General features: G+C 29.6%; 7 protein-coding genes across 8 annotated transcripts; 2 read left to right on the forward strand and 5 right to left on the reverse strand.

The window, feature by feature from the left end:
- Positions 1 to 7,629: 7,629 nt before the first annotated feature.
- LOC113854176 (non-specific lipid-transfer protein 1-like) lies at positions 7,630 to 10,819 on the forward strand. The gene is made up of 2 exons (XM_027485062.1): positions 7,630 to 7,976; positions 10,537 to 10,819. Exons 1-2 carry the CDS (start codon positions 7,630 to 7,632, stop codon positions 10,817 to 10,819), a joined length of 630 nt encoding a protein of 209 aa, XP_027340863.1.
- Positions 10,820 to 30,684: 19,865 nt separating this feature from the next.
- Positions 30,685 to 36,437, reverse strand: LOC113854964 (transmembrane protein 56-B-like). Of its 2 annotated transcripts, XM_027486336.1 has the most exons (10): positions 36,284 to 36,437; positions 35,441 to 35,587; positions 34,824 to 35,029; positions 34,628 to 34,716; positions 34,409 to 34,544; positions 32,244 to 32,318; positions 31,965 to 32,086; positions 31,815 to 31,890; positions 31,605 to 31,664; positions 30,685 to 31,043 (listed from the first exon to the last, which is right to left on the reverse strand). In XM_027486336.1, the coding sequence occupies exons 3-10, from the start codon at positions 34,956 to 34,958 to the stop codon at positions 30,915 to 30,917; spliced, it is 822 nt and encodes a 273-aa protein (XP_027342137.1). In that variant the 5' UTR covers positions 34,959 to 35,029; positions 35,441 to 35,587; positions 36,284 to 36,437; the 3' UTR covers positions 30,685 to 30,914. The 2 variants fall into 2 exon arrangements, with proteins under 2 accessions (XP_027342137.1, XP_027342136.1); XM_027486335.1 differs by lacking the exon at positions 35,441 to 35,587 and having other exon boundaries at positions 36,284 to 36,408.
- A 7,324-nt stretch (positions 36,438 to 43,761) lies between these two features.
- LOC113854179 (uncharacterized mitochondrial protein AtMg00810-like) lies at positions 43,762 to 45,033 on the forward strand. Its single transcript, XM_027485064.1, has one exon. The coding sequence runs from the start codon at positions 43,762 to 43,764 to the stop codon at positions 45,031 to 45,033; it is 1,272 nt and encodes a 423-aa protein (XP_027340865.1).
- A 164-nt stretch (positions 45,034 to 45,197) lies between these two features.
- LOC113854181 lies at positions 45,198 to 46,431 on the reverse strand. Its single transcript, XM_027485066.1, has one exon. The coding sequence runs from the start codon at positions 46,293 to 46,295 to the stop codon at positions 45,198 to 45,200; it is 1,098 nt and encodes a 365-aa protein (XP_027340867.1). The 5' UTR covers positions 46,296 to 46,431.
- A 4,999-nt stretch (positions 46,432 to 51,430) lies between these two features.
- Positions 51,431 to 52,627, reverse strand: LOC113856354. The gene has a single exon (XM_027488139.1). It carries the CDS (start codon positions 52,625 to 52,627, stop codon positions 51,431 to 51,433), a length of 1,197 nt encoding a protein of 398 aa, XP_027343940.1.
- Positions 52,628 to 55,129: 2,502 nt separating this feature from the next.
- On the reverse strand, positions 55,130 to 57,565 carry LOC113856355 (transcription termination factor MTERF2, chloroplastic-like). Its single transcript, XM_027488140.1, has 3 exons — positions 56,609 to 57,565; position 55,671; positions 55,130 to 55,395 (listed from the first exon to the last, which is right to left on the reverse strand). Exons 1-3 carry the CDS (start codon positions 57,563 to 57,565, stop codon positions 55,130 to 55,132), a joined length of 1,224 nt encoding a protein of 407 aa, XP_027343941.1.
- Positions 57,566 to 66,980: 9,415 nt separating this feature from the next.
- Positions 66,981 to 68,183, reverse strand: LOC113856507 (transcription termination factor MTERF6, chloroplastic/mitochondrial-like). The gene has a single exon (XM_027488341.1). It carries the CDS (start codon positions 68,181 to 68,183, stop codon positions 66,981 to 66,983), a length of 1,203 nt encoding a protein of 400 aa, XP_027344142.1.
- Between the last annotated feature and the right edge of the window lie 3,906 nt (positions 68,184 to 72,089).

Below are 72,089 nucleotides of genomic sequence, written 5' to 3' on the forward strand. Positions count from 1 at the left end.
AACGAGAGTATCCTCGCTACAGCGAAAGAGCATCAGAATGTCTGATTTATGAACGTTCTTTCTCGCTACAGTGAGAGATATCTCGCTACAATGAGATACCCTGCAATTTACATCATTTAAACTCTCTAAAATTTAAATAACTTCACAAATATAACTAACATTCAATGCTATAATAATAAATATAAAAACGAGGATGTTACAGTAAACTCCTCACTCATAATAACACAACAAACTTAATAATTCATTAAACGAAACAACAAAAACATGAAATAACATTAATAAAAACTAAAAAATAAAAATCTTAACCCTAACCTCAAAAGAATAAAAAGTTAAAAAATGTTTACCTTATAAAGAGGAAAGTGAAGGTTGAGAGAGCGAGTAAGAGTAGTAAGGCGACAAAAAAAATAGTGGTCGCAAGAAGGAGAGACAGAAAAGGGAAGAATTTTCCAAATCCTAATAGTGTAAAAAGATAACAAAGAGAGGAACAGAAAACACGAACTAAAGAAAAAAGAGAAAAGTTCAAATTTGCTGTACATCTCTCAACTAAAACCTAGTGATTGAAACTGAATTTGAGCCTAAATTTAACACACATTCGATTGGTGGTAGGTTCTGACGGTTCCACAATTTTAATTTCACCACTTACTATTCTTAACCAATTTAACCCAAAAAAAATATTTTATTTATCTGAAACCTGTTGAAATCCGTTTTGTTTTGGTGGATTCTTTAGTTTCATACGGGTCAGGACAATTTGGTCATATCTGCACAGTCCTAACACAAACCTTTTCTAACCCACTTAGCTGTTTCCTAAGAAAAATCTTGAGGTCCATCGGTTTCAAAGCAGACAATGCATCGGATGCAGTGAACTTGACGAGTTGTGTAGGCATAATAGGTCTACTAAAAAATTGACAAAAATTATCCTTTTTTATTCATGTTGAAACTTATAAAGTAGGTCTTCCTAGTTGAGTTGACATAAATGGACCCTAAAAATGTAGGATAGACTAAAATTTTTTAGTCTAAATTAAATATAAAAAAATGAACTTGATCCAATTAAGTTTTTTCGATCTGACCCAAGCCTACTTTCAGCAACAACAGGCCAACCCAAATGATGTTGGTAGCCTGTTTTGTCAGCCTATTGTAATAGATATAATCAAAATAAAATTATTTGAAAGGAATTTTCTTTATTCTACTTGCTTAATGCCTTTCCTTTTGTAAAAAAATTGAAAAAGTTAATATACTAAAGAAAAAACTTTTGACTAAAAATAAAACGACATTTAATTTTTTACCGTAACATTTTTTTAAAAATTTTGTTGTAATAAAAAAATAACTAAAATGTTGTAAAACTTCGTTTCTAAAGTTTAACATCATTAATGAAAATCGAAGTTTTATAGTTTTAAAATATAGTTTTTTATCTTAATCTTCAATTCTAAGGTTGAAACAACATTACTAGTGAAAAACAAAATAAACTACCAGGTTATCCACATTTTATTAATCATTCTAATTTTCCAATTAGAAGTTTAGTAGTTTTAAAATGTGTTATTTTATTTGACTTAATCTTAATTAATTGTTATTCGCATAATCTTATAAATTTATCTGTTTCCATAATTAGTTTAATTACCTTCATTAGTGTGAGGTCCAGCACATTTTCAATTTCGGTGCCCCCTTTTTTGACTTCATAAACAATTAATAATATTTTATTAAATGAATAGTAACTTTATTTGGCTATAAATAGCCGTGAAATGAAATTGAAGGAAGCACAAGCAGCAACACACACAAGATTTCATCAAGCATTGTGAGTGTTTGTGAGAGAAAAAAAAAAATAGAGTGTTGAGTAAATCCTAAGAGTGTGAGAAAAATACACTGGGGTGGGTATCATCTCTATTTCTTCTTGGTATTACAAAATTTGTAATATTTGAATAGGAGTGGGTCTCACTGTGTACACTATATTTTACACCTCTTGTGTGATAGAGTGTTGAAAGGATATTGTAAATATCCTGAGATATAGTGGAATATTTTTCGGAGTTTGTCCCGTGGTTTTTCCTCCACATTGGAGGTTTTTCCACGTTAAATAGTGGTGTTCTTTATCTGCTTATTTTATTCAGTTAAAAATAATTCTTAGTATGCTCTGTGGTTGCAGTTTAGTCTGATCTTCCACATCAGAAAAGAATTATTTTTGTTATCCTTCCGTGGCTGATTGTTGGATTGCTGGAGAAGTGTGTATTTGTATTAGTGTTGTAACTGGAAAGATTCTGGCTAAGGAAAGACCTGGTATTTAAGTGATCCGTTGTGATCCACCTCTCTTTCCTGGGAAGTATTTCAGTGCACACTTTACAAGTTACACCGTTGCGCTGCTAGATCTATTTATTAGGTCTGAATTATTGCTCGCCAGTTTACGTCAGAATTTTAATTTACACGTCCAAGTTATTCCGCATTTGAGCTCAACAAGTGGTATCAGAGCTTAAGTTGGGCTCTGTATCACCGAGTGTAAATTAAATGGAAGAGAACGTAGGTACCATGGTGAAGCTAACAGCAACAAACTACTCTATTTGGAAGCCGAAAATGGAGGACATACTTTTCTACAAGGACCTGTATGATCCTGTGGAAAAGGGAGATCAAAAGCCAGAAGACGTGAAGGATGAGGATTGGAAAAAGATACACCGGAAGGCCGTCAGTTTAATTAGGCAGTGGGTGGATATCAGCATATTCCACCATGTTGCCACAGAGACGAATGCCCAGACTCTGTGGAACAAAATTGAACAAATGTATCAGAGGAAGACTGCACAAAACAAAGCTTTTGTTATTCGGAAGCTGGTGAATTTAAAATATCGAGATGGAAGATCAGTTGCAGAACACTTGAATGATTTCCAACACATGGTAAACCAGCTAGTTACCATGGAGATAAAACTTGATGAAGAATTGCAGGCGCTGTTACTTTTGAGTTCTTTACCAGACAGCTGGGAGACTCTGGTGGTGTCATTAAGCAACTCTGCTCCTGAAGGAAAACTGACTTTGTCTCAAGTCAAAGACAGCATGTTTAATGAAGAAATAAGGAGAAAAGACTCTGGGGCAAGCAGTTCTCATGCCCTTGTCACAGAGAACAGGGGGAGAAGTAAGAGTAGAGGACGAAGTAACAAATCAAGAGATAAGTCACAGTCTCAGCCCAGAAGAAAATTCAAGTGTTACCACTGCGGTGAAGAAGGGCACATAAAAAGAAACTGTAAAGCCTGGAAGAACAGAGAGAAGAAAGACCGACGAAACTCTAGATCGGATGACGATGAAAATACTGCATCCCCTGTGACAACTGGGGATGTGGTAGTACTCTCTGTTGAAGAAGAAGAAGAGTGTCAAGTTACAGACTCATGTGATGAATGGGTCATTGACTCAGCAGCATCTTATCATGCAACTTCTCACAAGGAATTCTTTACTGTGTACAAAGCAGGAGACTTTGGTAAAGTAAAGATGGGCAATAGCAGTATCGCAGATATTGTGGGAATTGGTGATGTGTGCATTCAAACCAATACAGGATGCACAATAACACTAAAAGATGTGCGTCATGTGCCAGATCTACATCTGAATTTGATCTCTGTGCATGCTTTGGATCTAGCTGATTACGACAGCCATTTTGGTAACGGCAAGTGGAGGCTTACCAAAGGATCGTTGTTGGTTGCTAGAGGCACAGTAAATTTAACGTTGTATAAAACTCAAGTAAAGCTGATCAAGGGAGGATTGAATGCAGTCGAGGATGATGCTTCGCCAAATTTGTGGCACAAAAGATTGGCTCATATAAGTGAAAAAGGATTGCAGATTTTGGCAAGAAAGTCCCTTATCCCGTTTGCCAAAAATACAAAGTTGAATCCTTGTGATCACTGTTTATTCGGCAAGCATCATAGAGTGTCTTTCAGCAAAACGTCAAAGCTGAAAGAGAATATTTTGGAGATGGTTCATTCTGATGTATGTGGACCCATGGAAGTGGAGAGTCTTGGTGGTAGCAGATATTACGTGACGTTTATCGATGATGCTTCACGAAAATTGTGGGTGTACTTCTTAAGAACGAAGGACCAAGTTTTTCAATGCTTTAAAAGGTTTCATGCAATGGTAGAGAGACAGGCTGGTAAACCTTTGAAGTGTCTTCGCACGGATAATGGGGGTGAATATACTTCCCATGAATTCAAGAATTATTGTGCTGAGCATGGCATCAGGCATGAGAAGACGGTACCTGGAACCCCACAACATAATGGTGTGGCCGAACGAATCAACAGAACCATTATGGAGAAAGTAAGATGCATGTTAAGAATGGCAAAACTGCCTAAGCCATTCTGGGGTGAAGCTGTTCTAACGGCAAGCTACCTGATTAATCGATCTCCATCTGTTCCTTTGGGCTTTGATATCCCTGAGAGAGTATGGTCCGGACATGATGTTAAATACTCTCATTTGAAAGTGTTTGGATGCAAAGCTTTTGCTCATGTGAATAAGGAACAGAGACAAAAACTTGATGATAGAGCCATTCCTTGCATATTTCTGGGCTATGGAGATGAGGAATTTGGCTACAGGTTATGGGATCCAGAAAATAGGAAAGTTATTAGAAGCAGAGATGTAGTGTTCCATGAGCAAGAAACTATGTTGGATTCTGCTTCACCAAAAATCAGAGAACCAGGTGGTAAGGTTGATCTTACACCAATTGTTCCTCCTAAAAATGCCACAGTAGGGGGAGAGTGTGATGAAGAACTTAGGGTTGATAATGAGCCAGCAATAGAAGATGGTGATGATGAAGGTGTTGAGCAAGAAAACCCAGAAGCTCCACCTCAGCCTCGGAAATCAAGAAGACCACACCAGCCATCTACAAAGTACCCTAGTTCGACGTATATTACCATCACTGAAGAGGGGGAGCCAGAAAACTTTGAAGAAGTTCAGACTCATAAGGATAAATCCCAGTGGATGAAAGCCATGCAAGAAGAAATGGATTCTCTGGTGAAGAATGATACTTATGAGTTAGTCAAGCTCCCTAAAGGCAGAAAAGCCTTGAAAAATAAGTGGGTGTTCAAGCTTAAGAAAGATGGTGACAAGCTGTTGAAGTACAAGGCTCGCTTAGTTGTAAAAGGTTTTGGACAAAAGCGAGGAATAGATTTTGATGAAATTTTCTCTCCAGTTGTGAAGATGAGCTCTATTCGAGTTATACTCGGATTGGTGGCTAGCTTGGATCTGGAGCTTGAACAACTAGATGTGAAGACTGCGTTTCTTCATGGAGACCTTGATGAAGAAATCTACATGGAGCAACCAGAAGGTTTTGAGGAAACTGGAAAGAAACACATGGTTTGCAGATTGAAGAAGAGCTTGTATGGATTGAAACAGGCTCCAAGACAGTGGTATAAGAAATTTGACTCGTTCATGACGAGTCATGGATATGCCAAGACTGATGCAGATCATTGTGTATTTGTCAAGACATGTCCAGGTGATAAATTCATTATCCTTCTGTTGTATGTAGATGATATGTTGATAGTGGGACAAGATGTGAAGCTGATTGGTGATTTGAAGAAAGAATTGTCAAAGTTTTTTGATATGAAAGATCTGGGCCCTGCAAAACAAATTTTGGGCATGCAGATCATGCGAGACCGAAAATCCAGAAGGTTGTGGTTATCGCAGGAACGGTATGTGAATCGGATTCTGGACAGATTCAACATGAAGACGGCTAAACCAGTTAGTACACCGTTGGCAAATCACTTCAAACTCAGCAAAAGAAGTTGTCCCACAAGTCAAGAAGAAAAAGAAGCTATGGCGGGTATTCCATACTCCTCAGCAGTCGGGAGTTTGATGTATGCCATGGTTTGTACGAGGCCGGATATAGCTCATGCGGTCGGAGTTGTTAGCAGGTATCTTTCCAATCCTGGAAAAGAGCATTGGGAAGCAGTGAAGTGGATCTTGAGATATCTGAAAGGTAGTTCTAATATGTGCTTGAGCTTTGGAATACCTAACCCAGTTCTTGAAGGATACACAGATGCAGATATGGCAGGTGACCTGGATAGTAGAAAATCTACTTCAGGACTTGTGTTTACCTTTGCAGGGGGAGCTATATCTTGGCAATCCAAATTGCAGAAATGTGTGGCCTTGTCAACTACTGAAGCTGAGTATGCTGCCATGACTGAAGCAGGAAAGGAAATGCTTTGGTTGAAGAGGTTTCTTCAACAACTGGGAATTGAGCAGAAAAGGTACGTTATCCATTGTGATAGCCAAAGCGCATTGGATTTAAGTAAGAATGCGATGTATCACTCTCGTACGAAGCACATTGATATCAGATATCATTGGCTGCGTCAGGCAGTGGAAGAACAAGAATTCAAGCTAGATAAGATTCATACGGATAAAAATCCTGCTGATATGATGACGAAAGTTGTTGCACGAGAAAAACATCAACAGTGTGCCAAGCTGATTGGCATAGATCGCATGTGAAGATTCCAAGAGTGCACCTTTGTGCTGGAGGGGGAGAATTGTGAGGTCCAGCACATTTTCAATTTCGGTGCCCCCTTTTTTGACTTCATAAACAATTAATAATATTTTATTAAATGAATAGTAACTTTATTTGGCTATAAATAGCCGTGAAATGAAATTGAAGGAAGCACAAGCAGCAACACACACAAGATTTCATCAAGCATTGTGAGTGTTTGTGAGAGAAAAAAAAAATAGAGTGTTGAGTAAATCCTAAGAGTGTGAGAAAAATACACTGGGGTGGGTATCATCTCTATTTCTTCTTGGTATTACAAAATTTGTAATATTTGAATAGGAGTGGGTCTCACTGTGTACACTATATTTTACACCTCTTGTGTGATAGAGTGTTGAAAGGATATTGTAAATATCCTGAGATATAGTGGAATATTTTTCGGAGTTTGTCCCGTGGTTTTTCCTCCACATTGGAGGTTTTTCCACGTTAAATAGTGGTGTTCTTTATCTGCTTATTTTATTCAGTTAAAAATAATTCTTAGTATGCTCTGTGGTTGCAGTTTAGTCTGATCTTCCACATCAGAAAAGAATTATTTTTATTATCCTTCCGTGGCTGATTGTTGGATTGCTGGAGAAGTGTGTATTTGTATTAGTGTTGTAACTGGAAAGATTCTGGCTAAGGAAAGACCTGGTATTTAAGTGATCCGTTGTGATCCACCTCTCTTTCTTGGGAAGTATTTCAGTGCACACTTTACAAGTTACACCGTTGCGCTGCTAGATCTATTTATTAGGTCTGAATTATTGCTCGCCAGTTTACGTCAGAATTTTAATTTACACGTCCAAGTTATTCCGCATTTGAGCTCAACAATTAGCCCATTTATACATATGAACCAATTCTTTTATGGTCAAATTATTAAATCATTGGAACTCGCAGCAGTCAATTTGACCAACTTTCAAAACAAATGACTTTACAAAAATAATGTTTGAACTAATAAATAAGAAATGTTGCACAAATGGATAAGTTTGAGCATGTAAGGAAAATAAAATTTAATTTCAGCCCAACAAATAAAATGAAAGAAAATTATTATGCATTTACCCTTTACCATACAACAAAATGACAACTTAGCTATAAATTCAATCATGCTTCTTAGGGGTCGTCACAACTTCAAACTCCAAAGAAGATAGAAACACATTGGAAGGAAAATGGTGAAAATGATGAATCTTTTGGTGCCTATGATGACTTTATGTTTGTCGCTATCAACAATTTCCAGAAGCCAAATTGATGACATCACATGCAACGAGGCTCTACCGCTGTTGACTCCTTGTCAACCATATTTGGTGGGTTCTGCAGAAGTATCATCTACTTGTTGTGAAGGAGTAAACACCATTTTTCAAAGGGCCAACACCACTCAAGTTCGAAGGGATGTGTGCAAATGCATTAAGAACGCTGCTTCCCAAATTGGCGTCAATCCTGAGAAAGCAAAACAACTCCCTCAACTTTGCAACATTACTCTTCCATTTCCTATTGACCCATCCATTGATTGCAACACGTAAATCTCTGTCTATCATTCTTCTATTTTCTCTTCACAAATACATGCACATTTACTTTTAATTTTATACTTATTCTTTAACATTTTCTTATTATGTCTACAGAATTCCATAATACTTTTACGAGTACGGATCGCGAGAAAGCCTGAGCAACAATAACAACGTTGGGAAAATAAAACATATGTAATACAATATAAACTAGAATCTATTTGAAACTATGTATTTGTTCATTCAATTATATGTGGAATATAGACACATTGAGTTTTTGTATGCAATTTTTCATTGAAACTTTATTAATTAGTAATACGTTCTTAGGATTCATTGAACAAAGCACGGATCCAACATTTATAAAAATGGAAGAAATCAACCTAACAATGTTTACAATAAGCATACTGTAATTTTTCTGCATTTTTAAAATAATGTTTGCTGAGGTACTCTAAACTTAAAGAAGTATATTAAAGGATATTTATGTTTTTTCAAATCTGCCACTAACTTTACTACTAAATCAAAGGTTATGATTGTTCTATGGATACAAGAGAATAGAATATGTAACACCCTTATTATAATTTAAATAATTTCTCTATTTAGAAGATACAAGTATTAATGTGATATGATTTAAAATAAGTGAAAGTAGATAAATATAGAAAAAAAAATTTGTGTATTATAAAATCTAAATAAATGAAAGTGAGCAAAATTTTAAAACTATATATATATATATCACATTTGACCTATGAAACGCTATGGTTGCTATCAAATTTTATTTTCATTTGTGTTTAGTGGTTTACATATTCTGTTTAAGAGTAATTAATATATAATTTTTCATGATATACACACTTTCTTCATTGAGTAATTTTTTATAACCTGATATAATATCATTCCTAATAATGTAATGAATTCTTGAATTCTAAAATAATGAGAGAAGATGAAGGAATTAAATAATAAAAAAAATTATGCACTTTGACTAAAAAAATTTAATAGCTTCACTTTTTTATCAACTAAAATCATGTTTATCCTGTAGATTTGACTTTTATTTTTAAACTCATAAGAAAACTAAAATGAATTATTCGAACCATTATCCTTCAATCCACTTTCTCAGGTCGTATTTCAGAAAACATTGAAATAGTATGTGTCATTTTGAAAGAATTTTATTTTAAACAAACAACCAATAATTTTCCTGTATATACCAAATAAAATATAATTTCTTTCTTACTTTAAAATTTGAAAAATACAATGAAAGACACGGATAAGTTATTGTGTCATAATATAATATTATAATTATTAATTATAAAATAAAAAAATAACTTTATAAAATTTTTATGATAATGTTTAAATTATTTTAAAGTTTAAAATTAATTAGTATATATTAATCTTATTACAAATAAAAATATTAATTATTTCGAAAAAAGTAATATAATATTAACTTTATAAAGTTATTTTTTTCATATTGATATTAATTTAAAAAGAAAGTTTTTATTATTATAATAAACTTAATATAAATTAAAAAAGATATTTTTTTATTTTATAGTAAAATTAATTTAAATTTTAAAAAAATTTCTTAATTTATCAGCTATTAGTTTCCAATAGTAAAATTTAAAATAAATATTAATATTAAAATTCAAAACTATTTTAAGTGTTGCACATTTTGAATATATCAAAACTGGAAATTAGAGATAAATGTATTTAATTGATTTGAATTACATCATTCAAAATGCCTTAAATGTTGCACCTCTCAAATGTATCAAAACTGTAAATTAAAGATAAATACATTTAATTAATTTGAATTAAATCATTATTGCAAGAATAAATAATAAATATTATTAATAAATTAATATTAATACAGTTATGAAAGCAAATTTTCTTCCAAATAAATAAGAAATGTTGTAGAAATGGATAGCTTTGAGCATGTAAGGAAAATAAAATTTAATTTCAGCCCAACAAATAAAAGGAAAGAAAATTATTATGCATTTACCCTTTACCATACAACAAATGACAACTTAGCTATTAGTTTCCAGCAGTAAAATTTAAAATAAATATTAATATTAAAATTTAAAAATATTTTAAACGTTGCAGATTTTGAATATATCAAAACTGTAAATTAGAAATAAATGTATTTAATTGATTTAAATTACATCATTCAAAACACTTTAAATATTGTATCTAATATATCAAAACTGTAAATTAGAGATAAATGCATTTAACTGATTTAAATTAAACCATTATTGTAAGAATAAATATTATTAATAAATTAATATTAATGTAATTATGAAAGCAAATTTTCTTCCAAATATATAAGAAATGTTGTAGAAATGGATAACTTTGAGCATGTCAGGAAAATAAAATTTAATTTCAGCCCAACAAATAAAAGGAAAGAAATTATTATGCATTTACCCTTTACCATACAACAAATGACAACTTAGCTATAAATTCAATCATGCTTCTTAGGGGTCATCACAACTTGAAACTCTAAAGAAAAATACATACACATTCGAACAAAATGATGAAGATGATGAATCTTGTTGTGCCTATGATGGCTTTATGTTTGATGCTATCAACATTTTCCAGAAGCCAAACTGATGACAGCGTATGCAAGGAGGCTCTACCGTTGTTTACTCCTTGTCAACCATATTTGGTTGGTTCTGCAGAAATATCAGCTTCGTGTTGTGCAGGACTAACCGGTATTATTCAACTGGGCGACACCACTCAATTTCGAAGGGATTTGTGCAAATGCATTAAGAACGCTGCTTCCCAAATTGGTGTCAATCCTCAGAAAGCAAAACAACTCCCTCAACTTTGCAAAATTACTCTTCCTTTTCCTATTGACCCATCAGTCGATTGCAACACGTAAATTAATCTCTATCTATCATTCTTCTATTTTCTCTTCACAAATGCATGCACATTTACTTATACTTTTATAATTATTCTTAACATTTTTTTATTATGTGTACAGGATTCCATAATGTTCTTACCAGTATGGATCGCGAGAAAGCTTCAGCAACAATAACAACGTTGGAAAAATAAAATATATGTAATACAATATAAACTAGAATCTATTTGAAACTATGTATTTGTTCATTCAATTATATGTGGAATATTGACACATTGAGTTTTAGTATGCAATTTTCCATTGAAACTTTATTAATTAGTAATACGTTCTTAGGATTCATTGAACAAAGCACGGATCCAACATTTATAAAAATGGAAGAAATCAACCTAACAATGTTTACAATAAGCATACTATAATTTTTCTGCATTTTAAAATGATGCTTGCTACGGTACTCTAAACTTGAAAGGGATATATTAAAGAATATTTACGTCTTTCCTAAATACACCACTAACTTCACTACTAAATTAAAGGTTATAATTGTTTTATGTATACAAGAGCATAAAATATGTAACACCCTTATTATAATTTAAATAATTTTTGTTTAGAAGATACAAGTATCAATATGCTATTATACACTTTAAGTTTTTGGAGATTTGGTCGTTAATAAAAATCTTTGTTTTTATCTTCTCTCAAATTTTCTCATTCTCGTTTGAGTTAAGTGTTTTAATAGAAAGCTAAACATCTCATTCAATTCGAAGAATTCAGATGGTGTAAATCTTATTTGAGTTTTGAGCCAAATTGTTCTGAGTTTATTCTCTTTTTCTCTAATATTATATTTGTGTATTGTGATTGTAATTAACTTTTCTGTGATTAAAATTTAAATTAATACTCAATTGATATTCTGATTTGATAATTAATTCTTATTAGATTAAATGATAATATGATTTAATTCGTGATTAGTTTAATTAGGTTATTCGATTGAATTAATAATTAAATCGGGTAATCATTCAAACTTGGATTAAAACTTTTAGATGCTGTGATAATTAGAATTTAGGCATTTGAGATTTGATGTGTTGATATTTCTTAATCTATTTTTATTCACTTTAATTTCATTTGTAACTTTAATTCAATTTATTCAAAGTTTTCAAATTCTCAAACTTTATTTGCTCTACTAATGAACCTAAAGTTGAATTTAACTGAATATGTGTATCTATATTGTAAAATTCTTAAAGAAACTTAGTTGTTTTGATTATAACTTAGCATCGTCTATCAGCCATCAGATTTATATTTTATTTTGTAAATCCATTGATAACGTACACTAGCAAAGAGAAAAACCAAACTCCACGTATTATTTTGCTGTAATGCTTCTAATTTTGTTTATATTGCTTCCGGCCAATGTGAATCAAGGATAGCATGATCATATAAGTAAGGTTCTCCGTGGCTTGCGATGTTAGCTAGAAAAGCACAATGAGTAGATGAAAGACGAGAGTATGAAAGGTATTGAGAAAGAGGATTCTATGTACTTATGCAGACAATATATAGTCTTTTTATCATATTACACTAATAGAAACACGCAAAATGTGTTATGTAGTCTTTGTAATGATATTTTAATTTAATATTTTTAAAATAATTTTTTAATTTTAATTTATAATTTTATAATTTCATTATATTTATAAATTGTAATAATTAGAAATAGTAAAAAATAATTATACAAGTAAATAAAAATAAAAAATAAATATAAATATTGCAAATAAATTATAGACAAAAAAAATTCATTTATAACTTACAAATGGATTCAAAAACTTGTTTGTATTTATTTACTAATAAAAAAATTATAGATGACTCTAATCTGTTTGTAAAGATAAAATTCATTAAGTGTTTAAAAATTTATCTATAAATTTATCTGTAATTTTCATATTTTAGTCGTGTTAGAGGTTGCTTATCACAAAGAGACTCTCTTATTTAGAGAATGAAAGATGTTGGAGGATTAATTTCATGAATTTAAAAACAAAATTTCATAGACATGAACTCTAAACCATTATCTACTCTATTAGGCTTTGACAATGAGTAAGGGTATTTCTAATATTAAAATTGACTAAAAATATGTATAAACTACATTATTTGTTGTTACACTATTTCTTGTTTAACTTTTAATTTTATTTATTTTTTATTAATTTCATTCTAAATTTTAAAATCATTTCTTTATTTTTTTATATAAACTTCTGAATTTTCTATGAATGTTTATGTGTTATATGTATAAAAAAAAATTATTTTACATTTTATATGGTTATAGATTAAGTTTTGTTAAAAATAATTTTTTATTATATATTTAAAATAAAATACTTATTCTATTTCTATAAATTTGTGAAACTTAGGCACTAAAAAGTTGACAAAGAAAATGTTAATAACTATTTTAAAATTGATATATTTGATGTAAGTTTATAACTATTTATTCACATGTTCATACTACCTGGCGTTAGTTTGTATCTTTTCCTTCTTTTCTTTCTTTTCTTTCTTTTTGTTAATACATAATTTTCTTTGTTAATATTGTATCTTTTCTTTAAATACAATATATTCAACATGATTTCATTTAATCCATACTTATAATATGTCAAATAACACTCAAACATAACATTAGAAATTAGATTAAAAAATGTAAAGTTCTTCATTAGATATAAAAGCACATTATTATTCTCTAAAAGCATATTAAAGTGTCAAGCAATGAGATCAACTACAATTTTTGTATGTTTTACTTATTATTTTATGCGTTAACAAAATATTGTTAAAAGAATTTTTATATATTAAATCATACAAATTTTATAATTTTATAACATCCGTATATCACACAGATTTATATCTAATTATAATAAAGTAAGAAGAGTCACAAATTTTAAGTATATAAAAGACAAGATTCATTCACACCATACATAACTATTAATTAAAATTACACCTTTGATAAATTTTAATAAATGATAGTTTTAGAATTTAGTTTTTTTTTTTTCTAAATCAAATGGATGCATTTGAGAAAATAAAATTATAATTATAAATAATATGTCATGCATTGTTTTTGTTTAGGTTTGTAACATTAAAACTTTCTAAGTAAATGGGTTGTGTTTTTTTGTTTTTAATGAATTTGTTCATAAATCTTTTAAATGTATTAATTTTCTGTAATCTCATCTAACCCCTCGTCCATGTATAATGGTTAGAATATGGCAAAAGTGTTATTCTTGACTTGGTTTTAAAATGGTATTGCCAAATAAAAGGTTCACTTCCGACATTCTTGACTTTGAGTGCAGTAATGGTTTATTATTATTTGGACGTTACGATAAATAAAAATAATATACTGGTCACCTCAGAAAATCTACAGAAACCTGTAAAACTTAAAAAAGATGTTAATAACAATTTTTTAACACATTTTTTAATATACTTATATTTATTGAGTAAAATTTATCAAAAATCACAAAACTCAAAAATTATTTAATTAAATGATTTCTATTTTTAATTCAATTTTTCATATATTTTTCGTAAATCTTAATAACTAAAAATGTGTTAAAAAAAAGTATCTTTAATGTTTCTCAAACTTAAATTGTAACAATGACATGTATACTAGCTATGTCATGACTCATGTTATTCCTTTGTAATTCTAGTAGGCTATGCTTAGGATGAATCTTGGTTGTTCTACTTCTTGATATATGAAGGGGATAGATAGGTGATAGTTATGAACACATATGAATGATATTTTATTAGCTTTATTTATGTACTTTGTTGAATATGGTTGGTACTCATCTTTTATTAATGAAGTTGCATTTTTGGATAAAAACAAAAACAATGGTTAAAATATTCCTTACAGTGCTTTCAAATCCTTGTATTTTACCTGGAATTGCTATTCTTTTCTATAAGTAGAAGATAGGCTCACCATAGGTTCTGCCTAACCTTACCTTCAGCAATGAATTAAATAATGTATAGTAAAATATTGACATGTTTTGTTGATATGAAAAAAGTAATTACTTAACAGGGTATCAAATTAAAAGTTTGATAGCGAAAAGAACGAATAATCTATCACTAATCATAAATAAATTATCAAAATATATTTTAAAAATAATCTTGATTAATTATATAAACTTGAATGTTTGAAATTAACGGGTCTTCACTTTCTTACTTATTCTCTCATTACAGACACAGAAGAAAAAATTGATGTGTAAATGTAAGAGGAAGGGAAATCAGAACTACTAGCCACACTTTTAAAAAATGTCATTTTTAAATTATTTATTAACTTGTTTAAAGATTTTATTATAAAATAAAATTTTAATAAACTAAATCCTAGGCCAAGACAAACTTTCAGAGAAGGTTAGATTGGACTTGCAAATAATTCTAAGCCTTATATCTTATCTTATATAAATTTAGAAAACTAGTGTGAAGTGTTTAAATATAAAAGGCATGTTTAGATATATAATATAATAAATATTTATTCACGATATTTTTTATGAAAATTAATTTATAAATTTAATAATAAGCTAATCGAAATAAGAATAAAAATATTTTAATATTTTTTAAAATTTATTAAAAAATTTAAAAACATGTTAAATAAAACTAAACATGTTCTTTTAAACACCAAAATTTGGTTTAATCTAACCCATTTTAAGCTCCAAACAATATGCATTTATGATTTTTTTTTTAATCTTCATTTTACATAGTTTAACTAAAGCTCCCTGCACATCCTTCCAAAAAATTTGTATGCCTAGTTTAGCAAATTATAGCAAGATTTTAAAATTTTAAAACTTAGTTATAATTTTTAAAATATTTTTAATTTTATTTTTATTAAAATTAGTTTTATCTTAAAAAACATGAGAATTTAATGTTAACATTAAAAGTACTTATATTTTTTAGATAAAATTTAATTTTATTTTAAAAATAGTAGAAAAACATCTAAAAAACATATACTCAAGATTTATTAATTTTAAGTTAATTAATCATGAAAAAAAAAAAGAAAATATAAAGAAAAAGGGCAAGGGCTTTTTAAAGTATTTTCCCCTTATGTTCACTGTACTTTAATATACACAAACATAATAAACACACATAGGCCATGGAATTAAGGTAACGTAGCTGTATTGAAAACGATACTCCAAAGTCATAGAAATCTATGCATTCATAATGTCAAAATTATTAATTGAAGATAAGCAAATTGTGTCAGAACCCAACCCACAACTCACCTACCACTTTTCTATGCTAAGGCGCACACGCAATATGAGGAGAAAAACGCAGTGCTATTGTCTTGTGATTATCTTATCTACTTAATCTTACCTTTATTAGCAACTATTTATTATTTAAAGTTTGAATATAATTAGTATATATAAATTCAATTTTCACACATTAGAAATTTCATTCCACCATAATTCAATCATCTATTGTCATGCTATTAAATGTGTTTGACTATCATAACCACAACCTAAATTCTAAACTTTAAAGAATGTATCACTGCATTATCAATTAATAGTTCAGCAAATTTTTCTAATCATACATTATAATTATTGTTATAATATTTTGAAATATTCATAGGCCAAATATTTTTAATCGATCCAATTAATTTTTATTTAGACCACAACTATCAACCCAACTAATTTTGATTTAAATGTTAAAAATCAATTTAAAAATGTTAAACTCATGGATATTGACTTAATTTATTCATCATTCAATAATTTTAAATGAAAAGTTTTATTTTTTCACTTGTTCAACATTCGATTAGTAAATTTGATCTAATTCATTATTGATCGGATTAGTTCTATTTGTACTGCAAAGTTTAAAATTAATTAAACTCAACTTTATTTAATCCATTATATTTATATTTTTTTCTAAATTTATTTTGTAAATAGATCTAATAATGTCATTCTTAAGGGTTAAATTTTCAAATTCTTATTAAAATAATAATTCATAACAAACTTACATGATTAAAGAGATGTTATTTACATAAAATAATCTCTAGCAAATGGTCAATCTGTTATATAATAGATATTACCTCATCTATCTTTCTATAGTCTACATATATTTAGCATTAAAAAAATATAAAAATATAATAAATATACTATTTCTTAATAGTCTATTTATTATTTTCTAAATATTGATCTTAAGAGTGAGTTTAATTTTTTTTTAAAAAGACTAAACTAATATAATCATTTTTTTGTTACAAATATCATATTTGATAGATAATAATGTAATAGTTTTTTCTAATGTATATTCAAGACACAAAATAAGAATTTATATATGATATATCAACATTAAAAATTATAAAATATCATAAAATTTACTATATTAATAATATTCAATACTATAATGTTTAATAAAATTACTATTTATTAAATTTTTATTGTATGTCTTTTAACACAAGTCAGAAAAATCAATAATGTAAAAGATTTTTACAACAATTATAGATAGAGTTTGCAAACATTTAAGAGTGGAAGACGTATATCTGATGCAAAATGATGAGGTAATTGAAGAATTGAGGTGGGTTGTTTGATTGGATCTTGATGTGTTAGTGAAGAAAGAAGAACATTCTTAATGGTAATAATAGGGAAGCAGAACCAGAAAAAGAGATGCTATAAGGCAAGAGAAAGTGTTAGGAAATTGCATACTTTACTGCGTCACAGCCACTTTGACCTTGTGCCATCGAAATTGCGGCTATATAATAGCAATGATATGCACCAATCATTCAACCTTTGAAGGCTAGTTAGCTCCCTCGTTTACTTTGGCTGCATTCAAATTTTGTGTCTCATTTTTCATCTCTAATCTTATTCTGAAATTAATAATGATAACTTTAAAAATACATTGCTTATTGCTTAATTAATTGCATAGTTGATTGATAATAATATGTTACTATATCATAATCTTTTTTTTTACAATTTTTTAATGTTTAATTAGAGGATAATTAGGGGCAGAAAAGAAAATGAATTCTTCTAAGCATTCAACCAAGCAATACAACAAAGACAGGTGAATACGCTTCCTTGTCGACATACATAGACACACAAAGAATTAGGGATAGTGCGCCCAACTAATAAACATTTTAAGAAAGTGAAGTTTATGTGTTAAATAACAATTTTTTTAGTATATGTTTAACAACACGTTACAAAAATTTAATAAATAAAAATTATAATATTTAATGTTATCACTAAATTATTTTATTATTTGATTGGGTAATTTGATAGTAAAATCGTAAAAAAAATAAAATTGCTCGATCTAAGAAGGGAAATAATAAAAAAAACTCCCATTCATAAGAACCAGAAAGTTCAAGAAATAAGCATTCATTATATTTTAAAAAAATATGATTTTCAAATTTAGAGTTGCAACTTGCAATTGATGGAGAGAGATCACCTATCCCTGTTTCTTGTCTTTTTAATAAGTAAAAATGACGCATGTACTTGAAAAATAATATTTTCTATTTAGTTTATTAATTATTTTCGATGAAGTGTTTATATATATATAGAAGGAACAGAGAAAAGGACACAGAAAAAGACAAGTGATTTGAAACCACAGGTTATAAACCTAATAGTTCCGTAAGTGGTTTTCTATTTTTGAACAACAAAAAAGAAAACAACGAATGTGTAAAAAGCAAACTTGATGTGTGTATTGTACGCAACCCTCGAAACGCTACTGCAACAATTGCGGCTACAATTACCGCAGATTTCAAACACATTTTAGTATTTTCTAAGTAGATGATCTCTGCATAGATTATTATAGTTTCAATATTGATTTACGAGTCTTTCTATTCTAATTTTCTCCATGGTTACTTATTTAGTCTATTGTGGCTTTCATTTAATTTACTCGATTTACATTTTTTAAGTTTCACAGCTTATTTCTTGTTTATCCTTAACCTTGTCTAAAACTAGTAAACAGACAAAAATTATAGATCATGAAATTTCTTTCGATGATAATTATTAATTAGAGTAGTTTGATGAGTAAGTTGAAAAGTGGGTACTTGCTAAGGTCATGGTGGGAACCAATATATATATATGGAGCATGTGGAAATGAAAGAAATAAACAAATACTTTTCAAAGTAAGAATTAAAATTCCATTTGACTGACATAACAAGGAAAGTTATAGTAGATAACACCTAACAGTGGCATGCACACATAATCAACAATGTCATTTAATTAGCATAATTTTGAAGATTATCCTGTGTCGCTTTCAAATGAAATGGACAACGTCCTTTGTTCATTTGTTTCATTAGTTCTTGCTTGTTTTGTTTACCTCATTCCAATTTGGAAAAGAATACAATAAACATTCGTAACCCAATAAAAAAGAAAACAAAGTAGTGCATGTGAATGAAGAATCAAACCCTTGTTAATTTAATTTGCTTGCTATGTTCATATAGGGTTGGCTATAGCAATAAGGTTTACGTGCATGGAAGTGGAACCTAGTAGGGATAATGGGCAAGTCTAAAGTCTTGCCATCAAGGTTATCTGAGGGTAATGGTGGTCCATGATTTTCCATGGACGAAGATGCATGGGAATGTGGCCCATATATGATGAACCATTCAAGAAATTCTAAGCTTAAGGTTCCTTTTTCGTTGGTGCTTGAATTTTGTGAGTAGTTTAGTGTTGAACACGGCAGCACAAAGACGCATGTATGGGTCCAAAAGTAGGCACCGTCTATTATTGACGTGAAATTGATTGGAATCGTAGAAAGCGAAGGCAATTTGCTTTCTTCTATTTATTCACAATCTTGACTAAACGAAACTTTTAAAAACGATTGTCATATTTATACATATTTACGCCCTTTAAGTGACTGATTAATCACCATTTTTTTTTATATTGACATTTACATTAATCATAAAATATATTTTATGATGACAGTATTTTTCTCTTAAATGATCACACGTGTAAAAAAATTTTAATTTATAGAGTAGTCTGATGACACTGGCTATTTTAGTAAAAAAAAAAAATTATATGTAAAATTTAATTTAAAAATTAAGCGTGGGAATTTAAATAAATAATAATTATGTTAAACGATTTGTTTTTCAAATATGCTCTTCGGCTGGATCAGTTTTATAGAAACATATACTTTTATAATATGATTTTTAAATTTTTTTAATGAAGATATGTTATTATATTATATTCAAACTGATTTTATAATCACTTTTCTAATTATCTGTGGCTCTTATATCGATGGCTCATGCATGAATACAATTATATACGCGTATTAAAAGCTGCATGTGATATGTTCCAGGTTTTTCCCTCGTGAGTTTTTAGATTTAGCACGTGGGATATATATTATATCTAAAAGTAATATGGAAGTGATGTTGCACACGTATTTTCGGCAATTAGGGTATCTTGTAAACCTGAAAAATCCACATAATTATATATTAATACGCTTAAGCTATAGTAATTGAAATTTGAAAACGAATTAATTGACTGATTAAGCTTGACTAAACCACTCATTAGCAATCAGGTTTTGATGTACATGTAGTGATTCCTTTCTTACTAGTTTCTTTTCACTACACACATTAACTATTGACCATAAGACTTACAATGGTTGGGTGCTGTGTACATTTGGAAAAGAAAAGCAGAATAAATTAAAAAGTAATTATTAAGAGTATTTTATTCATAATAATGTGTCATAAAAGGTTAGGATTACGTACTTTATCTAGCATCTTTTTTATAAGGTATTTTTAAGTTTTAAAATTATTATAACAATTTTACTCTCATTTAGTATTATTATACTTAACTTTACTATCAATATTTATCCTTATTAATTTTAATTCTACCAACTCTATTCTTACTTATATGTTTATAAAAAGAAATTTTTTTCCTATTTATCTAATTTTACAAAAATTTAAAATAATATTAATTATAATTCTTTTACTAGTAATATATAATAAAAGGATAATTAAAGATAATAATTTTTTTGGTATTATTTTTAGATAAAAACTAAAATTTATTCTGATAATTTTATCAAAATTTAATGTCAATTTTTATTATCATTATGAAAATTATTATCAATAATAAATTAAAAGTAATAACTATTAAGATAGCTTTCGTTATATAATTTCTTATATGATAAAACTTAAACTGCCAGGGTAGACTTTGAAGGATTTTATTAACGTATACCACATTCTATTAATATTTGATATATAGATGACATATATTAATTAGTTATACAATTCTAAACTTCAATTCTGAGTTTAACTAATAACAGTGAATATTTATTAAAAAATATTTATTACACTATAAATAAAAATAATAATAAATACTTCATTTTTATAATTTTTTTATTACTTAAACTGAAGTCTAAGGGCTTAAATTTAACAAAACCATTTATATTATATAATAAAATACCTATTTGTAGTATAATATACTACACTATTAGTATAAACTCGTAGTCTCTACTGATAATTTAACTTTTGCAATATATATGTTAAATGAGGACATTCAAATGTCGAAATGTTAATCAATAGTAATGTTTGTATAATATATACAAGTAATCTAGGTAAATTATGGCATGTTATCTGCATTGAGGACGGAGTTAACTCACATAGGAAAATATTTTCTTTAAAATAACTTGATACTAAACGATAATTTTTATGTTGGATATCGTGAAAATTCAATTCTTATTTTTAACCATAAAAGCAATTAATTTCTAAATTCAATTAAACAACAATATTGAAAGTATCCATGATACTGTAAGGTTTATAAATACTAAAATTCTCTAGACAGTTGTCAAATACCTTACATTGTTTCCTTATTTCTCGCTTCTTGACTTTTATTGCTTCATCTACTTTTTTTTATATATATAATTTGATACTCTTTTTTCTTTAATAATGATCTCTCATACTCTTTTTTGGAGTGTATGATGTCATAAGTTTAGGGGGGGGGGGATATAAAATAAATAAATATAAATTTTTAATATATTTTTAACATAAGTTTTAATATCTTATTTTTTATTATTGATGCACACACTGATTTAAAAACTTTCTTATATTTCAACTTGCAAATTGTAGATGAATGTTGAAGAAGCCGTTTGAATATTGTTATTTTCAAAGCAATTAATGATCACTTTATTAGGAAAGGACGGAAATCTAGTGCTGCTCAAATCACACATTTTTATTTATTTGTACACTACAATCTACTGGATCAAATGGAATGTTCAATACATCCAACAGAAAAAGGAAAAGAATAATTCTTTTTTCAAAACAAAAGAAGACAAGTTATATATAAAAATATATCAAAAGTATATGTTTTAACAATAATATCAATTTTTGAAAAAGGCATTGACCTTGGACACATACATACAAAACATTCTATGTTTGATGCTGCATTCATATTATAGGCAAAACAAGTCTTATTTATACATGTGGTCTTCCATTAAGCTTCTTTAGCTGTTGGTTCGCATCTCATAGTGAAGAAAATGAAGAATTCTAAGAGAACCGATGTAAGGCAATATCACAAATCAGAAAATCCACGCTTAAGGTGGACACCTGAGCTCCATGAATACTTTGTTGAAGCTGTGGAAGGTCTAGGCGGCAAAAACAGTAAGTTTTTGTTCCTGTACATGATCTAGGGTTAGCACTTTGATCTCTTCAGGCCCATGTCGATTCTTATATTTTATTTTTATTTTTGCCTTGATTCTTGCTAATTAAGCTAGTTTCTTGAAAATATGTGTGTAAGTTTTATTTAGAATTCCTTTTTCTTTAATTAATTTCTGTTGTTTTCTTCTAATTCAATTCTCCTTGTGCATACCCTCAAACAGGCCAATAACAAAAGAAAATAAAAAATTAAAAGAAAAAGATTATGACATAAACAACTTAATTGGGGTTTTCGCATTAGTATGAAATACAGCTGAAGATTTGTGCTAAAGCAAAGCAACACAGATGATAAATCAAGTTATGTGTACTGATTCTCTTTTCTTCCTCTCTTTTGAGTGTAATATCAAACAAAAGGGGAAGGGGAATTATTTGATATGCTTCAACTACTACTACTGCTAACAATTTAGCAAACTGGGTTTTGCAGAGGCAACTCCAAAGCGCATTTTGCAGATGATGCATGTGAAAGGATTGAGGATCTCTCACATTAAAAGCCATCTTCAGGTATATATAGTTCACCCATGTGGTCCAATCCTTATATATAAATACTTATGCAGTACTGGCTAATTTAACCAGATATCATAGACTTTATTTTCCTTCACAAGTAAATTTAAACCTTTTCCTTTTGTGGTTTGGGGGGGTTGGATTATAAAAGACAACAAGTTTTGAAGATTATAATATTTTTCCTAATGAAATTTTGGACCTAGGAAATATTCCTAAAATCTTATATTTCTTTCTTCAAACTCAATCAAAGCATAAGACAAAAAAATACGGTCTAGGTTTTTTTTTCCGTACCAACAATTATTGCTGAAACGAAACAAAATGAAAATACTGTAGTTTGTGGAAAGCAAGATTTGTCACAATAGCCAGATATCTGTTACATTCATTGATGATATATTCCTTTACTTTTCAGTCGAGGACAAAAGTTCATCAAGACCCATATCCCACTATTATTCTCACTTCTTTATGCTGTTACTTTAATTGGTACAAACAAATAGCATGTTTCGGGGTTTTCCATTTTATGTGAAGAAATTCATAAATGATCAACAATATATCAATTTTATTTATATAATAAACAAGTTCAGGTTATGTGTCTTACTCATCAAAAGAATAAACAAAGTATCACTTTATTAGGTGTATTTTAAAATGTATTTTGTGCATGCGTAACTTAAAAAAATAATAATATAAACCATGTACTATCTTGGTTAGGTACATGTGCATATGCCTCACAAAAAGTAAGTTTTAAAGACATGGAACTTCTTTCCTACCCCTTCTCACTTAGCAGAACCTATGAAAACAAGTTTATTCATTGCATACCATAGCTTGCTTTTTGAGATGCCAAAAGTACACAGCCGTGTAAGCTTTAAAGAAAGGGAATTCCGTTTCTTCTTTAGACTTGATAATCGAATCTACAATACACTTATATGCAGTTTTCAAGGTACTAGAGTTTGGCAAAGGTTAAATATAATATGCTGGAAAAAGAAATTTAATAGCAGTAACATTAAAATGATTACACAAATAAATGCTTTAATAATTAGTGAAACAAATTCATACTCGAAGTTTAGGTAGGTAGGTCAAGTTACTAGTACATGCTATTGCTAATATTACTACTTTATTGTTATATATGATTGATCAGTAAACAGCCTAGGTGAGTGCAATAATTGTTCCTATATCCAAGAAATCTTAATGAAATGAATCCATACTCGAGACAATTTCATGTATATTATTAGGTGTAATATATCAAGAACAACCGTCTATACAACATGGTTGTTGTTGATCACAGCACATAAATTATTATTTCTGTATTTTATATTTGAATGCTGCTTTTCTAGTATAAATTAGTTCATGATCTAATTAACAAGTTTCAACCCAAAATCCTGTTGTATGTATTTTTAAATTAAAAATCTAAAATGCAATAATCATTTTCAAAAATTAAATTTTAAAAACTGCTTTCAAAATTTAATTTTCAAAAGGATGGTATTAAAAAAACGACCTTAAATGAAACCGGAGATACTTAAGCTCATTTAACAAATATTGGTCCATTCAAAGAATACACAAGTAAACTCATACACCAATAAACAACAGAAAATAAAGTCCAATACAAGTGTTAATATTTCTTTAGGGAACAGTGTTAATTTTTTAAGTATACGTACGTATGATCCTATGTTGCAATGTTATGAAATGAACTTGAGTTTGAAGAAATGATGAGAAGAAAAGTGGGGGAGAATAATGTGATATTGCAATGGATAATTAATTGAATCTGAGTGTAAAACACTTTTAAACATCAGAATTAAACTCTTACTATAATTGCGGCTGCATCACCCAGAATTCTCTACCTTTGCGTTTACAGTCTGCACATTGTGGTCATCATAACTGTCCAGTTAAAGTAGATAATAATGAAGAGGTTGTAAATTTCAAAGCCTAGCTATTATGTAATTGGCTAGAGAAGTGTATATGTATATATAACTGTGTACACTACTTAATTTTCATTCCCTTTTGTATAATTTTTCAGTAAACAAATTTAGGTGATACATAGATATTCTTCAATCTAAGAGAAATTTTGGGTTTTAGATGTACAGAAACATGAAGGAACATACGATTCTGGCATCAATGCATCAGGTGATGGAAGGAAATGCACATGTTAATGATCCTCCAATCTGCTCCAATTGCTCCTCACACCAAAGGTAGGCCCTTATTATCTCTAAACATTTAGAAACGAATATAAAATAAATTAAGCAGTGTTTATAAAGTAGATGAATTTTCAAAAATATGTAGTTTAATACAATTTTTAATATGATACTATCTACTTTTAATTAATTAGATATTCATTACAAAATATAAATAGTCGATCTATTTATAAATTAATTATTTTCTAATTGTTTTAGAATTTTATATTTTATCCCAAAATCTAAGTTAAATACTCATTTTTTTCTTATTTGCTTGAAATAACTGAACATTATTTTCGCTTATAATTATATTTTTAAATTTGTATATTTAAAATTATAATTCAATTGAAAAATATCCATTCAATTTATATGATGTAATAGCTAATTTTCATTCGAAATTCTAATGGCAATTCCATTATGAAATTTATACAGCATAAACATTAAGGAATCTAAAAAGAAAAAAGAAAAAGATGAACATGTTATTCTAACCTAATTAATTAAACTTTATTTTGCCGTTACTCCCTTTATTTATTTTTATTTGCTCATTTTGAAAGATATCACCAAAATTAAAAAATATATATACTTATAATAAATATATAAAATATTTAAGAATTAAGTAATAATAAAGATATGATTAAAAATAATAATTAATAATATCGTAAATTTAAGTAATAAACAAAAGAATGGTGTTATTAGTTTATTTTTATGACTACATATTGATCATTAACATCTTTTACACCATTTTGATTCAGATCAGTAGGAGCTAAATCAAGAATATCAAAATATGATAAGGGCATTGTGGATAAGGAAATTCTCCCACTAGACAACAGAGGAGTTTCTCAAACCAGTGAAAACGATTATGATCTAAATCAGGTACCATTTTTTTTAGTATTTCATATCACTTTTATCAATTCAAGCTTCTTCAGCTATAACGCATCAGATCAAACAATTGTTTAGGAAATCAGTAATGTTACTTTAGTCGAGAAAAAAAAAAGCTAAAAATATAATATTTAACATACTTTTATTTTTAATTAAAATTTGTTAAAAACTATCAAATTTAAGTAAGTCTCACTTTTTTTATCTATAAATTATTATATTTTTAATTTTTAATTTTAATAAATTTTATCTAATAACAAAAAGTGAATTAAACAGTGTATTGTTAAAATTTGTATACAGTTGAATGATGACTAGGGAACGTTTGTCCACAATGCTTTTATTATATAAGTTCTTTTTAGTTCTGTGCTACTCATATGCAATGATAAAAGTTTACTTACATTATTTCTCATATGCTTTTAACTTTTTAACCTTTACTTATAAATATATATTTCAAAATTTATTTCTTATATAAGAAAAGTGTTTAAAGTATATTTTTAATACATTATTTCAAACACAATTTTATTTATTAATTAAAATTTATTTAAAATTATAAAAATATGACTGAAATTCCTTAAAAATATAAATGAGACTCACAATTTTTATAATTTTTAAAAATATTTAATTAATAAAGAGTGTGTTTGAAACTAACATTTCTCTCTCATAATAATATATAGTTAAATTAGTATATTTGTCTTTTAACTCTTAATTTTATTTCAATTTGATTCTCAGACTTTTTTATTTTGATTTAATTTATAAAATTATTTTAAATAATTTTTATTAAAATATATTAAATTTGTTAAAAAATATTTTTTTTTAAATTTTTCTTATAAACTTTTGAAATTACTTTTTTTCTTTTCTTTCATCTTCTTCCTTTTCCTCTTTCTTTTACTGAGCATCCACACCCCAAAAACTCTTTTTTCCTTACACTTGCTTCAAACTCCAACACACTTTCTTTCTTTATTAAAAATCATAAGATTTATGAGTCTCATTTTTAATTTAATAATTCAAACATCTAAGTTAATAAGTTTTTTTTGTATATTTTTATAATTTTTAATAAAGAACTTAAAAATATGTTAAAGAGTGTGTTTCTAATCTTCATCTGACTAATCTTCCGACTTTAATTAATATAAACTTCTAATTAGAAAATATACAGATAAATCCTAAAAAATAATCACGTAATGTGTATACTGCACAGTTAATTGGTTTTCCCATTAGGATATTGAAAATAAGATTTCCTCTAATATTTTGCAGGAGCCCGAGTCAAGTGCATGCATTCTTAGTGATATCTCAAATGAAGAAAATAGCAAAACGATGAAATTCTTAGAAATCTCGTATTCTTATAGCTCTCCCCTAATTCCAGCGATGCATAGTGATCAAGAGAGAATGCGTTTTTCTTCACCAAATACAGCAGATAATAATGTTGTTGATTCTAGTTCTGTTCAATCCCATGACACCAATTATATAAATTTAGACTTGACAATTTGAATATGTGTAATTATTTTCTATGAACTCACATGCAATACTTATCCAAGGTTTAGGCATTTTGGTAAGTTGTATTATCTCAAATAAAAATGGTTTAGATAGACTTCTATTGTTTTGTTCTCATTATAACATTAAGCAAGTAATGAGTTTTTATTTTCATATCTAAGATCACTTATCATAAACTCAAATTGACATTTTCACTTCAAGTTTATCACAATTCAAACATTTTATCATAGTTACAAAAATTATTAAATTTGCTTTTACTTTTAAAAATAAAAAAATTATATATACTCATAAGATCTTTAAGAATTTTTAATTCCTAAAATAAATTTAATCTTTTTGACACACATGTACACTTTTTTTTGTTCTGTGGGCCTTACAAAAGTGAAAACATATAGGTATAGCCATAGGTCATATGCCGACTGTGATTATACTAGCAGACCAAATTTGGTTTTTCCATCTTTGTTAATTATAATAACATTAATTTAACATGTTACTTTAGATATGCGTACCTAACCGTCCAAAAAATATAGTTGATTCATAATAATAATAATAATAATAATAATAATAATAATAAATTTTATATAATATATTAATTTTTGCAAAATCTAAATTCTATAAAAAAAAAAAGTAATTTTAATTAGTGTCCTTCTAATATGATCAAAATAATAATTTGTTAAAAAAAACACCTTAAAATTACATATTTTTCTTTTTACATTTATCCAGAAGAACTTTCAGGATTACCTTTATTTAACTGCTTATTATGTTACTTAAATTTTATTTTATTTTTTACCTTAAAATCTCGCCACCCTCCAATATATAAACCTTTATTACCATGTGTTTAACTTTGTTCATGAAATAAAATAAAATAACATGTTTTGATTGTACTAATCAAAACATGTGCAATATATAAAGGAAAAGAAAACAGTGCTACCGAATTTGATTTCTTGTTTTTGGAATCATATGTAATTACGTAGAAACAAACAAAGTTTCATACCTAATTTACTAATTTGGTGTGAAACTTCAAGTTCATGCATTTCTGATGGAGCATAAAAGCTAGAAGAAGAAGAATATGATGAAGGATTACCATGCTACCCTTAAATCTATGACAGGGTGTATTTATGTTCTTGAGAATAATTCTAAGTGAAGCATAAATTAAAAGTGATTAGTTAGGAAACCATCACAAGAAAAGAAATAGAAGAATATATATATGATGGAAGAAGCTTAGAAGGATAACTAGTTTGACCTTTGATGATTTATGACTGCAAAATTAAATTGTTGGATTAAGGTGAACAACTTTTTGCGTGTAAAATTTAAAACTTCATTGCACATCTTAAATGTTAGAAAATTCAAGACAACCAAAAATATTATTACTAAGAAATGAGATCTGCTTTATCCTCCTAATAATCCTCGTACTAAGTAAGTATTAAATGACAATGTTCATTTATGGTTGTTTTTAAAACATTAAATACATTAAATACTTTTTTTGTTTCATTTAGTAATTAGGAGGATTTGTAGAAATACAAAGTAGGAGTATTTAGAATTATTTCTAGGAAATATCTGCATACAAAAGAAATGCATAATTCTTTTAAAAATTGAAGAAGCACTCAGACAAAGTAAGAAATAAATGAATAATAAAGATAAAATTTCGATAGATGACTTAAAATGAGAAAATAAGAAGTTAGAGAAGAAAATAACTAGGTGGTGCATGTAGTAAATCATAGACTTTAATTTGGTGTGAAACAAATTATATTTCAATTTATTATTTGAAAGAATCAATACTTATAAATTAAATTTGAATTTGAATTGAAATGTGTTTTTTTAGTTTAAAAATTCAAGTTTGAAAATAAATATTTAAATAATTTGTTTAATTGTGAAATAATTTAGACAAATATATATATATATGATGAAAATATTTTAATATGATACATCAAATATTCCATAAATACTCTTTTTAAAATATTTATGAGAATTCAAAAACTATCAAAAGTTTTGTAAATGAAAAAAAAAATAACACACATGAGAATGCATCTTAAAATCTTTTCTTTTGGTACAGTAAATGCTTAAAATAATCTCTTAAAAATTTTAATAAACTTAATTTAGTGCTTAGAAAAAAGTTACAAAACAGTTTATGAAATTCTTTTTCACGAGACATCTTAATTAGTTCTTCGGTTAAAATGCTCCTATTTAACTTAATAAAGCTATTTAAATTACAAAAATGACCATTTATTTTTATCTACTAAAATACTTTTTAAAAAAACTTCAGTTTTTAGTCAAATCAATCTTTACAAATTAGCTCTAGAATATAAAATTATGTAAATTGACTCTAATAAATTCTTCTTGACATCAATTTGGTTAAAAAAAATTAAAAAATTATGTTTTAAGATACATCTTAACTAATTAATAGTTTATGAAAGTACTTTTGTTTAGTTAAACATGAATCTTTTAACAGAAAAACTAGTTTATTTCTCAAAATAATACAAAAAAAAAAAATTGATGACTTTTATTTTCTCCCCAATGATTAAATTAAGAAAAATTATCGGTGATTAATTTGGGTGTGTAATATTTTAAATTTTAATAAATACTATATTTGGTCCTATTTATTAAAAAGTAATTATTAATATTTTTATCTTATTTATAAAAAATAAAAAAATTTAAATACATAAATTACTTCTTTTTATTTATTATGAAATTTATACTAATAAGATATCTATTTATTACTTATATTCATATATTTAATATACATAATATTAATTTAATTATTAAATATTATAAATATTTTTAAAATAATATAAATTTATTACATATAAAGAGAAAGAGAAAGAGAAAGAGAAAAAATTATTAATTTGGATGAATTAAAATTTATTTTATAAAATAAGAATGGAAGTAATATTTTATGTAGTGATGGACGAAATACCTGATAACTGTTGCACACCTGCACGCAGCTCGACAACAGCATGCGAGAAATTTTGTGAAAAGTTTTGGTAAAGATGCCTAACCTACGAATTCGATATGGTTATGATAATTTTAGTCATAGACTCTTCTATAATAGTCTTCTACCTTTCTCTTATTTTTTTGACCATGAATTACATCAAAAGCAGCACCGTACGAGAAGAAAACCACCCAAGCAAAGCGACCCAAATGACATCGAAACACGTTAAAATTTTAATTTATTATGCCAAATATTAAGTTTTGATATTCACATTTTTTACGTTATACTTCATGCTTATCAATTTTGATTATGGTCGAGAGTATTTCACGTAGTTAATTGAAATTTAATAAAAATAATCTGGAGCCATTACATAAAAATAAAATTAATAATAAGAAATTAAGTGCAAATATAAAGCCTTTTAATGTGGAGGAAGTAATATCCCCTCTTTGTATATACATATACAGGGAAATGAAAAGAAAAAAGTTTATACAGTTAAGTTCAGATCTTTATGGGAAGCAAGGCGAGATGGATATTGACAAGGACAAGGGTAACCTATACATTTTCTTCAAAAAGTTTCACTAAGCAGACTATTTACTGCCTCTTTGCCAATGTCTTCCTCAAGCCTTTGATAATCTTTGCAAACCAAAATAAGTTCATAGCCGATAGCACCAATGGCACAACAATTACTAATATCTGCCCAACTGTGTGCATCTGCTCAACCTGTTGAATAGTTGAACAATGATATTTGCTTCTCAAGACCAACAACATATTGTTTTACCAGAAATAAGATTAAAAAGAAAAATGAGCCAATTGTTGCTAAATTCCCACCCAACAATATTACAGTATATGACCACGTTTGCACCTGTCTCGAGGGACATCTAAGTTATCCAACAAGGAGCCAATGAATCTAAATTCATTGGACCAACTTCACCAATTTGGCCTCAATAGTTATTTTGTAGGCATAGTGGTATGTATGTACATGTGTCTATAGACATAATACAACTAGACTAAATATTGATCCTTGCCACCACAATCCTACTGTTCCCCAAATGCCAAGCATAAATTACATTATTAATTGATAATGAAAAATAGATGTTTAAAAGATGGTCTAATCTTGTCGCAACAAATAGATTCATGATCTAGGCCAGTTAACATCCAAGACAAGACAATATGAAGACATGTTTTAATTTTAAAAGGCCAAAAATTGAATGTCAAGATCAGCTACCTATAGAGCACCACACACTAGACAAAATTCAAATTCAGGGTGCTAATAGTTATTACCTGATCAAAGTGCAAGTAGACATGGTAAAACATGTAAATGAACAGAAGTATTCGGGCAACCTGCACAGGGACCATTTTGGCAAGCAAGTACAACAAAACAAGAATGAGAATTCTATGTATTCAACATGATAAGCTATCTCACACTAAGGATTTGGCAAAAATAAAAAATTATAAGAGAAAATATAAATGTATTTCAAACTGTTGACCCACCAGCCAAGCGATGAATATTACAACCCCGTTGATGAGATAAGCTTTGGACCTTTTCATTCCAGCCGCATCAAGATACCTTCACAAACACCAAATCATTAACAAAGCAAAAGATTACACAACAAATAGAATTCAATAAAAGAGAAAGATTACCATCTCAAATTGATCCCTGGAGTGGTTGTCTCGGAGATCAGGACCATGAACGTGTAAAGCTGTCCTTCCCCACTCAACATTGAATATGCTACTGCTACTAAAGAAAACAGATGATGAATCACCTGAACCAATGTTAATATGAAGTCAGGTTAAATCCCGACCATAATCATCTCCAGCTGGGTTCCTATCAAGTGAAATATCTTAAAATTGATTAAGAGAAGTAAACTTCACAAGATAGGTTCGCTTAAACTATCCAAGTTAAAAAGATTTTATCCTTACATACTCATATCCACCAAGAGAAGGAAAAAACCACAATATTATCCCAAGATCAGCAATGAAGTAACCAACAGAAATCTGTCACAATAAATATCGTACATAAGAAATAAAGACTTCACCAGATAAAAGAAAGTAATACAAAGTAATACAATCTGTCACAATCAAATGTATCAGGACAACGAATTTGATTCCCAGATTTGAATCATTACAAGTATAAAACAGGGAGAATTACAGAAAAAGGACATGCCAGCAGAATATTTTCTACCAAGAAAATGAGGAGAGATTAAGTAAAAATTGTAGCTAGCTCATCAATTGCAAAACAGACTGAGGAAAAGATGGCATTGTCTGCTAACAGGAAGAAGTCTAAAAGGCTTCTTATACACAGACAAGCTCAATGAATTATTAAGCTCCATTAGATCCCAACCATCCAACATTAGAAAGCAATGCAATGTGATATAGGAGATGCAAAACCCACATAACATCTAAAAAACACAGAATTAGCAATCAATTTAAATGGTTTCATAATAGACATTGTTTGACCATGTTCATTTCTTTTTATTATTCAATCAGCAAAGGAAAAGATATTAACGGATTACAGGGGTACTTGAATCAATGACCATGTTTATTGAATGCCAAATAGAAAAGGCAGCATGAGGGCTCCATACTTCATGCTATGTTTGTACGAATAAAGATTCTTGCCTGATTTCATAAGCCTGTTGAGTCTGAAACCCCATCAAGAGTTTGAGGCATAGTTATTAATCTCAAATATTGGTGCATAGCAGCCAATGCCAAAAAATTTATGGTGTAGTGGGATAACGTTATTTGGAAATTTTATATACAAATTATATAATTTATACTATATATATAAATGCTCAAAATTATAAAATAAAAAAAATAAAAAAAATAAAAACTCAAAATCTATGACACATTCATAATTAAAAATAAAATTCATAGCTATTAAGTGAAACATACGAGTAAATAACTATGAAAGTAAAAAAATTCCCCAAAATAATGCTTTTTTAGGGAAAAAAAAGGTCTAATGCTGCTTTTAAAAATGTTCTGCTATTCAAATTTTGTAGCAATTTGTGGCCGCTTCACTATTCCACGATAGCCTGCTGTTGATAATTGTTGTTTGAGGAGGTTTATCTATCATTGCAAGTCCCAACCCAAATAAATACAAACTTTAGCAATTAAACACACCATTCCTGCCACCACTTTATAAACTTAGGAAATAATTGTACTTTAAACTAACCAGGGGACATCACTGGAAAAGCTTCTAAATAAAGTGTGCTTGGTCCTTGCTTTAAGGATGCACGTTTATTCCCACATCAGCTCTAAAATATCATATCTTTATCATTTCATAATGTCAATCTTTTGATTCTTCTCTCAACGAGTCTATTACAGTTTTTGAAACTCCACTCCATCAATTTACTCATCAAAATGTTAGACACGACTGATTAAATTTCCATGAGCAAAAAGTAGGTTATTCAAGGTTATGCTAACTATATGTAAGTTACTTGCCATACACTGATACAGAAAATAAACTCTGTCCTCATTCAACTTGTTAAGTGAACTTGATTACTGAAATTTCCTTCATAGTTACAGAACTACAAAACATTATTGTTTATCACAAGTCATACTTGCAGAGGTAAATCACAAAATAGACAATCCATCATTAATTTAAGAGATCCTTCCTTATATATAATGTAGTTTTCTCTTTTACCATCACAATCAAGCTATATTTGATATAAACTCCACAAGTCAAGTTTCTTTTCTTTCTTTTATTCTCTTTTTGAAGAAAAATGAAGCTGTTAGCCGGTACAGTTTTCGCTTTACTAATTTAGTAGTCTCAAAACCTAGGACCAGAAACAAAATTTCTTGCCACAATGGACTCCAATATTTGTAATACAAAAATCACTTGAAATAAACCAATGCATATACAAAGACATAATTTCTAAAAGGAACCTTTACTATCCCAAGCTCTAGAGCTTGCATTTGAACAAGAAATTACTATTAGATTGAAAAAAAAAACAGAACAAGAAACTACTCAACTCTATGTAATGAGAATATAGGTTCCATAGGTTTATCACAGATACCATAGTAGTAATGGCAGGAACTCAAAGGATAAGAAAAGAGAAACAAAATGAAAAAATACAGATTGTTCTTACCCCCAGTGTGAACGTTGACAATGGAGAGCTTTCAAGAGTAATATATTCAGTAGACTGGTTGGAATATAGATTTGAGCAAAACACAAAGTACAGCGACATAACTGTTATGAAAATGGCATGCAAAGTTGATATAGCACTGCACAGAGAATAAAAATCTATAAACATCTTATGTCATGAGCAAAAACAGAGAATTTGTACTAAATAGAAAGATTTAGTCACCGGTTATTCCACTCAATACGTTGGACTTTTGAGAAGCTAGAATAACTCTTAAAGTAATTAGTGCCAATAAGCTGAATAAGATCGTTGACCTGAAAAACAGGATAGGCTATAACTAAAGATAATCACAGTAACTTTAATACATCTTACATGACAGACTTTAAGAAAATAGAATGAGAACAAACTACAATGTAAATACCATCTTGCAAGCAAACATGCCACTAATAACAGAAGTATACGGAATGAGAGAGTCTGCTAGTAAATATTCCTTCACGAAAAAATTAGCTCGGTTCTGGTAAGATTTGAATGCCATAATATCATTAGAAGCCAGCATCGCAACACTACCCCTTCGTTGAGAGGTCTCTTAAAAATTGTATGTGTTTCCTGCTTTCCACTTCCAGTCACCTAATATGTGAACAAATACAATTTGAAGACAAAATTTTAAAAAACTAAAACCCCAAAAGATACATTACAGCATGGTTTATCATTAAAATGATTTGAGTTAAGGATAACAATAACCATTATAAAAGTTATATGTATACAGGGAGAAAGACAAATGGAAAATTCAAGTAACAACTGCATGTCTTTAATGTATCAAAGAGACTACTATTATATTTGTTTCAAAGAGCTTTACAATCTCAGTGCCTACTTAACAATGATTCTCAGAAGAAACCATCCAGAAAGCACATCAAAGAGAATCCATGAAAGCAACCCTAAACAGGTTAGAACTTCCCATGGAAAGTGTAAGCAACTAAGCATTCAGTTACAATCAATGACACCATAAAGCAGAATTTTTTCATATACATAGATACATACATGATACACACACTCTCACATACATACATGTATGTATGTGTAACAGTTTTCTCCTTGATCCTGCCTCTGCGTTCATTCATAGTACATAACAAATTTTAACCAAAAGCTCCAAGAACCATATTCTCATTTTCTGACTTCTAAATGTAGCTGCTCGGAAAGGTGAAAACAAATTACAAAAACAAACAGCAATGTCACAGATCCTCCAACCAAAAGAAGCAAATGAAAATGATTAGTTTCACAAGAGAATAAATTATTCGGTATTCCTCTTGAGAACTTAGGAGGAAAAGGAATTCTGATATGCTTCAATCTTCAAGCCAGTTGAAATTACTACAGATAATAATAAATAATAAACAGCAAGCCTACACAAAATTACTATGCCCAGAAAACAATCCAGTTGGTCCTCTGAATATCAGTAACTAGTAAAGTATACAAAGCTGATGATTCAAAAAAAAAAAAAAAAAAGCTCGCCCACTCAAAATAAAAGAACCATAACGAAGGAGAAAAGGATAAATATTAAATAAATCTGTTGGGGAAAACATCATTTTATAATGTAAATGTTAAAGTTTTGAATTGCAATTATTAAGATTGTGGAAAATAATGGACAAATTCAGAGTTATTCAATAATAATAGTAATAATAAAACAACAACATTGTCAATCTCCCTATCAACAGAACTAATTTCCCAAATCATCAACACATTTATCATAATAAATCCATAAAAAACACTATCCATGTAAGGTTCAAATCAATAATTAAAAATAAAAATAAAAAGCAGATTAACATTTTCCTATTGAAACTTGAGATGTGAAATTTCTGCTTTGGGATAAGGACCAAAGCATCGTACCCTGTCGAACGATGCTATGCAGTAGAGGAATCGAAGCTATTGAAGGATCCCGATCTTATACTGCGTCGTTTTGAGAAACGGGTTTCTGGGGGAATTCTGAAAACCCAGAAAGGATCAGATTATTGGATTGAGGAGCTCAACAGAATATCGTTATGTAACCGCCAACCGTTATTTTTCTTTTTCTTTTCTCTTTTTTTTTTCTCAAGTATAATAGGATAATAGAGCATTTTATCATTTTTGCCAATGCCTAATTATTGATTTTTCCTATATTTTAGAGAAAAATAACCTTCACCTGTACACAAAGTGATAGGTTAAAGGATAGCAAAATTTAAAAAATAATAATTTTAAAAAAATTATACTAATAAGTGTTTGAATAATTTTATCTTTTCTTCCCCCAATACTTACAAAAAAAATGGGAAGATAACTGATTTTTCACCTTTTCCAAAATTACACAGAATGTAAAAAGTAAATTTATTTAAGGATAAAATTATCTATTTAAGAAAAACTCTTTTTCCTTTTCAATTAAACATTGTAACATTAATAGAGCAAACTTGTTGAGCAGTGATGAGAAAAAAGGGACGTTTCACCATTTTCATGATAAAGTCTCTGCAAACGGGTAGGACTGTAGGAGGGTGAATGAAAGGGAGAAAATCTTGCATTTTTTAAAAAAGAAATAAAACAAGTGTGATTCATATATTACATAATCAAATTCTTTTAATAATTAAATAATTTTATTAAAAAAATTGGTTTTATTAACATCAATCTTTAGAGTTAAGTTAAACATCTAAATATAGTAATTTTTTATTAAAAATTGTTTATTACATTAGAGATACAAAAATTATAATGAATATTTTTTAATAAATAATTACTCTTATTATATGTTTAAGTTTACTTTTAAGGGTTGATGTTAAATTTTTAAAATAATTTAATAATCATATAAAAAGTTAAAACTAAGAGGCAGAAATACCCAAATACGGTGTTCTGATATGAAATTATATATGTCAAAGTGAAAAATCTTAATATTATATATTTTTAAAACATTAAATTATATATTGATTTATCTTAGAATATTTCAAAATATCTTCATTGTCTTTATAGCATTAATTGTCATAATTTCCTTATTCATGTTTTTTTATTTAATTAGAATTATCAGTATAAATGGGAGATAGTGCTTTATGTTGTATCATCTCATATACCTCTCATTATAATATACTATTAAATATAACCAAAATATCATCAAATATATTTTTTATATATTCCATTTAATACTTTTCATATATTCTAACATATATTCCATTTACAAGGCAGGGTATGTATGTTGGAGGGTTCTGTTAGTTTAGAAGTTGTTGGCAACTCAATTGTTGGGTAAGATTTAGGTGGTAATGGATATTAGTTGAATATAAAACAAGTTATTATTAAAATAAAATAACTAAAGCTTGAAAGTTAGCTACATCCATAAAATAACCTATCCTAAAAATGTTTTATGCCCATGGCATGAGAAAACATGTTTATAAAGTGCATGAACAAGAGTCTAATGGAAGCTAATGTTGCTATATCAATCTTTTTATTCTCTTTATCTTCTTTTAAATAAAAAACAAAATGCTGGTAACTTGTCCTTGTCAAGTTGGAAAGGAAATAATGAATTGGTTGCACTAAACACTTGAGTTGTTCACTAGCTGTTGAAATTGAATTGATAAATGAATCATTGTTGTTAAAAAGTTTGAAATTAAAAATTGATTTAATTGTTGAAATGTTTTAATTTTGTGTATTTAGATATTAGTTAATTAAAATAACACGTCTTATTCTTTTAAACAAGGTTTTGAGTTTAAATTTTATGTATAAAAAAATTAAATTATTGTTAAGAAGTGAATTCACATCTCACAAGGATGCACGTTCAAATTACATCATCAATGTGAGAATCTCTTTAATGGCAATATGGAAGTACTCTTTCACTTTGAGCCTTGAGACATCCCTAACCTTAGTCATTTTGAGTAGCAGCAAAAATTTATCTCACCCAAAAGTTCAATTTAGATCATTGAGAAGGAATAAAATAAGAATTTGATCAAAATATATTTTTTATAATGTTATCCAATCATAAATTGTTATGTTAGCACAATCATTAACTTTTATAATAATTATTTTGGAAGTCATGTATACAATATATTTAAATATTTACATTGATAGTATAAAAATATTTTTGAGTACATCCAAATGAAAGTCATAGCATAAAGGAAAATGGAATGAAATGATATTGATTATAATTGTTTAAAATATGATAGAATAAATTGAATCTTTATGATATGTATTCCATCCAATTGCTTGATTTTCTTCCCACTAACTCCTTCCCCTGGGAAAAAAATATCTATGGAGACCAGGAAAAATTGTGTTCCTACATTATAACATATCTCCATTAAAAAGAGCAAACACACAACTGTGAACAGCTGCTGTAAAGACACTGCCACACAAGTAATGAGGAAATGGACAAACTGATTAACAGCATTTTCAGTATCTTTTTTGTGCCACAGATATGTATGTAAATAACTAAACCAAAAACTTCTTAACTCCTGTGTAAAGAAAATAATTTCAACATCCATAGGTCTATTAAGAGTTGAGGGCTTTCAGAAGTGTACATGTTCTTTTACAAACACAAAGGGAAAAGGAAAAACACATCATGAGAGGGATAAAAATATCAGAGTTTTGCAAACCAGAAGCTAAAGAAAAATATGGCCTTTTAACAAATTGAGTGCATCAATACTATATATAGAAGAGAGAAATAAAGTTCCCATGTACAAATTGAAGCTTCCTCCACAATATTATCATATGATTTTTTAATGTGTGTCCAAGGACAATAAAATATTACTAAATAGTAAGATTTTATTTTAAAAAATATTTATGTTATCACTGCACTTATTTCTGTGATATCTAATATCTTGTGATTTCTAATAAAGGTTTACTACACATATGTTCTTATTTTGTACCCTTACACACGTTAAAAATTTCATATTATTATTTTGGGCACGTGCAGCTGACCAAACTACATTTTTTGAGTTATATTACCCTTCATTGTGCTAGAGTGAAACAGATCCAAAGCTTGAGCTTGAGCTAATAATTTTTCCCCTTTTAGGTTAACATGTAACTTTCCTAATCAATTGATCTTAGATTTTTATTTTATTTTTTTGTGACTAATCGATCTTAGATTTGTGTAGTGCCTACAGCTTTGTTTGAGAGTTTGAAAAGTGAAGAAAGAAAAGTGTTTGAAAGGTAATGGAGAAGAGGGAAGGGAGGAGGAAGGAGGGTTAATACAACACCCACCAATGTAGAGCAACTTAAAAAACATAAGATTAGGAGGGTTTATAAACTTTCCCTCTCTCATCTAAAAACTCTCAAACAAGGATAAGCATCACGTGAGCCTTCCCCTCCCTCCCAAACAAAGCCTTAAAAAAATTTCTTCATATAACTGTTCAAATCTAGAATAGCAAAAATAAAAGTGAACCAAATTATCAAAAGATATTGTACTCCGATATATGTGATAATTACAATTGAATTAGGTCAAGAGATATGATCAGTTCAGTTATCACCTAGTAATCGGTACATGTCTAGTTAGAATACACTATAATTCCATATCAATAGTAACTTCATCATGTGTAATAGTACTCCAAAGCATAACATATGGGAGAACAAAGGTTAGTATACTCTCAATTCTGGTAGTATATAGTGCTCACACACCGTCTTTAAAGAAAGACTAAAATGGAGATGTTTATTTGAATGAATAGGGAAAGGGAAAAAAAAAATATCCTACAAGTTAACTGAATCATTAGCCAGATTACAATATAACAACTAATAAAGAATCGGGAAGTTCAAAAGAAAATAGCATATCAGGTTAACATTGACAATGTGATTTCGTTAAGGCATTGGTTAAGACATCGAAAGTGGAAAGATTTTCTTGAAAAATACATTTGACTGCATTGGAAATCATGGAGGAAGGTTTATTAATTACATTTACTTAACAAAAGCCTTCAGTTTTTTATTCCTTAACCAGTGTCCGTTAGCATTTGCCTGTTTGTAAACAAATTTACCATAATAGTTAAAGTGAACAAAACAATTCATCAATCTTACCCTTGGATGACAAAACTATGGGAATCTTAATGTGCTCTGCCTATTCAAATCAAACAAAACAATCACGAGAGTAGAATTGAAAGTAGCCAGTTCTCATAACTAGCACGCTAATAATTTAGTATCGTCAAAAATCAGTAACACAAACCATCAAGCAATAAACGAAGATCATAAAAATTGAATAGTCAATTTCAGCAATTAGGTCCAGCCAATTGAGAACTTTCAAGTTTAAAGTATATTCATATGATCAATTGACAACTGACCTTTGTATGCCTCCAATAGTGTTAGAAAGTAAGCCAAAAAAAATAGGCTATTCTGTTATTTTTTTTCTGTTGTATGCCATTAGCTGTCTAGCTATAAAAGCTGATACATTTCATTGTGAAATACAAGTTTTCTCCTCTGTTTCACTGTATCTCTTTCTCTATGAGTTTTATGTTCCTTTATGGTATCTAGAGCAAGGTTCGTGTAAAGTGGCCTGTGAAAAGTGGTGATAGAATTAGAAGGGTTGTAAAGTGTGTTGAAGACTGTCTTGATTCTTCAAGATCGTGTGTATTGGGAATTAAGCATAGTTTGAAGATCCTGTGAAGATTCTTTCATCAGAAGACAGGAGGATGGCTGGAAATGGTAGTATTATTCAAGGGGCTCTACCCGTTTTCGATGGGAAGATGTTTGATGATTGGCGAATCAAGATGATGGCCATATTTGGATTTCAAGATGTCTCAGATGTGATAATGGGTGGTCTTGAAGATCCTGGGAAGAAAGCTAGTGAAGAAGAGAGAAAGAATTATAAGAATCAGCAGAAACTTGATAGTAAAGCCAGGTTTCTACTGTATCAATGTGTAAGTCCGAGAATCTTTAACAAGATATCGAGGGCAACAACTGCCAAAGAAGCATGGGAGATTCTTGTCAAGACATATGGAGATGATGACAAGAATAAGAAGGTGAGACTGCATACGCTGAGAAGAAAATTTGAGCTTCTAATGATGGAGGAAAATGAGTCTATTGCAGAATATTTTGACAAAGTTTAGGAACTTGTTAATGCCATGCGGGCATGCAAGGATACTATCACAGATCAATCAGTGGTTGACAAGATATTAAGAACTCTACCTAACCGATTTGATCACTTAGTGGTTACAATTGAAGAAACACGTGATCTTGATTCAATGGATTTAGAAGACCTGCAGCATTCGCTCGAAGCTCATGAGTGTAGAATAAATGAAAGGAAAAAAGTTCAAGAATTGGCTCTTCAGGCAAGAACTGGCTATAAAGACAAGAGTAAAAATTTTGGTCAGAAGACAGACAGAAAATATGTGACTGATAAGGGAAAGTTGAAGTTAGCAGGTGAATCCAAGGAAGGCAATCAAGAAGAAACTTCGTCTGGTGATGAAAAGAAAGAATGGAGGTTTGATAAAAAAAAAAAGGTGAGGTGTTATAAGTGCCAAAAGATAGGGCATTTTGCTCGTGAATGTCAAAATGGTAATGGAGTGAAGGGTAAGAAGAGTCAAGCACATCTTGCTAAAGAAGAAGAGACGTCCGATTCTGAAGTTGTAACATTGATGGCACAAACTGATGCAGTAAGCAATGATGAATCTTCCTGGTATCTTGATTCAGGATGTTCAACTCATATGACCGGAAGAAAGGATTGGTTTGTAAAAATTCAAGAAACACCATCACATGGAAAAATCAGGTTTGCTGATAATAGCAGTCTGACAGCAGAAGGCGTTGGAAGAGTTGTGCTATGGGATCTTGATGGAAGAGAAATTGTGGTTGAAAATGTGCTATACGTGCCTGGTTTGAAGACTAATTTGATGAGTCTTGGGCAGCTTCTTGAGAAAGGTTTTACAATGAAGATGGAGGATAACAATTTGAGTGTTTTTTATCAAAACAAGAGGGCTGTGATACAAGCTAAATTGTCACAGAATCGGACTTTTCAGATTGCAATGAAGACGATGAAGCATCAGTGTTTCTCTGCCTCAGAGGGAAAAATTGAATGGATATGGCATCAGCGATTCTGTCATTTAAACTTCAGAGATTTACATCAGCTAGGAAAAAATCAAATTGTTTCTGGACTTCCTAAAATCAGCATTCCAGAAGAGGTGTGAAGGGAGTGTGTGCAGTGCAAGCAAACTCGTATGAGTTTCAGCAATGCAGTATCTCTGAAAAATAGTGAGAAATTGGGACTTGTTTATTCTGATGTGTGTGGTCCCATCCAAGTTGAGACACCTGGAGGTAACAAGTATTTTTGCACTTTCATTGATGATGCCACAAGAAAAATTTGGGTTTATCCTATCAAAAGAAAAAGTGAGGTGTTTGATGTTTTTCGAAAATTCAAGAGACTTGTTGAGAGTAGAGTGGAATGAGGCTGAAGGTGCTACGAACGGATGGAGGTGGAGAGTATGTCTCCAATAACTTCATGAAATTCTGTGAGGAAGAAGGGTTGGAACATCAAGTCATACCACCATATACACCCCAACACAATGGCTGCGCTGAAAGGAAGAATAGAAGTTTGTTAAATATGGTAAGGTGCATGCTACGTACCAAAAATCTGCCTCAATACCTATGGGGTGAAGCTGTCAACACCGCTTCCTATGTGATGAATAGGTGTCCCACTAAGAGACTGAAGGAGTTGATACCTGAGGAAGCTTGGACAGGTGTAAAACCAAGCGTAACACACCTCAAAATTTTCGGATCTCTATGCTGGAAACGTGTACCTGATCAACAGAGGCAGAAGTTGGATGATAAAGGTATACCACAAGTGTTAGTGGGGTATCATTTAATTGGAGGTTACAGGCTTTTTGATCCAAAGACTAGACAAGTAAGTATTAGTAGAGATGTTGTTATTGATGAAACAGCAGAATGGAACTGGGAGCAGCCCGTGCCCGATAAAGCACAGTCAAAAATGTTACTTGTTGATGAGTTAGAATCAAATGAGGAAGAATGCAGTGATCAGGAGGTGAGGCGTTCATCTCGTATCAAGCAGCAACCAACACATCTCCAAGATTATGATCTTGGACATGATTCTTTGGTCTCCACCGAAGGCAATCTGATTCACTTTGCTCTTGTTGCGGAGGCTGAACCTCTCACGTTTGAAGAGGCAAAGAAAGACAGAAGATGGTGGAGTGCTATGGAGGAAGAAATCAGATCAATAGAGAAGAACAACACCTGGGAATTAGTGGATATGCCAGCTGATAAGAAACCAATTGAGTTGAAGTGGGTTTACAAGACAAAAGTGAATCCGAAAGGTGAGATAGTGAGACACAAAGCTCGTTTGGTTGCAAAAGGATACTTGCAACGAAAAAGGGGTGGATTATGGAGAAGTTTTTGCCCCTGTGGCACGTATTGAAACAATTCGTTTAGTAGTGTCAATGGCTAACCGAGAAGGTTGGAGCATGCATCAGCTAGACGTCAAATCTGCATTTCTAAATGGATTTCTTGAGGAAGATGTTTATGTTCTGCAGCCTCAGGGATTCAAGAAGGAGAAGCATGAGCACAAGGTGTATAAACTCAAGAAGGCCTTATATGGCCTAAAACAAGCTCCAAGAGCTTGGAATAAGAGAATAGATGAATTCTTGTGTCAAGTGGAGTTTCTAAAGTGTGTATCTGAGTTTGGAGTTTATATTAAGACTGTGATACATAACAAGCTAGAAGAAAAACTGATAATCTGCTTGTATATGGATGACTTACTCGTGACAGGAAGCAGTGAGGAATTGATAAATGAGTTTAAATCTCAGATGTTATCTGAGTTTGAAATGAGCGACCTTGAAAGATTGAGTTACTTCTTGGGTATTGAGTTTGTACAAACCAAGTCTGGAATCGTTATGCATCAGACCAAATATGCATCTGATTTGCTCAAGAGATTCAACATGCTGCAGAGCAATCCTGCAGGTACACCATCAGCAGTTGGTCTGCATCTTGAGCAAAATGCTGCTGAAGAACCTGTTGATCCAGCAGTCTATAGAAAGATGGTTGGAAGCTTGAGATATTTGTGTCATACCAGGCCTGACTTGAATCACAGTGTTGGGTTAATAAGTAGGTTCATGCAAGAACCCAAGCAATCACATATGACTGCTGCAAAAAGGATCTTGAGGTATTTACGTGGAACGACTGAGTTTGGAATTCTGTTTTCCAGGAACACTAACCATGAGGATATGAAGCTAATTGGTTTCTCGGACTCAGATTGGTGTGGTGATAAAGGTGATAGAAAAAGCACAGCTGGTTACATTTTCTTTATTGAAGGAGCTCCAATCAGCTGGAGTTCTAAAAAAGAGCCTGTAGTTGCTCTTTCATCTTCCGAAGCGGAATATATTGCTGCTGCTGAAGCAGCATGTCAAGCAGCATGGTTGGAGAAGTTGATGAATGAATTGAAGATTAAATTGAAGTCAAAGACAACACTTATGGTAGACAACAAATCTGCCATTGATTTGGCTAAGAATCCAATCTGTCACGGTAAAAGCAAGCATATTAAAACTCGGTTTCATTTCTTGCGTGATCAAGTTAATCAAGGAAAGCTGAATGTTGATTTTTGCAAGTTAGAATTTCAGCTTGCAGATATCTTTACGAAAGCTTTGAAATATGAAAGGTTTAAGTGCCTGAGAGAATCTATTGGAGTTGTTTGTATGAAAATGTTTTTGGCTTAGGGAGGTGTGTTAGAAAGTAAGCCAAAAAAAATAGGCTATTCTGTTATTTTTTTTCTGTTGTATGCCATTAGCTGTCTAGCTATAAAAGCTGATACATTTCCTGTAATGAAATATGACATACAAGTTTTTTCCTCTGTTTCACTGTATCTCTTTTTCTATGAGTTTTATGTTCCTTTAAATAGTAGTGGCGCAATTTTCTGAAATCGTGTCACATATCTCTCCAAAAACACTTTCTCACTGATCCGAACAAAGCTACTTAATTTTAAATCACTCTTTACCAAACCCCTAGACTTCAAAATTTTAACAACAGCAAATCTAGGAATAACTGTCTTCTCCAAATTGTTATTAAAAATTGCGGGGCAAATGTCTTCTAGGGGCAAACCCATATCCTTCGCCAAGAAGCTCAGTACTTTTGTTATCTTCTTTTCAGAAGCCATTATATAATGAGGATGACTTTTGAAAGCTGTAAGACACATATCTCTGGACCAGCCCCACTTCTCAAAAATCTCTAATTTTGATTTCCACATTACTTCATTCATCTTTGTAAGCACTTGAACAGCCAAAAGAAAATTTGACTTCAAAGGATCAAACCTCATTTCCTTCACTTTATTCACAGCCGTAACAAATCTCAAATGCTTCATAAATGCCACAGTAGGAAAATTTGTCACTAATAGGGAAATGGAACTTTGAGGCACCCCAAGTTGTCTCAAGACCTCTATGTTTGAAACTGAATCATCCATTCCATTTCTTCTGTTAAAGAACCACAACCCATGCTTCAGAGTGGAAACTGCTTCCTTATCATTGGAAACTAGACTCCTAATGATCTTGTAACGAGGGATAATGGTTTTGGTCAAGCTTAATCCCAAAATTGAAGTGTTTCCAATGAGGATTTTGGGTAGATCCGTGGTTGAAAACCCAATAGAATGCAAGAACTTGAGTTTTTTTGACAAAAGCACAGAAGGTTGTCTCTTTACAAGACGACACAGCTGGGTCTCAGAGAATCCATAGTTTCTGAGAAGATCAACTGTAGCATTTGACCCATCTGGGTTTTTCAATTGCAACCTTTTTAAGAGTTTAAGGGCCATTTCAGGGCACAACTCACACAAGTTTATGAGGCTATAAACATCAAAGTTTCCACCTTTATGGTGAATGGTGTTTGATATAGATCGAGTACGTGAAGTGAAGAAAAGAAAAGCATTGTGACATAAAACAACAATATTGAGGTTCCTCGAAGCTAATCTAGCAGTAAGAAAATGATCCATTGTAATGGAATAGTAGTAGTATTTTGATGAATGTTGACTCAGATTTCAGTTTGAAGGATTATGCTTCCTTCCACGCATTCTTCACAGTTCACTGCTTCAAAAGTGATCTGAATTAACACAACCGTTGTGAAGACGTTTGTTTTGATTTCAGAAAAATCATTATTTTTAGGTTTAGGCTTTGTTTATTTATTTCGTTCTTTTCCCTCCAGAGTTTTGATTTGCATCATTGCATGCGATTTTGGTTCTTGGATTTAGCTAGGTTAATCGTATTTGTTTAATGTTAACAATATTTAAAATATAAACTGCATTGCATCAGACATGTCCAAATGAAATCAATTTGATTGCCTATGTATCTCTCACATGTGACCCGTGTTAAAATTTAGTTAGGCAACTCAATACTTAATAAATAATAATTAATGATAGAAGCTAATTTTTTCATTTATTTAATTTGTTATGAATTAAATCTTAACAAATCTTTTTTAAAAAATAACTTTTATAAGGCTGACAAATTGTGTTAAAACCTTAATAGAAATGTAGATATATCATTTATTTGCATAGAATTGCAAAGAAAAGAAAAATATAATAATAATAATAATTAAATAAAAATAAAATTTATTATATTTTACACATGTTAAATATTTGAATATATATTTTTCTTACTAATTGTCTTTAATAAATAATGCTACATTTTATTATAATTTTGTTAATTATTAGAGGTGATATTTTGGGATTTTTTTAATACATTTTAAAAAACATATTATTACAATAAATTAAAAGAAAAAAAAATTTAGGGCTTTCTTTTATGTATTTCATCAAAATAAGAGATAAAATTCTCAAATCATAACACATTTAAATAGTTTTATTCATAAAGAAAAGAAACAATAAAGTTTAAAAATTAAACTGTCTTTATCAACATGTGACCCAATTTGAGAATTACATTCCTAATAGAGATAAAAAAAAAAATTTGTGTCAAGAACAAAACTCTTAGATATTTTTAACTTCATCTCTTAAGTATATTAGATCTCCAATAACCAATAAAATATTTTTACTAAAATCTTTTGCTTATATTTTTTTTTTAAGTATTTCTAATTAATATAATTGTAATGTAGATTTATATTTTAAAAAAAAATTTCACCTTAGTCTGCATATAAACTTTATCAATATTCATCATCACTAAAAATTTAAAATATAATCAATATAGGTATCATTAAGAATATCTCTAAAATTTTGTTTTGATAAATTTAAGTTTAAATCAAAATCCACACAAGTTCTCTAATATTTCACAAGCTATCTAATAAAAAATGTTATTCATCAACATCATCATAATTTGTATCGATGTCTTCATAGATCCTTCAAAATACAATTAATTATTAAATATGTACAGTCACTAGAAATAAGTCATAAATTATTATGCTAAATGTATTATAGTTCTTGTAACTTTTATATTTATCATTTTTATAAAATTAGATAGATAAGTTTAAGTCTAACATATCTGAACTAACTCTTGAACTCTTGTCAAATACAATATTTGCATATAATTCAATAACAATTGTAATAATTTAATGTTAATATATACTAATCATACAATTAATGTCCTTATTGTCACGTATATCTAATAAAGTGTATTGTTTAGCACTTAAATAAACCAAAAAACGTAAAATTAATATAGATATAATGTGATTATCAATAAAAAAAAATTATAAATCTTTTTTTCAAAATTTAAAAATTTATCTTTTTTCTTATCTTTATCAAAATTTTTTACTTTCAAATGTTATACCTTCATTTTCTATGAATTTTTTTTTTCATTCCAATGTAACAATGATAACAATATCACTCATCTTACATTAGTGAAAAAGACAATGTTAATAAAAATTATAAATTTACTAGTCTATATAAATAATAAATAACATATTATGTTTACCACATAAAAACATACTATATTCACTTCTATTTACATTTATATATTCAAAATCTTTTATATTTATTTTAAAAATTTAATGTATGCTAATTAAAAAATTAAATTTTAATTCAACATGACATATATTCAATATTCGTATTACACATGTTTAAAACAAATTAAACTAACAAATATAACATCATTTTAAAATTAATATTAAACTTCTACTAATATAATTCCAAAATCTTTTGTAAAAACTACTAACAAAAAATATATTTTATTTCAACATACACACAATTATTTAACTAATATTTCATCAATTTTACCTACATCTATTCATTACACTAATTAAACTTATTTACATTTAACTAAAATAACAAGTGTAATTACATTTAAAATTAAATTTAAAAACAACATAACTAACCTGAAACAATTTTTCTAACTCTCGGTAAAATTTATTGTTGCATCTGTCTCACAATTTATCGAGGAATTTATTTTTGGATAATAGAGTGTAACTACACTATTTTACCCAGAGAACAATGACACATGTCACAATCCATATAGTTTCATCAATGTACTAGGATCACACCATGTGTTAACATCACAAAGTTTCATCCCTATCATAAATGAAATTAAAAAAATTGCACCACGTATCAGCATTTCAGAATTTCATCCTTGATACAGACAAATGTCTTCTTCTTATGAAACAAAATACATAAATTAAAAATAAAAGAATTAGTTTTATCTAAAAAAAATGCAAAACTAGGGCTGCCATAGCCAAAAAGAAAGCTCCAAAAAAGGATTTTTTTTAAACTTATTGTGGTAATTTGTTTTTAAAAATGTATTAAAAAAATAAACAAGTTGATATTTTGATGTGAAAAACTTAATTTAAATAATTAATAAAATAAAAGGATTAAATGTGAATAATTTAAATTAAGAGAAAGAATTTAAAATGCTATTAACCTTAAATTTATATATTATAATTGAGCCAAATCTTATGTTATTACAGTTAATTTGAACCTTTTTGTTGAAAGTACTAATCATTTGAGACGTACATTAGTAAAGTAGTATTCATGACATGCTGGCATTGAATATTAGTAGAGTTGCACGGTTTCCTAGTTGCAATATAAGAGCATCTTTATTCTTCTATATAGAAAAATGTTTCATAATTTTTCTTGCTTTAAATTCATGTGTGTATGTTGTTGCTTTCGTCAAAAGAACTACAATAGTTTATCAACTGCAGGAAAAAGATATTATGGCTTTCATGTCATCATGAATTTCTTGAATCACCACCAATTCACGGCAACAAATTATAAACCATTCACATTAATCACTTAAAGCCATTATTATTCTCCAAGGCCTTGTCTTTGATCTCTCCTTAATCATCTTTGTGATCTTTTCTAAAGCCTCTCAATCAGATTCCTTATATCTGTGACAATCCCAAAGTTTCCCTATCAACCTTAAACACAATGATAATGGGGAAAAAAAAGGAGTTACAAGCCACCAAAACAAATCACAATGAAGGGATGTTGGCTGAATTGGTTCAGCTTTGTTTTAAAAAAGTAACTAGTAGTGATGGGTACAAAATGAAATAAAAGAGTATGCTAAGAGAACATACCGAAAATCATAAACTGATAAACCAGCTACCATTACCCATCAGAACTTGCAGTACATATAACGGATTTCAACTCCAACACCAAAAATAAAGAGGGGGTATCCAAGGGAAATTAGGGTATGCAAGACACTATGAAAGAATATATGATGGCTACCAGTCTTTTCCAGCATGGTACTTGATAAAATAATATCAATGTAGATAATTTATCAAATTAACACAATTCAACAGAACCTCAAACTAGTAATTTTGGTTTGACTATGCTTAATAATAATTTTACATGGATGAATTTGAGCCTCCAAGATGCAATTCTACCAGAGTAACTAAAGTACTACCCTTATTAACCTTACGAAATCATTCATAAAAAGTGACAAAATTATGCTCAAAATTACCTAATAAACTGACAATAGCATCTAGTTTAACTTTCTTTCGACAAACACCGAGAGGTGTTTGCTTTAATTGGTTCACATCACTCTTAGGATTCAACAGGTTTAAAATCTCACTCCATAATGCCTGTAAAGGGTTCAGCCCCTTAAGAGGGATAAAGCTGTGATAAAATATAAGGAAACAAAGTTTCAGCTGATCAATGGCTATAACTTTATGCGTAAGTGCTTGATTCAACGAGATAGAGATGACAAAACTGCCAATCATTGCTAATATTAGCCAATGCTGCTAAATTCCTCAGCACATTGGTCTTCGATATCATCGATAAAGAAACAATGAAGCATTAAATTTACATTGACTATCATAATTGTCTGTGAAAGTGTGCTTGTTTACCGGTTAGCATGAAGTTCCAACTTCCAAGCATATAAATGGAGAAGCAATAACTAGTTGCTTCCTGGTGAATTTATGTTAGGCTCTTCGCCAACTCATTTCACCCTAAACTTCCCTCTTTCCAGTTATTCTCACAACACATCTCATATCATAAAGATTACAAGTGGTTGGCAAAAGTTAAAATATAAAAATGTAACCGCAACTCCACAAAACAGTTTACATTAACAAGATATATTGACAATTTTAAGTAGAAGGCCATATCCTAAGCTTGCAAAGTTGCAAGTCATTTTAACAGAACTCATTTATTAAACATTGGTATTAGTAGAACAACTAAATGCAATTTGATTCATTTATTAAACATTGGTAATAGTAGAACAACTAATGCAATTTGATTCAACTTAAACTTAAATAAACTTTGATTTTTTATCCCCTTTGTACACTCTGGGTCTATGCTAGTTGTAAGCATAGATAAGACTATCACACGTCATTTTGTTTAAAATGGACAGAAAAAATTAGTGTTGTTATGTAATACCAGAATAAATCACAGGGATGGAACAAATGTTTCCCATAATAGATAAACATATTTTTTGAAAAAAAGCAATCAAGATAAAATTCATCATACTGGCTGTGTTTATCATAGAAAATTAAAAAAAAAAAAAAAAACCAAGATATTGAAATTGAAAATCATCAGTAATTAATTTTACAACCAATATCCTATAAATCCGATCAGAGGTACCTCTACCCAAGAAAATAAAACTCTTAAGTCAAAATGTTGGAACAGAAAGAGAACAATTTAGTATTGAAATAAAAAAGTCTGAAGTAAGGACAATAGACTACAAAAGCCATAAAAGACTACATCACATTCTGACAATTGATCAAATCTGTGTAGACATCTTGTAAATGGGGCAAATCTTTCTGAAAGTTGTTGACAAATTTCTTCAAAAACTTTTCTTCATTTAACCATAAGAGGGAATTGAAGTGCCAATTATTCACAAGCAGACCTTTAGATATCAAGATTTTAACTACCGCGAATCTAGGGATAATCCTCCTCTCCAAGCTGTAGGCCAGAATTGCAGGATATTCAGCAATATCTTCTGATGCCAAACCCATATCATTTACTAGAAAATTCATTTTTTTTGTAACCATTTCCTCTGACAAATTGAGAAAACTGGGAAACTTTCTAAATGCTTGAAAGACCATTTCGCGGTCCCAGCCCCACCTCTCATAAACCTTAAATCTAGACTCCCAATTGGCTTTACTTAGATATAAAAGCACTTTGACAGCATGGACAAAAGTTGTTTTCAAAGGATCAAACCCAATTTCCTCAACTATCTTGGTAGTTTCCACAAATCTGGAATGATTCGCAAATGGTGCGCAGGAAAAATGGATCACAAAGAGAGAAATGGAAGCTTGTGGCACGCCACATTGCCTCAAAGCCTCAATGTTTCGAACGAAATGCTTCCTTATGTCACAATATGTAAACGAAAATGGGGCATTTCTCAAAACTTTAACTACTTCATCATCATCGCGAACTATGCTTCTAAGCACCTCATAACGTGGGATGAGACACTTTTCCAAACTTCTGCGCAAGATATCATAGTTAGCAATTAGGATCTTAGGCATATCAGTGTCGGAAACCCCGATAGAACGAAGAAACTTGAGTTTAGGCAAAAGGGTACTCTCTACCTTTATAGCAAACACCATGGGATATTTAGCCACAAGATTTGCAATATGGGTTTTGGAGAACCCATAGGTCTTGAGAAGATCAAGAACAGCATTTGGGCCATCTGGGTTTTTCAAATGCACTTTTTTGGAGAGTTTCTTAGCCAATTCTGGGGACACCCCACATGAGTTTACGAGGTAAGACACCGTAAAGGTGACCCCTTTACTGTTGTTTGTATCAGAAGTGAATGATCTGAAGAGATAAAGTGAAGCATTGCGTCTGTGTAACAGAAGAGAACCCAATAGGATTAGGGTTCCCTTATAGTTGTAGTGTGTGAATGATGATGCAGTTGCAGTTAATCTTGTAATCAGAAAATTAGGAACCATTGAGAAGGTACCTTCCAAAAGAATGGCGTTTATAATGTTGAGTTTTGCTAAAGCCACGTATCAACACCTTTAGAACATGACAGGCACCCGGTTTTCGGAGAGTCCGCAGTTGTGGCGGAGAACATCATAGACGCCGTTAGCACTGTTTGAATTTTTCAGTTTAAACCCTCTTCTGCAGTAAGTCGGAAGAATCGATTAGAAAAGTAATTGGAAGGATATTTTTTAATTTTTTTAGACAAGCTGTTATACTCCAAAAATTTGTGATTTTTTTTTTATCTATTCTTTCTATATAAATTGTTTAAATTTAATCTATCAAACTTTATTTTTATTTTTATTTAGTCTATTTTAATATAATATTTACATAATTTTTGAATTGATTCATATGATTTGATTTAAACGTAATACGAATGAGAAAAACTATTAATAACATCATATCTTTCGTATTTTTTTAGGCTTAATTATACTTCTTAATTTTAATTATTTATATTTAGTCTTTCTAATTTTTTAAATACTTGAATTAAGTCTTATATTTCAAAATTTTATTCAATAATTAATAAAAAAATTAAGAAAGCACGACATTTTATTAATTTGTACAAATAAAAAAGTTAAAAAAAAATTAATTAAAAATACAATAAAATCTTAATTTTGTAATAGATGACTTAATTTAAATATTTAAAAAATTAAAAGAATTAACTCCGAGTATGAGACAAAACTCACATATAAGTTAATATATAAAAATCAAGTGTAAATAAGCCTTTTTTTAAAATAAAATTAAAATAAAAAATATAAAAGTATATAATTCACGTGTGACTTTCTAAATTACATGCGTTTATCATTCAATTTAGTTCAATTTTTATGTAAAATGTCGTCTGAAATTGATTCAATTTGAATGTAATATTAATACCAAACCAAATCAAATCAAACTGATTTTTTGAGGTTGGTTTGAATTTATTAATTGACTTATTCTTAAAATAATATTTATGTTCACATAAATTTTAATTAAAGTTTTAGTTTAGATCAAAATAGTGACTCAATAATGTCAAAATTTATAGGGGATTGGATTTGCTGAGAAATCAAAAATTAGAAAAGAAAAATATTAATCACACAAGTGAATTTAAGAAAGAATGATAGATTTTTAAGGAAGAAGAAATAAAGAAGAGTGTAAGAGTTTAAAGAAAGTAAGAAACTTCTTATATTTTTTATTTAATCAGTTTGAATTTTTTATTAGTGGGTGCACAGGAAGTCACATGGACCCTATCATTTCAGCAATTACCATTCACTTTATTAATCTTCTACCACATATGGCCTCAAATGTGTTCAGTCACCATGCAACTGGAAATCCAACCCTTGGCGTGAAGGTGCAAGGAGTATTCAGGAAAGTTTCACTGTCAAGAGTGAGTACTCATAAGGCAAATATAGTTTAATATAAATAAAATGTATAATACATACACTGACTAACATGGTAAATTGAGGTAAGGCACTAGAATTTTATTTATTGTCAATATAAATTTTAGGAGTCTTACATGGAGTGGTGTAGTAAGTGAAGACAAGCTACTTAACTATATTTGAATTATAGCTAGTTGTTATCAAGCTTGTTCTCAGTTTATCTTATTCAACATATCGGTTTGATTCCAACAAGAATCATATTGTTTATAATGGTTTATCATTATATTTATTGACTGGCTGCTAATTTCTTAATTCTCAAAGCTATAATTGCCTTTATGACCTATGGTATGTTTTTCCACCTTCAAAATATACCTCCTTGGAACATTAAAGGCCTTATTGTAGTTTTGATGCTTCATGTGAGAATTTTTCTAAACAATTTAGTTCAATTTTTATGTTTATGTAAATTATGTAAAACTTCGTAACATAAATAATGTGATTTTATTTTATTCAATTTCAAAGTTATTAAGACTAAATCAAATAAAACTCATATTTTGCAGGTTGGTTTGAATAATTTTTCATTTCTTTTTTATGAATTATTTTTTAAAATATTTATTTTCACAAATTTTAATTTTAATCAAAATAGTGAATAAAAATTAAAGTGGGTTGATTTTGCTGAGAAAACAAAAATATTAGTCAGGAAAGTTCCACTGTCAACAGTGAGTACTCGTAATTAATGTATAGTAGTTGATACTTTAAAATGGGAATGCAAATGATGGGTACAAGTAACGAAACATTTACACTAGCAAAGCACCAACAAGATAGAGATAACAAAACTCCCAATCTTTGCTAATACTAACCAATGCTACTAAGGTTATATTTGAATGCAGAACTTAATTAAGCGCTTATTCAAAAAGTTCTTTTCAAATTATGCTCATGTAAAAAATTTAATCATAAAATTGATTGAGATGATTTAAAAACAATTTATTTTAAATAGCTGTACCAACAAGTTCAGTAAAATAAACCCAGAAGAACTTTGTCCTTAAAATTCAAAGTTCGATTTAGTATCAAAATAGAAAAGATAGAAGCAAGGCCAGCTGATTGCAAATCCTTCAAAGATTACATAACATTCTTACGATTGATCAAATTTCTGCAGGCATCTGGTAAGGGAGGCAACTCTTTCTGAAAGTTGATGACAAATTTCTCCAAGAAGTTTTCCTCAGTTATGCATATAAAGGAACCAAAGTGAAAACTATTTTCAAGAAAATCATCTGATTTCATGATTTTTATGACTGAGATTCTAGGTATAATCCTCTTCTCCAAGCTGTAGGCTACAACTTGAGGATATTCAACAATATATTCTGATGACAAACCCATATCCTTCACTAGGAAAATCATTTTTCTCAAAACCATCTTTTCTGACAATATCGTAACACTGGGGAACTTTCTAATATTTCGCCAATGCTGCTAAATTCCTCAGCACATTGGTCTTCAATATTCATTAAATTTACATTGACTATCAACAATATTTGTGAAAGTGTGTGCTTGTTTTCTGGAAGTTCTAACTTCCAAGCATATAAACGGAGTAGCAAATAGCAATAACTAGTTGCTTCCTGGTGAATGTATGTTAGGCTCTTCCCCAACACATTTCCAATCACACCCTAAACTTCCCTGTCTTTACAGTTATTCTCACACACAATAATCTACATATCATAACGATTACAAGTAGTTGGCAAAAGTTAAAATATAAATGTAACCGCAACTCCACAAAACAGTATACAGTAACAAGATATATTGACGATTTTAAGTAGAAGGGGCCATATCCTAAGCTTGCAAGTCATTTTAACATAGGTAATAATAGAACAACTAAATGCAATTTGATTCAATTTCAAATTAAATAAACTTTGTTCTTTTATCCCCTCTTTACACTCTAGGCCTATGGTAGTTTTAATCATAGACAAGTCTATCCACATGTCATTTTTGTTTAAATGGATGGAAAAAAGTAGAGTGTGGTTATGTAATACCAGAGTAAATCACAGGGATGGAACAAATGTTTCCCATAATAGATAAACATATTTTTAAAAAAATGACAACAATCAAGATAAAATTCATCGGTGGCCTACAAAACGTAGATAGTTAGACACATTTTTATGTGTTTTGTATTTATCAATAGAAAATAAATAAACCGTGATATTGAAATTGAAAATCATCAGTACTTGATTATACAACCAATATCCTATAAACCCAATCAAAGGTACCTGACCTCTACCCAAGAAAAATAAAACTAAGTAAACATGTTGGAACATGTTAAGATGTCCTACATTAACTAGGAATAGAATCAGAATACTCCTTACAAAGGCATAAGTAGATATCTTGTAAGTGAGGCAAATCTTTCTGAAAGTTGTTGACAAATTTCTTCAAAAACTTTTCTTCATTACACCATAAGAAGGAACTGAAGTGCAAATTATTCTGAAGCAGACAATTAGATATCAAGATTTTAACTACTGAGAATCTAGGGATAATCCTCCTCTCCAAGCTGTAGGCCAGAGTTGAAGGATATTTAGCAATATCTTCTGATGCCAAATTCATATCATTCACTAGAAAATTCATTTTTTTTGTAAACATCTTCTCCGACAAAATCATAAAATTGGGAAACTTTCTAAACGCTCCAAATGCCATTTCGCGGTCCCAGCCCCACCTCTCATAAACCTCAAATCTCGACTCCCATGTCGCTCTACTCAGAGTTAAAAGCACATGGACAGCTTGGACAAAAGCTGTTTTCAAAGGATCAAACCCAATTTCCTCAACTATCTTGATAGCTTCCACAAATTTGGAATGCTTCGCATTCGAGGCAAAGGTAAAATGGATCACAAGGAGAGAAATGGAAGCTTGTGGCACCCCACGTTGCCTCAAAACCTCAATGTTTCGAACGAAACCACTCTTTGTGACAAAATATGTAAAGGAATATGGGCCTTTTCTCAAAACTTTAACAACTTCCTCATCATCGCGAACTACGCTTCTAAGTACCTCATGACGTGGGATGATGCACTTCTCCAAGTTTCTGCCCAGGATAGTGTAGTTACCAATTATGACCCTAGGCATGTCAATGTTGGAAACACCAATGGAATGAAAGAACTTGAGTTTAGGCAAAAGGGTTTTCTCTGCCTTTGCAGCCAGCACCTTTGGACATTTAGCCACAAGTTTGGCAACATGGGTTTCGGAGAACCCATAGGTCTTGAAAAGATCAAGAACAGCATTTGGGCCATATGAGTTTTTCAAATGCACTTTTTTGGAGAGTTTCGTAGCCAATTCTGTGGACACCCCACATGAGTTTACGAGGTAAGACACTGTAAACGTGTCACCTTTACGGTAGTGTTGATCTGATTCAGAATCAGAAGAGGTGGATGAAGCGAACGAGTTGAGGAATAAAAGGAAAGCATTGTGTTTGTGATGCAGAAGACAACTCAATGGAAGTAGGGTACCCTTATTAATGTTGTAGTGTGTGAATGATGATGCAGTTGCAGTGAATCTTGTAATCAGAAAATTAGAAACCATTGCAAATGATGAAGGTACCTTCCAAAAGAATGGCATTTACAATGATGAGTTTTGCTGAAGACACATATCATCATCTTTAGAGCATGACAGGCACCTGGTTTTCTGATAGTCCGTAGTAGTGGAGGAAAACATCATATAAGCCATCTGCTCTGCTTCAATTTTTCAGTTTAAACCCTCTGCCGCAGTTTGTCGGAAGAATCGAATGGAAAAGAAATTTGAAGGACGTTCTTAAATTTGGGTTGAATGAAGTGGTATCGCCAAAATTTGTGATTTATTTTATTTATTCTTTCTTGATGATTTTTTAAAATTTAATTTATCAATTTTTTTATTTAATTCATCTTATTACAATATTTACCGAATTTTTGAATCCATTCATATTATTTTATTTAACATAATATGAATGAGATATATTGTTAATAATATCATATCCTGTGTATTTTTTAGCTTTAATTGTATTTTTTATTTTTACAATTTATGAATAATTTTAATTTTTTTAATTTTAATACTTTACATTTAGTCTTTCTAATTTTTTAATCTTCAAATTATATTTTCTATTTTAAAATTTTATTCAATAATTAATAAAAATATAATAAAACTATAATATTTTATTGACTTATACAAATAAATAATATATAATATTTAATTAAAAATATAAATAAAATACAAAATATAATAAAAGTCTTAGTTTTAGAATAAATAACTTAATTTTGAGCATCTAAAAATTTTGAAGAATTAAATATAAACAATTAAAATTAGAGAAAAAATTATATATATATATATATATATTTACAAATAAATGTGTAATTAATTTTATTTTTTATTAAAATTTTAAATGCCGAGTAAATTTATGTCAATTTTATATATATATTATAAAAATTAATCAAATGCGCTATAAGAAGATAACACAAAATTAAAAAATTATTAACATAAAATTTATATTTTAACAAATCTAAAAGTATAAATTTAAAAAATAAAAATAAGAAGAGGCCAAATTAAAAATTAAAAATTTTAGAAGATAAAAAATTATTAAAAATATTAAAATAGTGGAAAAAATCATAGACATCATTTTCTATATTTGAAGTTTCCAAATTAAATCCTTTGCAATCTTTAGTTAAAAAAAAAAATTTATAAGTTTTATCTTTTCTTTTTATTTTCTTCTTAATGTGAAATTACTTTTAAAATAATGTATTTGGTTGCAGTATGCTCCATCAAATTTCTCGTTCAGTTTCTTGTTAAGAAAAAAGGAAGTAGGAACAAAAAAAATTTAAAGTTAATTCACTTTTTAGAAAATGTAAAAAAATAATTCTTACACCTCAACTTGATGAGGATGAAAATGAAATGGAAGAAGAAGAGAAAGATGTGGAGTAGACATAGATTGAAAATCTAAAAAATTTAACACCTTACTTTTTTAATTATATTTTGTTTTTAAAATGAAGGGTTATATTTTAAAAAAACTACAATATTTTTCGCCCAAATGAGATATTAATATGGATAGAAACGCCTTTAGAGTAATTTTGCCCAAGTGAGAATGTATAACAATTTCTCAACTATACTTTCTTCCAGACGAGAAACCCTTTTGCTTAGGCAAAAATGAGTGACAAAATAGGAGCTCTTTAGAATATTAATTTGCACTCAGACGAGAGTGATTTCGCTTAAGTGAGAATATCAGTAGATATGTAAAAATCTTTTCTTATTTTTTTGGTCAGGCATGAAAAGATTGTCACTCAAGTGAGAATAACTTTATTCAAGCAAGAATCCTTGAGTAAAAGACATTTACATAACTTTGATTTTTTATAAACTTCAATTATAAGGCAAGTAAATATTCTCATGTCACTCTTTCACAACTTAAAAACACTTTTGCTCTCAAAATTTCTCTCAAATCCTGAACATCTTTTCCACTCGATTTCCATTAAGTTTCTTAGAGATTATATTTTCAAACTCACTTTTATTTCATCAATTTCTTTCTTCTCAAAAGTTACATTACTTTGTTATGATTAAAAAGAATTTGATCTTTCAGACATCTCCCACCAAAACTTTTGTGATGTGTATAAATTTTGTATACATTCTTTGCTTTTGTATGTGGTTATATGCTTTTTATTTTAGAAATCTAAGTTTAAAAATGGATTCTTTGTGTTAAAACCTAATATTCGACTTAAGGATCACTTGAATAAGAATTCTCTAGATAAAGTTAGGAGAAAAATGAGATTGGGTTATTTGTTTGAGTTAATGAACTCTATAATACATGTTTTATTGTTTCTTGAATAGCTGGAATGTGATCTATTAAAAATATGCAATTTGAGCTAAGTTCAGAAGTATTCGACCTTTGCCATGATTTATTAAAAATATAAGTGGATTGAATTTGCTGAGAAAACAAAAATAGAAAAGAAAATTATTAATCAAACAAGTGAACTTGTAAAAGAATGATAAATTTGTTAATAAAAATGAGAACTTGAATTGTAATAAAAATTCTAGATTACATAACCCTTAAATACATCTTAAACTCACGACTTTCTCGATATAGCAAAAAAATTAGATAATTATTTTTTTCTATTATCTATCATTCGAGCTACAACAAGAATCTTTCTAGTTACAGCGAGAGCACTCTTGAGAGTATATTTCTAAATGATCTGGCTTACTGGAGCAATCATACCTCGCTATAACAAGAAACCTTACACCAAAATTTCTATTTTTTCAAAAACAAATATAGCAAAATTGAAAGTGTTACAAAATTAGTCAAATAAAATATAAATTTAAGAGTGAGTTAACTCAATTTAGAAAATCATGAAAAAAAAAAATTCCTTACTCAACCTACGAATTCAAAAGGTTAATTCACACATTTAATTCAATTAATAAAAATATATCATAAAAAGTTATTCATTATCACTTGTTAGCTAATATTTATTATATTACTAACTAATATTTAAATTGTGACATTTTTTTTATATTAATCTAAATTAAGAGCTTATAAGTTTACTTAATTACTATAAGTGTTAACATGTTTAAATTAGTTGGTTAAGAGAGACATTTGAAAAAAAAATCTAGATAGCTTAAGTTAACTTGTTTTACAATTCAACTCATTAAAAATTCACCACCTACTTATACATGATTACTTTTGAACAATTCTTTTTTTTTTTTTTTTGCACATTATTCATCTTCTTGCTCTCAAATGGGTAGTATTTGTCTCACTTAAGCAAAATTGAATTAAATTCGCTTAAGTAAAGAAAATTTAGCTTAAGCACGGAAACATGCGCTTGAGAAATGTGCGAAACTCGCTTAAGCGATATAGAAGAAGCCATAAGATTGTCTCACTTAAACGACCTCTTCCTTCCATAAGTGAAATGGTATTCAATTTAGTGCTTCCAAGCAAATTAAATTAGTCTTAAGTGAAAATGAGACAAAGAGCCGTTGATTTTAATCTTGTGAGCTTAACTCTAGTTATCTTACAATGTGAAGTGATGACTCAAATCAATAAATAGACAAGTGCACCTATTGTTATAGTAGTATATTAAAAAGGAGTATCAAGTGTTGTATCTACGGGAACTATTAATTAAAATCTTCAATCCTTAATTATTCAGTTGTTAAGGATCACAAAGAAAAGAATTATGATGACAAATTTCATTAAGATAAAAAATAACAATTAGAAAGAAAACTGATTTCAAGAATTAAAATTTAGAAAATGGGTTAAGTAAATTCATATAACTAGATTACTTCCTTAACTACTCATTTTTAATCTTAGAGCTGCGAGAATTTCTAATATAAGTCAATACCTTTCTCAAGGATAATAGCTCTCAACTCTCAGTTGATTAATTGAAATCTCTTCCTTAATTAACATCTCTTAGGTTACATTAAATTTGATTTGTGAATTTCACAATTAAGGTTATTCTTAATATAGAAAACTTATGTCATTCTATCTCTAAAGTTGCATTCAAGTCTTTTCAAATAAGTAATGATCAATTCATGCTAGATTTCTACTCAAAACCATAAATATGAAAATAAGATAGGAGATAAACTGAATAGTCAACCAACAAGCCAAACTAGTCAATTAAACTCAAGAAAACAAAACTTGAAATAGTCTGAAGGAGAATTCCAAGAAAGGATTACAAAAGATTCATTATATTTAAGTACTCAAAAAGGAAATTAGAAATTAAACATTGGCAAATTACAATTCAAGATTAGAGAACAAGAGGAAAGACTTATTGTCATCCCAAATTGTAGCCATCACGTTTTCTTCTTTCCCAATCGTCTACCTTAGGTTTTTGCATCATCCTCTTTTTATATTACATAGTCCAATTGTTCACTTTCTCACAAATGTTTAAATCTGATGCGCATCATTTTACACTCTCAGATACATGGTCATCTACTTGCTTGTTATATCTCTGGTTTCTTAATAATTCAGCCTTTTAAACTTCTGATTGAACTACAGGCTTAGAAACATGGTCATGTACTTAACCATGTATATCTCTGCTTCAAAGACTTTGCTTATTTTATGTGATCGAAAAAGTATATGAGTAGATATATGGGAATGTACATGCCTAGGTAGATCTCTGCCTTTGCGCTCATAACAGCTTGAAAAGTGCACATGCAGATGCATGGTCGTGTATCTGGCTAAGTATCTTGCTGATTTTGTAAATCTTTAAAAGAAGTTGACCTTTCTTCCCTTTTTATCCGTTATTTTTCTAAAGGCTCTCATTTCTTGTTCATTCTCTCTGAAACATGAATAACAATTCAATTAATAACGAAATCTCACAATGACTTTTTTAAAATTCCAATCATTATTCATGAAATATATTAGAGGATGAAGCATAAAAAGTGTAACACCTTTATTTTTATTATTTATTAATTTTATTTTGTATGATAATTATTGATGCATATTGCTTGAAATTAAAAGAGTTTTAGGTGTGTGAGTTGCAGAATCTTTTGTTGTAGAACGAGGAGCCATCCAAAATCAGGCTCTTTGAAGCCTCTTACTGCACCAAGGATTCTCTCTGCTACAGCAAAGATTCTTTCACTGCATCGGGAACTTTCGCTATAACTAGAATGACAAACAATAAGGGAGAAAATATGTCTGATTTTTTTGCCGTAGCAAAAGAAGGGCTTACTGTAGCAAGAAATAGTTCGCTGTAGTGAGAATGTCGCGATTTGAGGGATATTTAAAGGTTTCCAAGTTGAGAAACTTGGATTATAATCCAAGTTATGACCTTTCTCCATTTTCTCTGTCCTTTTTTTCTAAGAAAATCCTTGAAAAGTCCCAACCTTTCTCTGATCCAAGCTTGAGAGTTCACTTTTCTTACTCTTTGGTAAGTTCTTGATGCTTGGTTTTTCATTCTTTTGGTTATTTTCTTATTTTTTCTCTTCTAAATAGGATCTCTTGTGATATTTAGGAAGAACTCAGCCTTTTGAGAAAGATCCCTCACAAACCCTTTTACTAAACTTCTATTTTAAGGTAAGGAGAACTCTATCTTATTACTAAGAACATAATATATTTGTGCTCATGAAAATATTGTGATGTAATGCATTGAAGATGTGTATGATCTTTATTTTGAACATATATGTATGTATATTATGGACTGAGTATAGAGTGACCAACCTCCTGCAATGATTGATTGATATATATAATAATGAACTTGAATAAAATAGAAAAATAAAAAGATAAATAATATGATAGTATACAGATAACTGTTTTACTCAATTTATTATAAATTTCATTGAAGAACAACTTTTGAAGCATAACCAATCACTGTTAAGAGTGAATCATGAATGTTTGGATTTTACTATAAATATATTCAACTTAGGATGCCATTTCTAGTTTACTATAGAAGGAAATCCTCTGTTGTGATTAGTTTTGGTAGAAATTATATCTTTTGATGATATTGTTAACTCTATAATGTGTATTGAATGACTAGAATGGAAGCTCCTCTAATATAGTCTCGGGGGGTGGTTGATGGTGGCTCTTGGATATTGGCTTCAATAATGGTGTTTTTGCAAGAAACACTACGACACCCAAATTAGAAGATATTTGATCAAGATTAGTGTAGAATATAGTAGACTGCAAACTTGACCAAGGGAATTTCCTCTTTTTAGCATACTTAGTACTGTAACCATCATTGTATGAAAATACATCTAGTGTTTATACGAGTGAATTATAATATATATGATAAAAATATCACTTATCAAATGTCTTAGAATGTGGATGAACATGTGCAGTTAAATCATGTGAGTTGAGACCAAAATAGACTTAAATGTCTTAGTCAAAATCAGTTGTCTCCTAACTCGAGCTTGCTACAAAGTGAGATGGCTGAAGTGAGAAGTAAGGTGTAATATGGTTAAAGGAATTGAAATGTTCAAGTTGCTCAATATTTTTGTTTGGAGTCACTTGAGCACCTCCAAAGAGCAAAGACTTTTTCTACCTATGTTCAGTAGTTTTTCATACAAGATTAACTTTTAACAGCAGTACTGGTTGTTCTATGTTATTCTAACCATGGTAAGCATTTGAATAAACCTCTATAATATGCATTTCTAGAACTGATTAGTATTTTTTTACTTAAGTATTGAGTCAATGATTTTTTTGTTACACGACATGAATGAGATAAAAATATAGACAATAAATTTGATATGCATGTATCAAATAATAATTAACGAAATATATAACAATAAAAATTACACATTATTTATAATTGTAATTGGCTGTGTTTAAGTTTGAACCATGTACAATATAGAGGCCAAAGAAGATTCTTAGCCATGCAATCAAGGTGAGACAAGAACTAAACAAGATATAAACTAATTTTTATGTAAAATTTAGGGTAAGCACCATTTTGCAATAGGCAAACATAGCTTATTATAAATAAAATGTATAATACATATACTGAATGACTTGGTAAATTGAGGTAAAGCACTATAATTTTTTTTTATTGTCAGGAAAAGTTTTGAAAGTCTTACATGGACAGGTGTAGTAAGTGAAGACAAACTGCTTAACTATCTAGCAAGCTAGCTAAGCCTATAACAATTATGATGATTCAAAGTTACCAATTTAGTTATTATTTTAGTAGTAGACTATTTTAGTGTAATTAAAAAAAAGATTGCCCTTTATGAAAAGACTCAACTAAATGATCATCAAGTTTTTGGTTTTTAACCTATTTTAATGATAGCTATTAATTGATATTCTAAATCATTTATTAAGCTGGTTCTCAGTTTAGCTGATTCAACCGATGGGTTTGATATCAACAACAACAATATTTGCTTATAATGGTTTGATGGTTTATCATTATATTTGTTGATTGAGATAACTTCTTAATTCTCCAAGCTATAGTTGCCTTGATGGCCTTTCTTTCTGACTTCAAAATATACCTCCTTAGAAAATTAAATGTCTTATTGTAGTTTTAATGCTTGATGTGAGAATTTCAAAATTAAGCGTGTTTATCATTCAACTTTGTTCAATTTTCATGTAAAACGTAATAACTTAAATAATGTGATTTGATTTGATTCAATTTGAAAGTAATATAAAAAACAAATTAAACAAGTTGGTTTGAATATTTTTTAATACTTATTTTTTTTTAAAAAAAATATTTCTTTCTATATAAGTTTTATTTTAACTTTTTTAGATCAAATAGTGACTCAATAAGGTAAAAGATATTAGTGGATTGAATTTGCTGAGAAAACTAAAATATTAATCGAACAAGTGAACTTGTAAAAGAATGATAAATTTGTTAATAAAGAATGCTCAATTAAGAAAAGAGTATAAAAGTTTAAAGTAAATAAGAATATTACATTTATGCAAAATAATGATAAGATTAAACAAAAGATATTAGATTTTAGATAGAGATATAACAAAAGAATTAACATAAGTACAGTATATATATATATCTTTCGGTTTGGTTTTATTTTAAAAATAGAAATTAAAAATCGAATAGCAATATCAACAGGTGAAAAGCACATAATATAGCCTCAAATATTTCAGTCAAGATGCAGCTGGAGATGCAACCCTTGGCGTGAAGGTGCAAGGAGTGTTCAGGAAAGTTTCACTCTCAAGAGTGAGTACTCATAATTAATAGACAGTAGTTGATACTTTGTAATGGGAATGCAAATGATGGGTAACCAATGCTACTAAGGGTATATTTGAAAACAACTTAATTATGCTCGTCATTCAAAAATTTCTTTTCAAATTATGACATGTCAAAAATTTAATCATAAAATTCATTGAAATGAGTAAAAAACAACATATTTTTTAAACAGCTGTACCCATAAGTTAACTGAAATAAACCCAAAAGAGCTTACGAAAGTTTAGAGCAATTTTCATAAGTTGTTTGTAAGTTCTTTCAAACAGGACCTAAATTCCTCAGCACATTGTCCTTAAAATTCGAAGTTCGATTTAGTATCAAAATAGAAAAGATAGAAGCAAGGCCAGCTGATTGCAAATGCTTAGATTACATAACATTCTTACGATTGATCAAATTTCTGCAGGAACCTGGTAAGTGAGGCAAATCTTTGAGAAAGTCGATGAGAAATTTCTCGAAGAAGTTTTCCGCAGTTATGCATATAAAGGAATCAAAGTGAAAACTATCTTTTTATAACCATTTTTTCTGACAATATCATAACATTAGGAAACTTTCTAATATTTTGCCAATGCTGCTAAATTCCTCAGCACATTGGTCTTCAATATCTTCATTAAAGAAACAACAAAGCAGTAAATTTACACTGGCTATCAACAATATTTGTGAAAGTGTGTGCTTGTTTTCCGGTGAGCATGAAGTTCGAACTTCCAAGCATATAAACGGAGAAGAAATGATTAGTTGCTTCCTGGTAAATGTATGTTAGGTTGTTTCCCAACATATTTCCAATCACACCCTAAACTTCCCTGCCTTTCCAGTTATTCTCACAAAATAATCTACATATCATAAAGATTACAAGTAATTGGCAAAAGTAAAATAAAAATGTAATAATGTAACCGCAACTCCACAAAACAGTATACATTAACAAGATATATTGACAAGTTTAAGGGTCCATATCCTAAAGTTGCAAGCCATTTTAACATAACTCATTTATTAAACATAGGTAATAGTAGAACAATTAAGTGCAATTTGACTCAATTTCAAATTAAATGAACATGGTCTTTTATCCCCTCAGTACACTCTAGCTCAAAGATAGTTTTAAGCATAGAAAAGTCTATCACAGGTTATTTTTGTTTAAATGGATGCAAAAAATCGCAGGGATGGAACAAGTTTCCCATAAGTGATAAACATACTTAGAACAAAAAGACAGCAATCAAGATAAAATTCATCAATACTTGATTATACAACCAATACCCTATAAATTCGATCAAATGTACCTCTACCCAAGAAAAATAAAACAGAAAGTGAAAATTTTTATTGAAACAGAAAAGTTGAAAGTAAGAACAATAGACTGCAAAAGCCTTAAAAGACTATATCACATTCTCACAATTGATCAAATCTGTGTATACATCTTGTAAATGAGGCAAATCTTTCTGAAAGTTGTTGACAAATTTCTTCAAAAACTTTTCCTCACTTAAGCATATGAAGGAACTGAAGTGCAAGTTATTCTCAAGCAGACCTTTAGATACCAAGATTTTAATTACTGAGAATCTAGGGATAATCCTCTTCTTCAAGTTGTAGGCCAGAATTGGAGGATATTCAGCAATATTTTCTGATGTCAAACCCATATCATTCACTAGAAAATTCATTTTTTCCGTAACTATCTTCTCTGACAAAGCCATAAAAGTGGGAAACTTTATAAATGCTCGAAGGGCCATTTCGCGGTCCCAGCCCCACCTCTCATAAACCTCAAATTTCGTCTCCCATCTCACTTTACTCAGATGTAAAAGCACTTGGAGACCCTGGACAAAAGATGTTTTCAAAGGATCGAACCCAATTTCCTCAACTATTTTTATAGCTTCCACAAATTTGGAATGCTTTGCATTGGACACGGAGGGAAAATGGACCACAAGGAGAGAAATGGAAGCTTGTGGCACACCACATTGCCTCAAAACCTCAATGTTTCGAACCAAATGATTCCTTGTTTCACAATATGTAAAACCAAATGGGTCGCTTCTCAAAACTCTAACAACTTCCTCATCATTGCGAACCACACTTCTAAGTAACTCGTAACGTGGGATGAGGCACTTTTCCAAACTTCTCCGCAAAATAAGGTAGTTACGGATTATAATCTTAGGCATGTCAGTGTTGGAAACTCCAACAGAATGAAAGAACTTGAGTTTAGGCAAAAGGGTATTATCGGCCTTTGCAGTAAGCACCTCTGGATATTTAGCCACAAGATTTGCAACATGGGTTTTGGAGAACCCATAGGCCTTGAGAAGATCAAGAACAGCATTTGGGCCATCTGGGTTTTTCAAATGCACCTTTATGGAGAGTTTCTTGGCCAATTCTGGGGACACCCCACATGAGTTTACGAGGTAAGACACAGTAAAGGTGTCACCTTTATGGTTGTTTATATCAGAGGTGAATGATCTGAAAAGATGAAGTGAAGCATTGTGTTTGTGTAGCAGAAGAGAACCCAATAGGATTTGGGTTCCCTTATTGTTGTAGTGTGTGAATGATGATGCATATGCAGTTGCAGTAAATCTTATAATCAGAAAATTAGGAACCATTTATTCGCTCACATACTCTACAGGTAGAAACGCAATTGACGAAGGTACCTTTCAAAAGCGTTGCCGATGAAGAGTATTGCTAAAAGTAACTACATTCACCTTTAGAGCATGACAGACACCTGGTTTTCGGAGAGTCCGTAGTTGTGGAGGAGAACACCATAGACGCCATTTGCTCTGCTTGTATTTTTCAGTTTAAACCCTCTTCAGCAGTTAGCCGGAAGAATCATGTAGAAAAGTAATTGGAAGGACACCTTTAAATTTGGGTTGAATAAGGTGTTATACCCAAAAATTTGGGCTTAATGATTAAAATAAAGCTTTTTTAAAAAATAATTATCAATTAAAACAAAATTAAAACTTATTCCCTTTCCAGGTTTTTTTTTTTTTTGCCACATCAGCATGTATTTCGTATACCAATCAGACAAAAATAATTTTTTTATTTTAAATTTAATCATTTCGCCTAAAATAGGGACAAAATACGTTATATGTTGACATTCGTCACTCAATTCGTATCTGTAATGTAGGACAAGTGTCTTAATACTATAAATTCGTCTCAATCTAAGACGAAAGTATAGGATTTGAACACGTGTTTGAATCTTATAATTTTGTCCACAAACAAGACGAAAAAGGGACTCATTTCACCTCCTGTCAGGACAAAAAGATGTCATTTCGCTTATATCTTAGACGAAAGCCTTTTTATCCCGCGGTCCTTCCGTCTTTGCTACACCCTTTTATCCAGCCAAAATTTCCTATATATAATGTTTGAAATCTGGGTCAAAATCAGCATGAAAGTTTGAAAGGTGGGTTGTGAAATTGAAAGGGATATATCTAAATCTCAAATTGAAAGCTATTCCTGTAGTTTGAAGATTGAAAGCAAATTTTTGAGGTTAGTAAATTTCAAATTTTTTTTTAATATTTTAGTTATTAAAAAGTTTTAATTATTATAAATAGAGATAGTTAAAATTTATAAATATTTAATAAATATATTATTGTGTATATTAAAATTAAAATTTAATATTTTAGATAATTATAAAAAAAATATAAAAGTTTAGTAGATATTTAATATAAATTTTTTAATTAAAAAAATAATTTTATATTTATTGTAAATATGTTATTATATATAAATTGAATATGTATTAAAGATATAACATTTTTTATGATATAAAAATGATGTAAAAAATAATAATATGTTTGTGTGTTACAAATAAATTATTTATATTATTTATATAAATAAGTATAATTGTAAATAATTATTGATATGTTTTTTTTTTTTTTATAAATGCAGGATGAATGAGATTATTATTATTGTATATTGGAATGAAAAAATTGTTGTTGGAAACGAAAGTGTGACATTTGAAGGTAATAAAAAAATGATAAAAATAAGAAGAGGGATAAATTATATGAATTTAAAGAAAAAGATTCATGACAAGTTGAATCTTAGTAATAATCATGTCATATCTAGAATAATTTCTCGCTTTATGGTTGATTCAAGCGCTAAACAATACAATACATTGGATATATGTAATGATGAAGATATTGATTGTATGATTAGTGCGTATCAACAACAAAATATTACAAGACTTATTAAATTATATGTGGATATTGCATTTGGTGAAAGTTCAAGAGGTGGGTCGAATATGTTAGACTTAAGCTTATCAATGTCACCGCCTAATCTTATGGAAATGGTCAATATAAATGTTATAGAAGGTATAAATTATATTGTTATAATTTATTTTTAAATTTTTTTTAGTGACAACATATATTGAATAAGTTTTTGTATTTTGAAGGATGTGGAGATTTATGTAGTTATGAAGATGAAGATAATGAAGTCAATAGTGATGATGAGACAGATGATATTGATGAAGGACATATTCCTTTAGACAGCTTGTCAGATATGGACATTGATGGTGATTTTGATTCAAACTTAAATTTACAACAAGAAAATGTTGGAGGTAAGATTTAAAAAGTAAATTAATTAAATTGTTTATTTTATTTTAATGATGAATATTGTATGTTTAAATGTAGCTGTAGGTGAAATACCTTTTTGGAATGTAAGTCCACACTACAAATTTATTAATTGGGACCACCCAAACGAAAAAATTGAAGCAGAAGAAATTAGTGAAGATAATTCATAGGTTATTAGAAATTCGTTACATGTGGGTTTGTTATTTAACTCAAAAGATGAAGTTAAAAATGCCTTAAAACAACATGCAATGAGAATACATCAGAATTATTTTGTTGTTGAGTCAAAACCAACAAAATTGCATGTGAGGTGTTTAAATCATAACAATGGTTGCCTATGGAGAATAAGAGCATAATTGCTAAAAAATTCAGTGAAGTGGAAAATAACAAGGTGTGGGGGTAAGCATACATGTCTCAACTCTACAATATCTCAAGACCATACCAAACTAGATTCAGATTTGATTTCTTCATGCATAATTGGTAAGTTTTGAATAATCTCTGATTTTGTGATGTATTTTCTCTATAAAGATACTTACCAATTTTTATTTTTGTTTTGTATAGGTATGGTTAATCTTGAACCATCATTGCCTATAAGTCTAATTCAAGAAAGGATGACAACTCAATTTGGATATAAAATTTCATAGAAAAAAGCTTGGAAGGCAAAACAAAAGGCGATTGTAAGAATATTTGGTGACTGGGATGAATCACATGTTACATTACCAAGATGGTTAGAGTACATGCAATTTCATGCTTCAGGTTCTATTTATAAGATTGAAATGAAGCCATTTGTTGTTGGGCATCAGGAGGACAACAGATTTAGAGTATTTGAGCGATTATTTTGGTGTTTTCATCAATGTAAGGAAGCATTCAACTTTTGCAAACCTATTGTTCAAGTAGATGGAACATTCTTGTATGGTAAGTATCGTCATACATTGTTAATTGCAACAACATAAGATGGGAATAATTGTGTCCTACCACTTGCATTTGCCATTGTTGAGGGGGAGACTCTATCAGCATGAGAATGGTTTTTGGCAATGATTCGTGTCCATGTAACAACCAAGACAGGAATATGTTTAATATATGATAGGCATCAAAGCATCAAAAGTGTTGTTTCAAACTCACATATTGGATGACAACCTCCTAATGCATACCATGTTTATTGCATTCGTCATATTGCGAGCAATGTCAACCATAGATTCAAGAACATTGAATTAAAAAAACAACTGATAAAATTAGGTAACATGATTTAATTCATATTTGGCTTCCTCTTACTTTATATTTATTTGAATTGTAAAGTCATGTAGAGCTTGTGCATTGCAGCATATATACCTTCAAAGCTTGTATTTGAAGAGAAGTTGAGAAGATTCCGCACTGAATCACCAGAAATACAGAGGTGGATCGACAACATATCGAAGGAAAAGTGGGCTTTGAGTCATGACATCGATGGACACCGTTATGGACATATGACTACAAATTTGTCAGAGTCTATTAACAAGGTATTAAAGGGAGCAAGAAACTTACCTATAACTGCTCTTGTCAAATGCATTTATGGATGAATGGTTGAATATTTTGTGAAGCGTGGAGAGGACGCAATGAATGACTTGAACCATGGTAAGAGGTTTTGTTCAAAACTAATGCTTAAAATGCAGAAAAATCAAGAGGAAGCATCTTCGCATCAAGTGAGACGATATGATATAGCAAGAACAACATTCGAGATTGAAGAGGCCTTTAATCCTATCACGCAAATGGGTGGTAATAAATGGACTGTTGTTCTATGTAGAAGATACTGTGAATGTGGGAAATTTCAGGCATATCGATTTCCATGCTCACATGTGATTGCTGCCTGTGCATTGGTAAGTATTGACTTTTGGCAATATGTTGATGATGTTTACTCTGTGCAAAATGTCGTTCATGCATATTCATCACAATAGTTCCCCTTGAGAAATG

The sequence above is a fragment of the Abrus precatorius genome, unplaced genomic scaffold (assembly GCF_003935025.1).
Source record: "Abrus precatorius isolate BTA unplaced genomic scaffold, Abrus_2018 Scaffold11, whole genome shotgun sequence".
Taxonomy (NCBI): domain Eukaryota; kingdom Viridiplantae; phylum Streptophyta; class Magnoliopsida; order Fabales; family Fabaceae; genus Abrus; species Abrus precatorius.

What these genes read in the sequence shown, in the direction of transcription:
- LOC113854176 (XM_027485062.1), top strand. Translation starts at nt 7,630, where the DNA reads ATGGTGAAAATGATGAATCTTTTGGTGCCTATGATGACTTTATGTTTG. An exon ending in CCATCCATTGATTGCAACAC is followed by an intron (nt 7,977 to 10,536) that starts GTAAATCTCTGT and finishes AACATTTTCCAG; the next exon opens with AAGCCAAACTGATGACAGCG.
- LOC113854964 (XM_027486336.1), bottom strand. Translation starts at nt 34,958, where the DNA reads ATGCTGGCTTCTAATGATATTATGGCATTCAAATCTTACCAGAACCGA. An exon ending in TAATATTCATCGCTTGGCTG is followed by an intron (nt 31,665 to 31,814) that starts GTGGGTCAACAG and finishes GTCCCTGTGCAG; the next exon opens with GTTGCCCGAATACTTCTGTT. An exon ending in TCTACTTGCACTTTGATCAG is followed by an intron (nt 31,044 to 31,604) that starts GTAATAACTATT and finishes ACTATTCAACAG; the next exon opens with GTTGAGCAGATGCACACAGT.
- LOC113854179 (XM_027485064.1), top strand. Translation starts at nt 43,762, where the DNA reads ATGGCTAACCGAGAAGGTTGGAGCATGCATCAGCTAGACGTCAAATCT.
- LOC113854181 (XM_027485066.1), bottom strand. Translation starts at nt 46,295, where the DNA reads ATGGATCATTTTCTTACTGCTAGATTAGCTTCGAGGAACCTCAATATT.
- LOC113856354 (XM_027488139.1), bottom strand. Translation starts at nt 52,627, where the DNA reads ATGGTTCCTAATTTTCTGATTACAAGATTAACTGCAACTGCATCATCA.
- LOC113856355 (XM_027488140.1), bottom strand. Translation starts at nt 57,565, where the DNA reads ATGGTTTCTAATTTTCTGATTACAAGATTCACTGCAACTGCATCATCA.
- LOC113856507 (XM_027488341.1), bottom strand. Translation starts at nt 68,183, where the DNA reads ATGGTTCCTAATTTTCTGATTATAAGATTTACTGCAACTGCATATGCA.